The sequence below is a fragment of the Xenia sp. Carnegie-2017 genome, unplaced genomic scaffold, assembly GCF_021976095.1.
Source record: "Xenia sp. Carnegie-2017 unplaced genomic scaffold, XeniaSp_v1 HiC_scaffold_2, whole genome shotgun sequence".
NCBI classification, from domain to species: Eukaryota; Metazoa; Cnidaria; class Anthozoa; order Malacalcyonacea; family Xeniidae; genus Xenia; species Xenia sp. Carnegie-2017.
In genome coordinates this window covers 174,303-245,626 of record NW_025813482.1, presented here as the reverse complement: position 1 = coordinate 245,626, position 71,324 = coordinate 174,303, and the positions used below count along the sequence as shown (strand labels likewise).

At 37.2% G+C, this 71,324-nt stretch overlaps 7 protein-coding genes, 1 long non-coding RNA gene and 1 other non-coding gene across 11 annotated transcripts; 4 read left to right on the top strand and 5 right to left on the bottom strand.

The window, feature by feature from the left end:
- Window positions 1–14,424: 14,424 nt before the first annotated feature.
- On the top strand, window positions 14,425–15,309 carry LOC124440391. Its single transcript, XM_046990784.1, has one exon. The coding sequence runs from the start codon at window positions 14,425–14,427 to the stop codon at window positions 15,307–15,309; it is 885 nt and encodes a 294-aa protein (XP_046846740.1).
- Window positions 15,310–15,839: 530 nt separating this feature from the next.
- On the bottom strand, window positions 15,840–18,597 carry LOC124439920. Its single transcript, XM_046990215.1, has 3 exons — window positions 18,061–18,597; window positions 16,325–16,539; window positions 15,840–16,183 (listed from the first exon to the last, which is right to left on the bottom strand). The coding sequence occupies exons 1-3, from the start codon at window positions 18,580–18,582 to the stop codon at window positions 15,946–15,948; spliced, it is 975 nt and encodes a 324-aa protein (XP_046846171.1). The 5' UTR covers window positions 18,583–18,597; the 3' UTR covers window positions 15,840–15,945.
- Window positions 18,598–28,891: 10,294 nt separating this feature from the next.
- LOC124440390 (52 kDa repressor of the inhibitor of the protein kinase-like) lies at window positions 28,892–30,808 on the bottom strand. The gene is made up of 2 exons (XM_046990783.1): window positions 30,802–30,808; window positions 28,892–30,645 (listed from the first exon to the last, which is right to left on the bottom strand). Exons 1-2 carry the CDS (start codon window positions 30,806–30,808, stop codon window positions 28,892–28,894), a joined length of 1,761 nt encoding a protein of 586 aa, XP_046846739.1.
- Window positions 30,809–31,298: 490 nt separating this feature from the next.
- Window positions 31,299–33,539, bottom strand: LOC124440302. Its single transcript, XM_046990659.1, has 3 exons — window positions 33,373–33,539; window positions 31,986–32,212; window positions 31,299–31,736 (listed from the first exon to the last, which is right to left on the bottom strand). The coding sequence occupies exons 2-3, from the start codon at window positions 32,210–32,212 to the stop codon at window positions 31,412–31,414; spliced, it is 552 nt and encodes a 183-aa protein (XP_046846615.1). The 5' UTR covers window positions 33,373–33,539; the 3' UTR covers window positions 31,299–31,411.
- A 1,001-nt stretch (window positions 33,540–34,540) lies between these two features.
- On the bottom strand, window positions 34,541–38,643 carry LOC124440214. The gene is made up of 5 exons (XR_006946612.1): window positions 38,506–38,643; window positions 37,451–37,669; window positions 36,785–37,336; window positions 34,738–34,792; window positions 34,541–34,578 (listed from the first exon to the last, which is right to left on the bottom strand). It is a non-coding gene; the product is annotated as an uncharacterized LOC124440214 (long non-coding RNA).
- A 721-nt stretch (window positions 38,644–39,364) lies between these two features.
- On the top strand, window positions 39,365–43,066 carry LOC124440389. The gene is made up of 4 exons (XM_046990782.1): window positions 39,365–39,381; window positions 39,665–41,286; window positions 41,330–42,460; window positions 42,630–43,066. Exons 1-4 carry the CDS (start codon window positions 39,365–39,367, stop codon window positions 43,064–43,066), a joined length of 3,207 nt encoding a protein of 1,068 aa, XP_046846738.1.
- A 69-nt stretch (window positions 43,067–43,135) lies between these two features.
- On the top strand, window positions 43,136–44,346 carry LOC124440388. The gene is made up of 2 exons (XM_046990781.1): window positions 43,136–44,031; window positions 44,151–44,346. The coding sequence occupies exons 1-2, from the start codon at window positions 43,136–43,138 to the stop codon at window positions 44,344–44,346; spliced, it is 1,092 nt and encodes a 363-aa protein (XP_046846737.1).
- Window positions 44,347–46,542: 2,196 nt separating this feature from the next.
- On the bottom strand, window positions 46,543–57,625 carry LOC124440211 (TRAF3-interacting protein 1-like). Of its 3 annotated transcripts, none has more exons than XM_046990536.1 (19): window positions 57,596–57,622; window positions 57,393–57,532; window positions 57,248–57,316; window positions 57,064–57,112; window positions 56,601–56,713; window positions 54,642–54,706; window positions 54,341–54,434; window positions 53,949–54,134; window positions 53,090–53,234; window positions 51,328–51,430; window positions 50,050–50,136; window positions 49,845–49,959; window positions 49,359–49,404; window positions 48,939–49,012; window positions 48,308–48,367; window positions 48,133–48,210; window positions 47,905–47,990; window positions 47,377–47,446; window positions 46,543–46,856 (listed from the first exon to the last, which is right to left on the bottom strand). In XM_046990536.1, the coding sequence occupies exons 2-19, from the start codon at window positions 57,513–57,515 to the stop codon at window positions 46,773–46,775; spliced, it is 1,647 nt and encodes a 548-aa protein (XP_046846492.1). In that variant the 5' UTR covers window positions 57,516–57,532; window positions 57,596–57,622; the 3' UTR covers window positions 46,543–46,772. The 3 variants fall into 3 exon arrangements, with proteins under 3 accessions (XP_046846492.1, XP_046846493.1, XP_046846494.1); XM_046990537.1 differs by having other exon boundaries at window positions 57,393–57,538; window positions 57,596–57,615; XM_046990538.1 differs by having other exon boundaries at window positions 53,096–53,234; window positions 57,393–57,625.
- A 103-nt stretch (window positions 57,626–57,728) lies between these two features.
- Window positions 57,729–57,799, top strand: Trnag-gcc. The gene has a single exon. It is a non-coding gene; the product is annotated as a tRNA-Gly (tRNA).
- Window positions 57,800–71,324: the final 13,525 nt, after the last annotated feature.

Here is a 71,324-nt window from a genome sequence, read left to right as displayed (position 1 = left end):
GATTACAACTGTTTATTAAGCGTCACAACTCATTCCTGTTGTAATTGTCAAATTAGGCCAAATTGGTTGTTGTAATTTTAAATGTTTTTTGTAGTTATCAAACCAGAATATTGCGAAATTGCTCGTGAAGATATATCTGATGATAAGTATTGAATCGTTTCCATTTGCCAAAATCACTTATCGCTTCGTTGAATCCCGGCTACCCGGGCTCATATAATCAGCCTTTTAGTTATCTCGTTATATTGGATAAAACAATCACTCATTAACCTGAAAGATTTTAGTATGTTATCAAAAATAGCCTTTCATTGAAAAATTATTCCATCTTATTGTATTCACCTTACACGAAATTGAAATAAATGGTTGAAAAAATTACTAATGAAGATATACGCCCGTACTCTAAAAGCATCCCACACTCAAACTCAATGAGTGGGACTTCAAAATCAGTTCGTAATTATTCAAATATCGCAATTTTACTCAACTGAATGTTTGATTTTGAAATATCTATGAGAAATGAATTTTCCAATGATTAAATAAAGTGTGATTATTATGTCGCACTCAATGAGTGTAAGTGCGAATGAGCTTTTATTGAGTGTGAGTGTGAGTGAGCTTTTAGCAAGCGTGAATGTAATAGAGCTTTTAGTGAAAGTGAGTGTGAGAGAGCTTTTAGTGAGAGTGAGTTGGAGTGGGCTTTTAGTAAGCGTGAGCATAAAAGAACTTTTAGAATACGGGCATTAGTCATAAAAAATTACCAAAATATAACCAGTTGAAAGACAAACATTTAAATTTTTGCATTGCTACAATTTTGTATAAAAAAGTGTACATATTCATCAAATTAAAGTCATTAAATACTTTGTCACACCTAAAGTTCAAGCTATCAAAACCTCATTCAAGAGTGCATAAAAGATGAGGGAAAGACTTCCATTGCTTCCGTACACAGTATTTCCACTTCCCTTTGGTGTGTTTTTACCCTCTTTTTTCTGTTTCTATTTGCTGTTGGAAGGTTTTCACGTTGTTTCAGTGTGTTTCCAGTTGTAAATGGTGTCATTTCACCAATTCTTGGGGGTTCAGGCCGTAGATCGGACGAAGATGCTGGGTATTTGTTGCAGGAGAAGCAAAGCTGATTTTTCAAATTCAAAACTCTTCGAATGCTACATGATTGCGACAATTTTCTGAATGGTTCATCTAAACTAAAAAACATTTATGAGAAATGTTTATCAGAAAATTTATGAGCATGAAAGAGATATTTCATGCTTATAATTTATAAAGTACAAATAAACAATACATTGACATAAATTATTAGACTTACCAGGTGTGAACTAACTTATTGCAGTCATTAGCAGAACAGTAAATTGGCACACATTCAATTTCTGTCATTTGTGAAGCACAAATATCTGAAAAAATCCTTCTTCCATCACTGTACCGGGCATTACGAATAGTTGTTAAAGCTGTTTGGACTTTTACGGACGCCTTTTGTTAGTCTTCAAAGAACTCTGGTGTCATCTGAAATAAAATCGAAAAAATATTTATGTGTAACAAATTCCCAGTTTTTAAAGTCAACTTATCAACTTTAAAAGTGCTATTGTATCAGTTTATCAATCAATGCAATAGCTTGTGACAAAGTTGATTAATAAATGCTAAAACAATTCCATTGTCCATATAAATGACTGATTCTTTGCTAACCAGAGACCTACAGGGTGCATAAAATAACTAAACAGATAGGAAAATTCGCTAAAGTTGTCAGCATGCAAGATATGGAAAACTCTTTGATGGAAAAAGTAGTAAGACTTCCAATGGATCATCTGACAGTAAATGCAAATAGTAACCATTTTTAGAGTGAGAATTGAGTTGCCAAGAAGCACTTACGCACGAAAATGACAAAGCTAGAAAGCACTAGGAACATATACGGTTAAAATCTGGCACATGTTGTCCAAGCTTACAAACTTTCGGTAAATTTGGCCATAACGTGCACGAGCGCTAGGCATCCAAATTGCGAATTATTTTGCGTTTTTTTTTAAATGCCTTTTTTAATAATTTCATCAATTATTCGTATTTGGATTAATTTAAGCTCACATTCACGCATAACTGATGAGAATTATAACAATATGGCACTTAAACTTGAAAAATTAGCATAATTTGCAAATTGGAAACCTAAGCGTTTGTGTACGCTTTAGCAAAATTTTCCAAAATTTTGTTAGCTTGAAAAGCATTTGTCATATTTTAACTGTATGTACTCAGATTGCTTTTCAGCTGCATCATTTCCGTCACTTAAGCCGTAGAAGTGTAGCCACCTGTTTGTTCCACCAAAGTTTTACGGCTTTTTGCAAATCTTGCGCACAGATGACTTTAGTGACGTTTTCCAAATTGTTCAGTTTGTTTTTTTTGGTACACCCTAGCTGTAGAGCGACCACATGTAAAGTAACAGTAAAATTCCAACGGTTTATCGACTACATTTAACCACCGCAATTCTTGACAGTCATATCAACAGTTTATTGGCTGATAAAGAAGTATTTGTCTTATAATTTTGTCAAATTAAATTTGGGCTTTAATCCAAAAGATAGTGTAAAGTTTCATTTATTCTGGAATTGTTTTTAGAGGCTAAACAGTATGTCTATGACACCAACGCTTTGTAACAATGCAATTGTACTGACGACAAGATTTGGCATGTGGCGTTGTATTAAAATATTAGTATCGTAAGTTTATATTTGTTTATTTCTGATTGTGATACAAAATTGATCCTCGTCCGAACCCTATATTTAAATCTTTTAGAACAAGGATATGAATAATATTTTGTATTAGGGATTGATTCTTGTAATGTAGAGCACAAGATTCTTATATAAAAAAACATCTAGTATTTGTGGAATCACAGACATTTACATCAAATTAGTATTTTTTCTCTGCCTTTCTTGTTTTATATGTTTTTGTGTTCAAATTGCTTATCTGATTTGAGCATTTGATGATCTGTGCATGGCCATACGGGACTTAATTGTATTTTAAAAATTATTGCAGCTTTTTCATTCGAGAGTCAAAAAATCTAACTTAAACGAGCAAATATCGAAGTCAAGGAATTGCTCTAATTTTACAAAACGTGTTTAAGACCTATCTTTGAGTATGCTTGCCCAGTGTTCCACAATAGTCTGACATTGTATTTGTCAGATGATCTAAAGTTAGTCCAAAAGCGAGCATTAAAAATAATCCTGCCTCATCAAGAATATGAAAACGCTCGGCAGGTTACTAATTTGCAACGCCTTAGCGAAAGGAGGAATGATATAACAACAGCGTTGTTTCAGAAGATAGTAGCAGATTCCTCACATAAGCTTCATGACCTTTTGCCTCCTCGTTTAGAACGTTCAACTAAGGAACTTAGGACTCAATCTTCATTTAATACCAATTTTAATACCAAACGTTTTAGAAATAGTTTTATAACTTATAACTCATTGAAGATGTAATTTAGTTAATTTATTTATGTATGTATTATATGTAATCTTAAACGTATTTCAGCAATATGGCTGCCAGTTTTAAGAAATAAATCATCTATCTATCTATCTATCTATTGCATGACCTCATTATATTAACTACTATGGATGAAGTCAGAATTTGGTTTGACCCATACCAGGTCATTAAAAAGCAACATTCAAACGCCATACGTCAGACATTTCACCTAGTTTATAATGTAGCAAATAAATTTTTTGGTGATAGGGGCACTGTAACAAAGCAAAATGCTTTGTTTGCAATATTGTGCAGAATATCTAATTAAATAATAAGGCTACGTGTGGTAATGTAAAATGCAATGATGTTTGATAAATATTTATGTTGTAAAATTTTTCTAAAAGTTATCGTCATGTTTATGTCTTGTACGTGTTTTAGTGCGTTTTAAACGTTGTAGTTGCTGAAATTGTAATGCAATCTATAGAGGAACGGGCGCTCACGACTTACAAACATGCACTACCTTTTTGGTTTCGCTACGTAGATGACACAATCACTGCACTACATGCCGCCGACGAGATTGATGACTTTCACACTCACATCAACAAACAGAACAGCCACATAAAATTTACCAAAGATGTCGAAGAAAACGGAACTCTTCCTTTTCTCAACTGTTTGGTAAAACATGACAATCAAAAACTACGTACAACAGCTTATTGCAAGCCAACACATACTGACCGACTACTTGGCCAACCATCTTACAACCCTACATCACACAAAGCCACCACAATCAGAACATTAACAAGACGTTCACAAATCATATGTTATTCATCGGACGCTCTACACAATGAAAACAACTATGTCAAACGCGTTTTTGACAAAAACATCTAAAACTCTGACTTTATCAAACGTAATACTTACAAACCGAACGAACCCAACGAAACGAACAACTCATTGACAACAGCTACGATGCCTTACATCAATGGTACGTCTGAGACTATCTCGCGTATCTTACGACCATACAACATACGTGTCGCACATAAACCAATCACAACGTTACGACAAGTACTAACGAACAGAAAAGACAAAGAACAACCCAACGAACGACAAGGTGCAGTTTACAAAATAAACTGCTCCTACTGCCACGCCTCCTATATGGCAGGAAGTGACATGAACTTAAACATAAAGGCTGAAACACACTAGGCAGTCGCTTTAGTCGCGCGTCTAAAACTACCGCTTTGCGTGGTTACTAAGCTAGTAGCGTAGTCGCGTCAGCTAGTCGCTTTGAAAGTTCAACATGTTGAACTTTTGACTTTGGTCGCTTCAGTCGCTTTACACTGATTGGCCAATAGATACATTTTAACTTCCTAAATGCATATCATATTTTCTGTCATAAGCATCATAACGAAATTTATAGATTATACCTTGGAAAACGAAGGCAATATATAGTGAATTCACACTGGAATCTTTTAGTTTTTATATGACTTATCAAATAGGGACAATAGGAGCTACAAACTGAAACCCATTAACCTAAATACACAGAATAAGACTCTCCACGACATACACGTAATGGGCAATGATCATATTGGCGTGTTTTAACTGGCTTGTTCTCTTTTCTCCACATAGTAGATTGTACTGAGTAAATATTCATGTATTAGTAGCTATAATAAAGGCCAAAATAAAAAGTTTAAGTGATATCTGTGTCTGTAACAAACTAAAATCACCGCCATGTTCAATAGACGCCACGGTAAATGTCGCAATGGTCGCTGCATGTGTGTTTCTAGCGTTCAAGCGACTGACGCGTGCGCATCAATTCGCTTTGGACGCGCGACTGAAGCGACTGCCCAGTGTGTTTCAGCCTTAAGACTTACTGAACACAAACGAGCTACTAAGAACCAAGACAAAACTAATCACATTGCCGAACATCACCGAATCACAAAGCACAACATTGACTGGGACTCGGCAAAATGCATTACTTACAGTACTGACTATAGACAACGGCTTACATTAGAAAGTTGGTGTACCAACTTGGAACAAACCCCCCTGAACAGATCACAGCAATTACAGGCACCTTAAAAACGACTTATTCACAATACAAACAAACGATCCACTAAAAACATTACACTTCACACTAATTCACAATTACAATGCACAATTGAAACCCAAACATTACAACTAAAAGCGTCACACCTAAATCACACATCACAACTAAAAACATTTCACTTCACATTAATTCACAATGACAATACACAATTGACACCCACACATTTCCTGAACACACAATACAATGACGTAAGAACCAGATAACAAATACGGCTAACCTGACGTTGACTCTGAAGATGACTACCGCTAAGGTTGACGAAACGTCAGTCAACAACAACAAAAACAGTCCTTCTCAGGACTATACCAACCTGGACGATCTGATAAAATAATCCGAAGCTTTGGTTTATAGAAAGAAGGTTTATTCAACAGTATTAACTTCACATAAAGCAGGCACGTGTAGAAAGCGCCATATAACAAGCAAAACAGGAAAGTTATCAAGTTACAGATTACGGAACACGTGATTACATTATGATGTAACTATTATATTCTAACACTCCTTAATAGTTACATATTGTTCCAGTGTTCTTTAACAAGATTGAACGTTCAATAAATTTCTGAGTTTTTGGAATTGATCTTTAGATAATCCTTTGGTCATTATATCGGTTATCATATCCTTTGATGGACAATAGCAAACTTCTACTTCTTTAGATAATATTCGTTCGCGAACAAAATGGTAAGCAACATCGATATGTTTAGTTCTGTTATGGAACTTTGGATTTCGTGCGATTTCGATGGCACCTTGATTGTCTTCGTGAACAGTAGTGGGCGACATTGGTTTAGATCCCAAGTCAGACAACAATCGTCGTAACCAGATTACCTCTTGGGTAGCTTGGCTTAAGGCAACGTATTCAGCTTCTGTTGTCGATCTGGCGACGGTACTTTGTTTCTTGCTAGACCAGCTAATCGTTGAGTTGGCTAACTTAAAAACATATCGTGAGGTTGATCGACGATCATCCAAATTACCGGCGTAATCAGCATCCGAGTACCCATGTAATTCGTCATTTTTATCACAGCTGAATTTCAAACCATAACTCATTGTCCCTTTTATGTACCTCAAAACTCGCTTCACTCCTTGAAAATGAGTTTTGCTGGGATCTGACATAAACTGTGACAGGACTCCGATAGATGCAGCTATATCTGGCCTCGTGGCCGTGGAAACGTATGTCAAACAACCAATCATCTGCTGGTAAACGCTCTGATCGGATTGTTCCTCACCATCGCATCTCTTTTGAAATTTCTTCCCAGTTTCAATTGGTGTGTGAACTGGATTGCTGTTTTCCATTCCAAACCGATTCAGGACACTTTCCAAGTATTTTTCCTGATTTATGAATATTTCCTTTGTCGTTCGATCCCTTCTTATTGACATCCCGAGAACAAAGTGAATTTCTCCTTGATCCACCATTTCGAATCCTTTGCAAAGCCTTTATTCTCAGCATTCAGCATTTCGATGTGGTTAGAAACTGGGATTATGTCATCAACGTAGATTGGCAGTGTCACAAAACTAATGTGACCATGTTCCTTTCGTTCAGTCTTCGTGTATATGCAGCTGTCTTCACCACTCTTTCTGTATCCATTTGAAACCAGGAAACTATCGAGGGTTTGGTTCCAACAACGTGCGGACTGCTTTAAACCATACAAACTTTTCTTGAGTTTACAGACATAATTGGGGTGTTCTTCGTCAGCAAAGCCTTCGGGTTGAGTCATGTAGATGTCATAATCAATTACTCCGTTTAAGAAAGCGGTCTTTACGTCCATTTGGTGTATCTCTAAATCATGCAAATTTGCCAAAGCGAGCAATGTCCTGATGCTGGAATACCTTGCTACAGGTGAGAAGACTTCTTCATAGTCAATACCATGTGTTTGGGAGTAGCCTTGTGCTACGAGTCTTGCTTTATATCGGTCGATATTGCCATTGGCGTCGCGCTTGATCTTCATCACCCATCTCGATCCAACTATATTGCCATCTTTAGGTGGCGGCACCAATTCCCATGTTTCATTCGTCAACAGAGAATTGTATTCTGCTTCCAATGCGTGTTTCCACTTTTCTTTGTTAGCACTTGCCATTGCTTCTTTTAGAGATTGGGGTTTATCATTTTCAGACGTCAACGAATTGGTCAGCAAACATTCATCTGGACGGAATCTAACGGGCGCTCTTCTCTGTCTGGTAGGACCAATGTCTTTTACCTGACGCATAAAATTTTCTTCGTAGGTATCTCCCACTGAAGGTATATTCTCTACTGGATCTTGTGTACCAGGATTTTCTGGATTGGCTTCCGGCTCTTCATCTTCTCCTGTTTTGCAAATGAAGAAATGGGTGCTATTAGAGCAGCTGGTGTCTTGGAAAGAATGAAACTTATTTTCATGGAATAGGACATTTCTGCTTCTGATGAATCGCTATGCCTCTAATACATACAACTTGTATCCCTTAGTATTCTGAGGATATCCAAGAAATATTGCTTTCTTAGCTTTGGGTTCGAGTTTGGGTTCGGTTGATTCTTCAGGGTACTTGTTGCACTACGATTATGTAAATAAACAGCAGTATTTATTGCTTCGGCCCAAAAATGGAGTGGTAATTTGGCATGGTAGAGCATTGAGCGAGAACTTTCTAGTAGTGTTCTGTTTAGTCTCTCAGATACGCCGTTCTGCTCTGGGGTGTGGGGATTGGTAAGCTGGTGTTTGATTCCTTTCTCCACACAAACTTGACGAAATGATTCCGAGGTGTACTCTCCTCCATTGCCAGTTCTAATTGATCCCACTTTGTAGCCTGATTCATTCTCAACCATGGACACGTACACTTCCGCCTTTCGTTTAATGAAATATACTGTGACGAATTTGGTGTAGTCGTCAGTGAACGTTAGTACATACTTGCTTCCACCTATTGATGCGACATTCATTGGACCACAAAGATCACTGTGAATTAGTTGAAGTGGTTGGCTTGTCTTGTTGATGCTTTTCTTCGGAAAAGGTAGCCGATGCATCTTTCCCTGAGCACAAGCTTCACACTCTTTGTTGAATTCATTACTTGAACATTTCAAACCTTCAACTAGCTTCCCTTTAATCATATGATTTAAGCAGGAGTAGTTCATATGACCATACCTGCAATGCCATTTCTCCAATGAAGGCATATCAGTACGAGCTACTTGGGCATATTCATGTGTATTCATCATATACAGCTTGTCTTCAATGATATGTCCAATGGTAATACTTCTACCATCTTTCGAAACAACGCATCTTCCTTTATCAAACAATACTTCGGCTCCAAGTCTAGTCATGGCAGGTACAGATAATAAGTTCTTCGAGATTTCAGGCACATACAGCACATTGCTTAGGGTAAGAGTGATAACATTAGATCCATCATAACAGGGAATTTTGACCTTTCCTTCACCATATGCATCAATTGTACTATTGTCACCAAGGTATATCTTAGATGGCTTCCTATACTGACTATAGTCGAGGAGTTGATCGACTTGAAAAGTCATATGTTTTGTTGCTCCACTGTCAATGAACCAGTTGGTGTCTTGGTCTTTACTACTAGCACTGGAGTAGGAATTAAGAGCAATATTATCAAAATGTTGTTTCTTTCCATCTGTCTCCGCAATGCTTGAGTGATGACTTCTACGATTGAGTGGGCAATTCTTCATCACATGGCCAACTTTTCTACATTTGAAACACGTCGGACCTCGACTTGATCCAGATTCGTAGTGTTGATTCTCTTTGAACTTGCCAACATTGCGATCACCTTGACCACGTCGATTTCTTCCGCAGGACGACCAATTACCTCTTTTAGAAAATAGTGCTTCATTTTCATTTCTGTCACCTGAATTTTCACATTTGCGCTGTCTTTCTTTCTCTTCACGCTTCTTGTATTCTTCGATGAGTAAACCTTTCACATTGTCCCAATTTAGTTCATCCGGTTTGGTAGCGTTGAGGCTAGAAATAAAACTGTCGTATGAATCTGGCAAACTTCCAAGTACTACGGTTGCGAATTTCTGTGGCGTTATTTCTTCTCTTAACTCTCGCAATTGTTCTGCCAAAGACCAATAGCGGCGTAGAATCGACGATTAAGTCGAACGATTTGTGTTATCGAAACACATTCAAACTGTTTTTGTAGGATTTCCCAAGCCGCGCGAGGATCTATTGTCGACGAAATATGGACTTGTAGATCTTTCTGCACGCTGAGCGCGATTAACGAATATGCTTTGTCGGAACGCAGACGATATGAATTTCTTACAGTTGTTGTCGCCGTGTCATCCGGGGCAACCTTTGTTCCTTCAACAAATCCCCATAGACCACGCTCCATCAACACAAGCTTTATATTATACTTCCACGACTGGTAATTTTTGCCATCGAGGTGCTCTATTTTTGTAATCTCGGCCATCTTAAACATACGGCTGACTCGCGCTTTAACTTCACAATTTATCCCTTATCGTGTCAATAATACACATACAAATTAGTACAGCTTCAACGACCGTTCTGGGCCCATAACCTGATAAAATAATCCGAAGCTTTAGTTTATAGAAAGAAGGTTTATTAAACAGTATTAACTTCACATAAAGCAGGCACATAGGAAAGTTATCAAGTTCAGTGTTGCCACTCACTATTTTACAAATTCCCAAGATTTTGAGCAAAAAGTCCCAAGATCCTTTAAAATATCCCAAGATCCCCCACAGTCGTTTCTGGGGGACCCCTTTGTCATGGGTACACGATTAGCCGCACTAATGAACGCATAATGTAAGGACTGGAATGAATTGATTTTTGTTTTAATTTTAATTTCATAAAAATCGATAGTTTATGTATATAAGTGTTGAAATGATCAAATATAGTTCGTGAAACGCAACAGTACATAAAGAAGTCAAATATGGTGATGGTAACATCGTTGAAACAGCCAAATCGACAACATGCTAAGTGCTAACCAGACCCTATCTCAACAGTCTCTTCGTTTACAATGTCATAAACATCAGTCACATTTTCTTCCTGTTCCTGACGCTGACAATGTTTCTTAAAGTACTCCCTCCGACAATGACCAAATTGTACGTCTTTTACAAGTTTCGTAGACGGCTCCCACGTGTAGCAATGCGCACCTTGTCGAGCAATAGCTTGTCTTGCAATTAATCTGTTCCTCAAAGTTGAACAATGTAGGCGGTTGGTTTGAGGAGTCTTTATCATGTTAACTTGGGAAAAAAATTCTCTCGACACAGGCAGATGAGTGAGGCAAAACAAGCAGGTTGCACATAAAATTTCCCAAAAGTTCAAACTTTTTTATTGCCGTTACCATCTTTAATAGCTCTGATCTCATCCCAAAACTGTGTTGGGGAATTAGTCATGCCTTTAAGAGAGTCTGTGGCATAGAACAATTGCCTCCACTGATCATCAAGTTCATCCAATTGATCTTCAGACACTAAAGACGGAAAATGGTGTGCTAATACCACCATCGAGTTTAATGACCGCCTGCTGGATAATGCCTCTGAAGGGTTGACTGCTGATAGCAAAGCTAGAACTCCATCACTTTTGAAAGAAAACCTCTTCTTTATTTGGTCACATAACTCAACGAGAAAGTTACGGCAATCGTTTCTGAAACGTTGTTCTTGGCTACCCGAAGACTGTTGGGTGCACAGGACTGTACATCTTCCTCCAAGATGAATATCGTTGAGAGGCTTGTATAGCTTTACGTCATTTGGATCAATCTCGTCCAACGGTGTTTCTCGTACGAATTTGTCGTGGATAAACATGGCCAAAATGCTTCTATACTCATCCGATATAGAACTGTACAGTGTGTGCAGCTTGAAATCTTGAGCCTGAAATTCAGCATTTAATCTGTCCACTTTTGACAATATGTAATTTAGGAATGCCATAATATGCTTGGTTCCATTCGTCGTCATGGTTTCATAGATCTTGACTGCCCCGTCTACACGATCACATGGAGACTCAGATTGAAAGAAAAGTTTTAATGCATCCCATTGCTCTAAAATTCTGGCAACAACTTGGCCTCGGGAGAGCCATCTCGTCTGTGAAAGCTTGAGAACTTTATGACGAGGCGCTTCAACAATATCTTGTATGAGACGGAACTGGTGTTGTCGCCGACTGCTACGGGAAAAATAACAGCAGACATCTTTCACAAATGCTTCCAACCATGAAGGTAGGCGACAACTTGCATAGTGTGCGCAGAGAGCAAAGGAGTGACAAATGCAACCAAAGACAAATACACCAGTACATCTTTTTTTAAAAGAGCCTGAAAACCTCCATTTTTGCCCATCATTGTTGAACAATTGTCGCCAGCAAAACCAACAACATTACTTAGTGGTATGGCTCGTTTTTGAAAAAAGTTTTTAACAGCCGCATACAATCCATCAGCAGTGCCGTTTTCTACTTCAAGGGCAGTCAATAAAGCATCAATCACTTTCCTTTCATGGTAAAATCTGACGACAACAGCAAGAATTTGGGAGACTGAAATATCTGTGGATTCGTCTACGATCAGAGAAAACTTGTTTTTCTGACAGATTGCTGATATTGACTCCACTTCCTCTCGTGCAATTCCTTATTGAACAACATATGATGCCTTTGTTCTTTTAACTGCATTTTTGAGCAATTTTGCTGTCGGGAAACATTTTTTTCATTAACTCGCTGAGATGATCAGCCTGAAGAAAAGACGTTCGGTGCTCAGCTAGAAAACCAGATAACAAAACTTCAGCTTTTGCTGTCATTTCGTCAACATCTGGCCCTGTTTGCTTTTAAAACTTGCTCACTTGCAAAGTATTTTGCTTGGCTTTATATGCATCAGTATGTTTCTTTGTTGCTTTATGTTTCATCAAAGCCGACTTGTTGGGACCGTTGAATGTATGTTCACACACTTTGCATCTCACTGTGAATTTATTTCCAGGATCTTTTGAAATCCAATCTGCTAATTCTGGATCTTTTAACCAAGCATCGTTGAACGATTGCTTGTTTTTATCTTCAGGTTTCGCTTTTTTTCTCGATGGACAATGATCATTCTTATCACTTGAGTTGCTTTCTTCGTCAAACATTTTGCTTCTGAAATGTGTATGCACTGTAGTGTTTTGAGCTCCCCACCCAAATGAAGCAAAACAAGTCAAGTTTACCTCAGGCTTGAATCCTAAGAAAAAGGCCGCCATTTTGTTTTTACAAAACCATACAGGAAAAAGTTTTTTGGATGTTCAATGTTCGCGTTCAATACATTGAGTTGAACAAGAACTGGAGGGAACAAGGGGCCTGGACCCAGTTGTCAAAAACATGGCGGTGATGGCAGATTTTGGTTGTCAAACTTCCACTTTAAAAATTATTTTTAATATTCACTCCCTCCTGATTTCTACTGTTCAATAGTAAAGACAACCAAGAAATGCAATACCAATTAATAATATTTTCGATCGAAAGAAATGCTTCAGCGTTTTATGGAATACACGTACATTAATTTAAAGAATATCCACGGTAAAAGAACTTATATTATGTTCAAATAAACATCAGATTCAGACGGCATCTTCTGTGGGAGGGTGTGAAGGTTGTCAAGCTTATTTATAAACACGTGTCACACTTATTTATAAATTCATAATACGAGATAATATTACCTATAAAATATTTAAACAAAATATCCCAAGATTTTACAATATTTCGAAAAAAACTCCCAAGATCCCAAGCTTGAGCAGAAAATCCCAAGATCTTGGGAGAAATCCCAAGGCGTGGCAACACTGATCAAGTTACAGATTACGGAACACGTGATTACATTATGACGTAACTATTATATTCTAACACGATCTACATTTACAAACATGTAAATATAACCATCTAGGAAGGTCTAGGAGACGTGTGTATGTTATAGGATTAATATGTACTTGTTGTGTCTTACGCAACAATAGATAAAGGAGTAATCGCTTCGAAGGATTTCGTGCTATGAACATTCATTTTGTATTGGAATTTTCATAGCGGATGCATGAATATCGACATCTGGCTCAGTTATATACAACTCAATATCTAGCTGAATCATACAATTATATAACTAGTAGAGTATGACTTCCTTTAATTCTGCCATAGTCAGACACGTCAAAAACAGTGGGTAATTCCAATGCAGTTTTCATAAGAGAAGCTCAAGAATCCTAAATTTCACGCAAACAGACCCAAACAGACGCTTCACATTTTACATATAGCTTATATATTACATACGTACTATGATATGTATGTGTGCTTGGATTCATTGTTATTGTAAGAAAGATCAGACTAATAATTATAAATGTACAATAGAAAAGAAAAACATGCCAATCATACGTCAGTAAAATATACATATCGTAGGCGAAGACATCTTTTTTATTCGGTCAAAAAAGATTTGTGAGTATATATTTCGAACGATCATTAAATGGCACCCAACGTGGGGCCGGTAAGTAGGTATACTACGGTTTCCTAGAACAGCTTCATTCGAAAACCAGAGAAATGTCGAAGGATAATATTGAACGACTTCGCGCCAAACGAGGCGGTTATCGTGGCGTGTGTACAAGGCTTGTAAAAGAAGCACTCGAGCTTCTGGATGCCACTGAAGTAGACATCGAACGATGTAATGTCTCGCTGAACAACTCGAGAGTAAGATGAAGATCTTAGACGAAATAAGCGACGAAATCATTGGGATATGCGATGTAACCGATATTGAACACGGAATTGAAGAAGCAGCCGCCGTCTCGGATAGAATTCTAAGCACTAGACGTAAAATCGAAGCAGCAAGAAAACCAGAGATTTGTCAAGAAACTATAAAAAAAAAGGCAAAGTCCTACTCCACAAGTCGAACAGATTCCTTTAGTGGTAGAAACAGCAAGCACGAGTAACACAACGATAAGCAACGATGAGAATAACACGAACACGAATGCGCTTAATACGAACACGAATGCGGTTAATACGAACATGATTGCGGTTAATACGAACACGAATGCGGTTAATACGAACACGAATACGGTTTATACGAACACGAATGCTATTGATACGATTAAGAATGAAGTGATTAATACGAATTCTACGATTTTGAATGCCCCTATCAGAACAACACCAGCGATAATGACGCCAAAGCTTGCCAAACTTCAATTGCCAGAATTCAGTGGAAAGATAACAGAATGGAACGCCTTTTGGGACTTATACAATGCTACGATTCACAGCAACGAGAGTATGTCTAAGGTAAACAAATTCAATTACCTATTCTCATTACTTGAGGGTAGTGCAGCACGTTCGATAAAGGGACTTACCTTAAAATTCGCAAATTATGACGCAGCAATTGCGATTCTGCAAGATAGATTTGGTCGAACCCAACAGGTCATTGCCGCACATATGGATCAAATCCTACAAATATCTGCATGTTCTGAAAATCGTACTGGGCAATTGAGATATATTTTCGATCAAATAAGTGTTCAAGTGCGAGGACTTGATTCGCTTGGGGTATCTGCAAACCAGTACGGCAGTCTGCTAATACCAATTATAATGTCCAAACTACCGAGTGAAGTAAGATTGCAGGTAGCACGAAAAGCTACTGGTGATGTTTGGAAAATTGACGAGTTGCTCAAAACCATAAAGTTTGAAGTTGAGGCACGTGAAATGAGCGAGTCATCGCGTTCGATTGAAAAACCTAAGAACAAAGATAAGCCCAACAAGCCATCGACAGCTGGAACATTTGTAGTGACAAAATATGATAAAGACGGTGCCTGTAGCTTCAAGGTTAAATGCGTATACTGCCAAGGATCCCATTATTCAGCATCTTGTGAAGAGGTAAAGGGAAGGATGCCCGACTTAAAATTCTAAGGGACTCCAACCGTTGCTTTATTAGTGTGAAAAAGGGACACCAAGCAAGCAAGTGTATCGTCACAAGAAAATGTCGACATTGTTCCGGGAGGCATCACCAATCTATTTGCAGCAATCCTGCTACCAACAGTCAGGGTGTCCAAAATGAGAAAGCAATTGATAACACCAGTCCACAGAAAGTATCAGAAGGTGTAAACTCTCCAACCACAACAGCTGTCACACGAACTGTCATGGGAAGTGTTCTTTTGCAGATGGCCAGAGCTCTCGTATCAAATGGATCAAAATCGGTTCCAGCACGAATTTTCTTTGACACTGGAAGCCAAAGTTCTTACATTCGAAGGTTACTTCAAGGCCGGTTAAGGTTAATTCAATTGGTAAGAAGACACTTCCTTACAAATTAAATACCTTTGGCCAAAGCAAGAGTAAACGAGAAAGCTGCGAAGTGTTCAAGGTGAGCATTGCAAACAAGAGTGGAGGTGAGGTAGTAGAGATTAAAGCAATCGCATTTCCAACAATATGTGCACCACTTCTACAAGTTCAAAAATTCATGCTAATTGTAATAATTCATGCTAATTGAAATTCATAATCTACAAGAAATACATCTGAAAAATCCTACAGTGAAACTTCAGCGATTGCTCAAGCTTTTAAAAGCTCTTTTAAGAGTGCAACGAAGATGATGGAAATGATTCCCTTGCTTCCGTACTCTGTGTTTCCACTTCCGCTTTCATTCGAACTAATCGATGGAGGAGCGGGCTGCAATTCAGAGGAAGTTGCAGGATATATGCTACAAGACCATTGAAGCTGATTTTTCAAAGTATTCAAAACTCTTAGAATGTTAGATGATTGCGACAATTTTCTGAATGGTTCATCAAAACTAAAAAACATTTCATGAAACAAAGATTAATGAATTTTAAAATAGGGGTGCAGAAAATTTATGAGCATGAAAGAGATAGTTGATGCTTATAATTTATAAACTACAAATAAACAATACATTGACATAAATTATTAAACTTACCAGGTGTGAACTAACTTAATGCAGTCATCCTTGTCAAATTTTACTAAAAGCTCCGTTTCATTCGCAGAACAGTAAATTGGCACACATTCAATTTCTGTCATTTGTGAAGCACAAATATCTGAAAAAATCTTTCTTCCATCACTGTATCGGGCATTACGAATAGCTTGGACTTTTACGGATGTCGTTTGGTAGTATTCAAAGAACTCCGGTGTCATCTGAAATAAAATCGAAAAAATATTTATGTGTAATAAATTTCCAGTTTTTAAAGTCAACTTATCAACTTTAAAAGTGCTATTGTGTCAGTTTATCAATCAATGCAATAGCTTGTGACAAAGTTGATTAATAAATGCTAAAACAATTCCATTGCCTATATTAATGACTGATTCTTTGCTAACTAGAGACCTACAGGATGCATAAAAAACTAAACAGATAGGAAAATTCGCCAAAGTTGTCAGCGTGCAAGATATGCAATTGTACTGACGACAAGGTTTGGCATGTGGCGTTGTATTAGAATATTAGTATCGTAAATTTACACTTGTTTATTTCTGATTGTGATACAAAATTAATCCCTCGTCTAAACCCTATATCTAAATCTTACAGAACAAGGATATGAATAATATTTTGCATTGGGGATTGATTCGTGTAATGTAGAGCACAAGATTCTTATATAAAAGAACATCTAGTATTTGTGGAATCACAGGCGTTTACATCTAATTAGTATACTTTCTCTGCCTTTCTTGTTTTATATGTTTTTGTGCTCAAATTTCTTATCTGATTTGAGTATTTGATGACCTGTGCATGGCCATACGGGACTTAATTGTATTTTAAAAATTATTGCAGCTTTTTCATTCGAGAGTCAAAAAATCTAACGATTATATGGATATAAATAGTGTATTTTTAATGCTCAAGTGTCCAGAAGAACAAAATGCAAAAAAATAATGCTGTTTACTCTGCAAACGTACTTCGCTAATGATATGCACCTCACTGTATCTTACTATTTAATATTGCATGCTAACTGCAGGGGGGTCTCGTGCACAACTCTGCACACCGTTCCTTGGCTAATAACTATGGTTATTGCATGACCTCATTATATTAACAACTATGAATGAAGACAGAATTTGGCTTGACCCATACCATGTCATTAAAAAGCAACTTTTAACCGCCATACATCAGATATTTCACCTAGTTTATAATATAGCAAATAAAATTTTTGGTGATAGGGGCACTGTAACAAATCAAAATGCTTTGTTTGCATTATATTTTATCAATCAAAATGCTTTGTTTGCAATATTGTGCAAAATATCTAATTAAATATTAAGGCTACGTGTGGTAATGTAAAATGCAATGATGTTTGATAAATATTTATGTTGTAAAATTTTTCTAAAAGTTATCGTCCTGTTTATGTCTTGTACGTGTTTTAGTGCGTTTTAAACGTTGTAGTTGCTGAAATTGTAATGCAATCTATAGAGGAACGGGCGCTCACGACTTACAAGCATGCACTACCTTTTTGGTTCCGCTACGTAGATGACACAATCACTGCACTACATGCCGTTAAATTAAATTTAAGACACATCGTTTAGGTTTCCCTCACCAAAAATTCGCTACGAGTCAATCGACAGAACGGAATTAAAAATTGTCATGAAAACAAATGCGATATTCGATATTCGATACAAATTAATCAAAATATAATAACCTAGCTCATTCATCAATAAACAGTAACGTATTTGAAGACGCACCTTGTACGTTGGCTGCGGACAAGCACCACCAACAGCTGCAGTATTGGCGACACATTGACCGTTTGAGCGTCTGCCCTTTTTCAAATTCCTGCAAAAGTTGTTTTTCTTTAAACTATTTACGACAGTGGAAGGACAACGAGAGTAAATGTTGTTACAAAGCCTGGTGACGTCACCATAATCTCGACTGTAGTCCTTCTCAGAACATTTTGGTGTCACTTGTGAGCATAAAGCTTCTTTTACAGCATTTGTACATTTAAGTGAAATGCCAAGTTGAGCATAGAGATTTACTCTATTTGAAATGATAGCATTTTCCTGTGGATAAAATTTGGCGATGTATGGATTTAATTTCCAGTTCAATCTACAAGGACTTGCACTTTGTATGGACACACATCCTTCTCTTTTTGAAAATACGTAAAGCTTTCCATCTGGAGCTTTTCGTTTTACGATGTTGCACAAGAAGACATCAATAAGCAGCGACAGTAAAAGAAAAAACAAAATTATTACTTTAAAAGAATGTGCCATTTTTTCTTAAACAATTCAGAAAAGTTACTCGCGTATGTTGATTGCAGGAATCCTAAACAGAACTAAACAATCCCAACCAAGCCAAAATCCTTTTTCTTGTCTACGTTCTATGGAAACTGATATTTGAAAGAATGTCATGTTTACCTCACTTTACGTCATACTTCAGCGCTTACAAAACAACGGCTTCAGCGCTTGCATACATCCTTGTCATACAAGCGCTTCAGCGCTTGCAAAAACAAGGCTTCTTTTATTTTGTCTAAAATTCCTTTATTTTATCTAAATATCTACAATATATTTAAAATGTTCCTTTTTGCACTTGCAAGTTTTGTCTTGACTAAGTATGTGTTTTAAGTTCCCGTACCGACTGTAAGTACTTCATAATTTAGACTTCCTTAGAAATGTTCTTTTCTTTATCTTGACTTCAAATATACACACACTTACATATATCTTAGTGAAAAGTATGCCGAAATACACAATGTTTAGACTCCTCTGTTCATATTTACATACACAAGTTTACATACACAAGCGTTCATACTCTCCACAGCATAATATTTGGCAAAACAATTGTTGCTGCTGGAAAATGGAAAATCGCTCATGTTTTTTCCACAAACCAGTACATTACAAATTATAAAAAAGACGAAATTGATATGATTCTAATATGATTATACAAATGTTTACGACTTGTATTATAGTCGCGAACAGATTATCAATAAAAGCAAATTAATCATCTTTATAATTAGGACAAGCAGTTCATTTTTATTTAAATGTAGAATCACATGCAGTTTTGCTGAGCATACACTAAGTTTTCACTGTTGCAGTCAAAAAATATCAACTGGAATCGAGAGTTATCTTATTCTCTTTCCTTGGAATTACTAAAACATTTAAAATGGACGACAAATTTCTTTATAACAAACATATTTCGGCATACTTTTCACTAAGATATACGTAAGTGCGTGTATATTTGAAGTCAAGATAAAGAAAAGGACATTTCTAAGGAAGTCTAAATTATGAAGTACTTACAGTCGGTACGGGAACTTAAAAAACATGCTTAGTCAAGACAAAACTTGCAAGTGCAAAAAGGAACATTTTAAATATATTGTAGATATTTAGATAAAATAAAGGAATTTTAGACAAAATAAAAGAAGCCTTGTTTTTGCAAGCGCTGAAGCGCTTTTATGACAAGGATGTATGCAAGCGCTGAAGCCGTTGTTTTGTAAGCGCTGAAGTATGACGTAAACTGACGTAAACATGACATTCTTTCAAATATCAGCTTCCATAGTAGACAAGAAAAAGGATTTTGGCTTGGTTGGGATTGTTTAGTTCTGTTTAGGATTCCTGCAATCAACATATGCGAGTAACTTTTCCTGACATATTTCGTTTTATCTGCAGTACACTCCTTCTGCAATTGATTCACTTTCAAAACCAAAACAAACAAAGAGAACGGTAGTCTTCAAAAACTCTTTACTTTGAATTACAATGGAATATGATTTTCCTTGAAATAATATAAACATCTACGGACGTTATCACCGTGAAAACAGCAATCGAAACACGCGTGCAGCGTAAAATAGTTGGCCGCCATATTGCAATTGAGTCACCCGATTCGATGCAGTCAACAAGTTGCTCTCGAACCAATTTGGCACTAATTGTTGAGCAAAAACAACTGTCTTGGAGCCAAATCGCCCCCTCCTGTCTGTTTTAACCCTCATTGTTAGTCAATATGGCAAGCAATATGAAACCTAAAACGATCTCATGGTGTTAAAATGGCCTCTATCTTTCTATTTTCGCAACAATTGTAGAGCAAAAATAACCTTCACGGTGCCAAAACGGCCCTGTTATCCGTTTTAGCTCTCAATGTTACCTAATATGGCTAGCAATTTGAAAAGCTAAAACGACCTCATGGTGCTAAATTTGCCCCTATCTCTATGTATAGTTTAAAGAAAAACAATTTTTGCAGGAATTTGAAAAAGGGCAGACGCTCAAACGGTCAATGTGTCGCCAATACTGCAGCTGTTGGTGGTACTTGTCCGCAGCTAACGTACAAGGTGCGTCTTTAAATACATAATTGATTATTGATGAATGAATTTCGTTCTGTCGATTGACTCAGAGCTAATTTTTGGTGAGGAAGACCTAAACTTTGTGTCTTAAAGATAATTTAACGGAATTTCGTCGTTAAGTTGTTTAGCTTGCTCATTTCTTTGCTTTCTGATCGAAAGTTTAGGGTGAACTGGTTCTGGGCGTAAGGTCAATATAACAATGAATCCAAGCACACATACATATCATAGTACGTATGTAATATATAAGCTATATGTGAAATGTGAAGCGTCTGTTTGCGTGTAAAGATCAAGCAGAAGTTATATACAATAAGCAAAGAATCGTCGGTAACATAATCCTGTAAAAATGTTGTTATTTTGAGAAACATTAACTAAAAACATTACGATTGAAAAGTTGACTTGTATTACAATGCCTGTTGTTATTTATTCAGTCAAGTGGAACTAAACATGAGCTCGATTCATCGATTATACAAACGAAATTCTTACTTTTCACAAACCTTTATAAAAAAAGTAGAATCTGAAAGTCAAGTTATTATTGAAATGCAGTCTGGCTGGCGAAGTTAGAACTCATATATATATAATGGAATCTGCTGTCTGGCGATAGTCCTATGACTAAAATCAATTTTTAAATCTTTAACGAGTTTAATATAAATGATATCAAATATACAATTTTATTTGAATTATGTAAATATTACTTACTTCATTTAGCCCTATTTACTTGATAGGCTACCACGTGTACGCATAGCTTGCCTATTTTTACATTTGTTGTATGAAATTTCGTATTCTTAAGCTTCACCCATGAAAACTGCATTGAAAATACCCGCTGTTTTTGACGTGTCTCACTATGGCAGAATTAGTTGAAGTTGTACTCTACTAGCTACACAATTGTATGATTCAGCTAGATATTGAGTTGTATATATTTGAGCCAAATGTCGATATTCATGCATCCGCTATGAAAATTCCAATAAAAATGAGTGTTCATTGCACGAAATCATTGCAAGCGATTACTCCTTTTATCAATTGTTGCGTAAGACACAACAAATACATATTAATCCTATAGCATACACACGTCTCCTAGAGCTACCTAGATGGTTATATTTCTTAAAAAATCTGTATGATCTAAAAGCTTCAACAAAATATTTTCAGCGGGTATTTGAGCTTCGCATAAACGTTGGTCATAAATCATTGAAGGATGTCCCAGCTACAATACCTATTTGTTTGAAGAATTAGTGATACAATGCTTATTTCGGTTTTATTATAGTATAAATTCATTGTATAAATAATTTTTAGTGAGATTTGAACAGCAAATCATCCGACTTCTGGTTTCCAGTAAAAATAACGGAAAACTATTTTCTATCACAACGATCGATTCGACAATCACCATCGTCCAAACATGTTTCCATTTAATCACTGAGCCTAAACTGTTTTTTCGATGATTGATCATTCGACGATTATATTCGCGATATAACCATGCTTTATCTAGCTACAAGTTTCGACCTTCTGTTCTAATTGCACTCATGCATACACTGCGCAATGTTGATTGACGGTCATAGTAAAATCAAAAGTTCTACAAATATTTGCCATGGTAAGGAACATTTTAAAGGCAAATAAAGTGCGCCATTGTTCATGTGTGTCTTTTCTTATGTGAATAAATTATAATATGCCGTCTTATGATTAATGAAAATATTGATTCAAACGGTATGATTGCACAAGTTAATATAGGAAGATATTTGCTGTTTGCTGTGTAGAAAAACTAACATATCATGTACGAATTTATATGACTGTGTGTTGAACTTCATGTATCCGCAATGAAAATGCTCGAAATGCAAATTTTCCAACACATATATTTATGAAACATCATTGCATTTTACATTAAGACACGTAGCCTTAATATTCAATTAGATATTTTGCACAGTATTGCAAACAAAGCGTTTTGATTGATAAAAAATATTGCAAACAAAGCATTTTGCTTTGTTACTGTGCCCTATCACCAAAAATTTTATTTGCTAAATTACAAACTAGGTGAAATGTCTGACGTATGGCGGTTGAAAGTTGCTTTTTGATGAACCTGGCTTGGTCAGGCCAATTCTGACGTCATCCATAGTAGTTACTATAATCAGGTCATGCAATAACCAAGGTTAATAGCCAAGGAACGGTGGGCAGAATTGGGCACAAAACCCCTCTGAAGTTAGCATGCAGTATTAAATAATAGGATACAGTGAGGTGTATATCATTAGCGAAGTACGTTTGCAGAGTAAACAACATTATTTTTTTGCCTTTTCCGCCGATTAATTGATGTGATCAGGTGCAGACTTGTGGTGGTTAGGTTCGTAAAGAGCAGGTATAACGATGAATCTGAACTCCAAGGCACTCAGCCTAGCTCACCTGCTTCAGCAACCATCCACTCACATGAGTATGACATCATAATGTGACGTCGGGTATTAATATATCTTGTATTGAGGAATTCGTTGCATGGCGTTACAAAAAAATATCGTTCCAGACTTTTCGAACGACGGACAAGGTCTATAAAGAGGAGCACATTTAAACAGATATAAATATATAGAACGATTTGACAAACTTAAAACCTTTTTTCCATGATCTGTTAGAAATAACACTTGAATTAAATATAGCAAATAACAATTTTTGCGAAAGTGATACTTTAAACACTTGCCAATATACATTGCAAAGAAAGCATTTTGTTCTTCTGGACACTTGAGCATTTAAAACACACTATTTATATCCATATGATCGTTAGATTTTTTGACTCTCAAATGAAAAAGAAGCAATAATTTTTGAAATACACTTAAGTCCCGTATGGCCATACACAAGTCATCAAATACTCAAATCAGATAATCAATTTGAGCACAAAAACATATAAAACAAGAAAGGCAGAGAAAGCGTACTAATTAGATGTAAATGTCTGTGATTCCACAAATACTAGATGTTTTTTTATATAAGAATCTTTTGCTCTACATTACACGAATCAATCCTTAATGCAAAATATTATTCATATCCTTGTTCTATAAGATTTAGATATATGTTTTGGACGAGGGATTAATTTTGTTTGGTTTTTCATGCACCCTGCAGGTTTCTAGTTGGCTAAGAATCAGTCATTTATACATATGGGCAATGGAAATGCTTTAGCATTTATCAATCAACTTTGCCACAAGCTATTGCATCGATTGATAAACTGACACGATAGCACTTTTAAAGTTGATAAGTTTACTTTAAAAACTGGAAATTTGTCACACAAATATTTTTTTGATTTTTATTTCAGATGACACCGGAGTTCTTTGAAGACTACCAAAAGGCACCCGTAAAAGTCCAAACAGCTTTAACAACTATTCGTAATGCCCGATATAGTGATGGAAGAAGGATTTTTTCAGATTTTTATGCTTCACAAATGACAGAAATTCAATGTGTGCAAATTTACTGTTCTGCTAATGAAACGGAGCTTTTAGTAAAATTTGACAAGAATGACTGCAATGAGTTAGTTCACACCTGGTAAGTTTAATAATTAATGTCAATGTATTGTATATTTGTAGTTTATAAATTCTAAGCATCAAATATCTCTTCCATGCCCATAAATTTTCTGCACGCCTATTTTTAAATTCATTAAATTTTGTTTCATGAAATGTTTTTAGTTTTGATAAAACATTCAGAAAATTGTCGCAATCATCTAGCATGCGAAGAGTTTTGAATAACGTGAAAAAACAACTTCAATCGTCTTGCAACAAATATCCTGCAACTTCCTCTGACTTGCAGCCAGCCCCCCTATCGAGTAGTTCGACTGAAAGTGGAAGTGAAACAGGGAGTACGGAAGCAAGGGAATCATGTCCATTGTTTCGTTGCACTTTTGAAAGAGCTTTTGATAGCTTGACCTAGAGGTGAAATGAAAAAAATTTAATAGCCATAATTTAATGTACACTTTTTTTTACAAAATTTCAGCAATGTACGAAATTCAAATATTTGTGTCATTACTCTTAATATACTATTGACTATATCTCTCATTTCCTTGTGTTTGTTTATAAATACTAAATGACCGTTATAAAATTTTTGTCTTGATGTCGTTATCACCTCTTATAAGACATTTAGACTCTACTGTCAACATATAGCAAAAAAAAAGTTCTGAAGAAACAAGACAGTGAACTGTGACTTTTCGACTATATAAGTCATCCTGAGCATACTTAAGTCAAAAATTCTCAGTTTACTTCTCGTCTTGTTCTGACTCATATTTTTTAATCTTAAGAAGCTTTGTTTCTTCGAAATTTGTTTTTTACTATATATTTTTACATTATTGGCTGGACATAGCATTTTGTCCACTATCAACTATAGAAGGAATTATATATTAAATAATAACATGGTTATATCATCAAGATTAATGATCTAACTCACAAAAACCCTTCAGTTAAATGGCCAGGGATTTATACATTCATATGCGGTGCCGTGACTAAGTGGAGGTCCACCTCGCTTTGACAATGAAAAACATGTGCTGTTTTTAAGGTCGAAGCATATCACTGGATCATTGACAAGTAAGAAGATCACTTTTCAATAAATGGCCCTTCTTAAAAAACGTTTAGTATTTGAGAAATTACTCCTTTCTATAATATTTTGTCTTTAGACACAGTACAGAAAAAACAGCAGTTCCACTCTATTGAAATTTTTTGGGTAGCGCATGTCTTATTAAGCATGTCATTAGCATAGTGGCAGCCAGTCAATTGCTTTTTTTTGGCCAATAGGAGCGCTGAAGTGGCTATCTGCAACCAGTAATCTAATTAAATATACAGCACCAAGTTGCACAATGGAGTGAGACTGTTGTTTGTGTCTATACTGTGCTTTAGGTTATACAACGTTTAGTTTCACCGTACGATTTTTCAGATGTATTTCTTGTAGACTATGAATTCCAATTAGCATGAATTATTGCAATTAGTATGAATTTTTGAACTTAGCCAACTTAGCATGAACTTTGTTAACTTAACATGAATATATTTGCACTATGAATGAATATTTGCACCAGTGGCGTGGTGGCATAGTTTTTACTGTGGTGGCCAAAACAAATTTTACGCCCCTTTCACCTGTTCTTATAGGTATTTTCAAGTATTTTAGTTATTTTATAAAACACAAACAGGAATCTTCATAAAAAAGAAAGTAACTTAAAAACCAAGTATCATCAAGCCATTATATGTCTGTTACGTTACTTGTTTTTCATACAAAAATATACTTATACTAATGCCTTTGCAAGTGTCGGGGAGGCTTTCCCAAGTAAAGTTATTATTCTATCTTTGTCGATAGAGAGGAGAGTTTCCTTTTCAACTTCCACTGAAAGCACTGATTCCAGGCGTTCCAGTACCATTGAAGATCGAATCCTCGTTTTTTCTCTCTTCAGGGAAGAAAAAGAACGTTCAGCAGTTGCTGAGCTAATGGGTATGGACACTGCAATTGAATAAACTTTGCATAATGTTGGGTATGCGTCCACTAAATGGTACTTTGGAAAACAAAGAAGGTTCAAGGCATCTAAAAATGACGGAGTTTTAGCCTTCTCGGTAATTGACGCATTGTTTGAATGCTTACTTATCTCAGTATCAGAATAATTTTCATCATCATCATCACCATCACCAAAATTAATATTTTCAAAGTTCTGCCTATTATGATCATGGTCACTTTGAGTTGTAAACTGAGAACAGTGAAATTTTTTTAAATGTTTCTGCAAAGCTTAACAGTTCAGTAGGGCATCTTTGGGAATCTAATTATACACATCACAAAAGGCTTTCACTGCAGATTGAAGATCGTGAGATGTCTTGTACTTGCTCGAGAGCTCGTCAAATTAATTAGGTGCGAATAAAGCAAAGATTTCATTTGTGGTCGATTCTTTTGAAAACGATTCTTTATTGAAGATTAAATGGAATCTAGCACTTTATAAAATGTGTCTCGCCTCCATTGTGCTTCTGGTGAATCTGCCAAATCATCTCTGGCTTGTTCTCCGCCCATTAGTCGTCGACGACGTGGTCGTGTAGACCTCCATTCAACATCTAACGCAAAAGAATCGGAAATATCAATGATTTTTTCTGGTTTGTCACGTATGATTTGAATTCTAGAAATTGAGCTATCAACCATATCCATTGCTTTTCCAAACTCAGCATTTACGCTATGTAGATATCGACTTAAAGATCCAGCAATTCCAAAAATTTTTTGTATTTGCGTATTTTTGTAAAATTGCAGAAGATATTTTTTACCAATGATATTGATTAACTTATTTTGAATATCGTTGCTCAAAAACGTTAGCCATGAGCCACGTCCTTTGATTCCTTTTCCATCAGTTTTACTACCATTCTTTGTCGATTACTTCGCTTGGTGATCACGAACTTTCTCAAGATGCTCATTGATTGGTTGATCGTACTCTGTCAATAATATAAGCGTTTCCAAAATGTTTCCTGTATTAAGATAGAAATTTGTTAGTGATTCACAGTGACCCCTAAAGGAAAGCCCTCTTCTTCCAAGAAACACAATAACATATATCACACGTTTCGAAACTGTTTTGTGAAAAACAACTTCCTTTTTACGTCTTTCAGACTCGATTTTCCACTGGTGATGAAACTGATACGATATTGAGTTTTCTTGAAGGAAAAGAGCTTCTACAACTTTTGCGTTTAGATAAGAATTGCATTTTTCATGATCCAGAATTCTAATATATTGCTTTTTCCATTTGGAGAAACCAATGTTTGCAAAAAGCTTTTTCTTGATTTGACCGAATATTTTCTCCCCTAGACGTAACATCTGTAAACAGAATGCATGGTATGCAAAACAAGCTGTCTTCACCTAGAGAGTAGGATTTGTTTTGTTCCATCATCGTGGAACAAAACCTGCTGGGAGCAATAAAGAGTGCGATCTCCTTGTACTAACCTCCTTTGTTTCAAAACAAACTGGGATGGTTGGCATGAATTCATTTTAAGTAAACGCCTTTTTTCACTAATGCTAAGATTAAGACCAACAAATGTGTTTTCTTTCGTATCAATAGAAATATTTCGATTCAATTCATTTTCAGCAGATTCTGAGATGCCTTCACCTTCGTTAAGTACATTTGAATTGACAAAGCTGTCAAATTTAGGGCATTCACCAACAGAATCATTGCCTTTGATTGATTTGAAAATTTGCTCATCTTGATCGTTTACATCTATCAAATCAGGTTTTTCTTGCGCATGCACTTGTTTAAGGACTTCACTGATGCTCGGCGTTTCCCTGAGTTTTAATTCTAACTCCTCTGTTGTTTGTGACAAAATGCATGGTGGGTCATATTGTATAGGTTCATAGTAATCAAGAAAAACTCCCCAAGTTTTGCAAATTCTTCTTGTCTAGCTCTCTTTAATTTTCGATAATCAGCAACCGACTTTTTTCTCTTTGTGGTGTTGAAAGAATTAGACATTACAGTTAGTCTTTAACATTGCACCATGATCCATGATGTACATTACATTATATTAAAATAGATTTCGCAACACAAATGGAATTACCAAATGAAATGTTTGTGACTTTGTGAATTACATCTGTCTTGCCAGCAATGGAAGCTCAAAATGAGAGTTTTGCATTATGAGACATTAATTTAATTGGTTTTCAAATGTTGTTGTTTAAAAATATCTTAATTTCAAGTAAATATATGCTGTTATACACATTCGATAACTGCAGATAAATGAATCTTGAACATTTACGAAGAAGCTTTAAGTGATTTAAAAACGTTTTACCGTATAATAACTTGCTTCAGGCGCGGATCCAGCTCCTTAGCTGACCGATGCATTGCGAGCGCCGAAGGCGTGAGGCACCGCTAGGGGGGTCTGGGGGCATGCTCCCCCAGAAAATTTTTGAATTTTCACTATCCGAGAAGCATTTTCCAGCGATTTGGGAAAGGTGACAGAAAAATCTTAAGCGTAAATTTTATCGAAAAAATAACATGAGCCGTCTTTTGTAAGATAACAGCATTGATAAAAGCAATGTTCAAAGGTGGTCTTCTTCCAACGGTAAAAAAGATGAAAAGTTTAATAAAAGCAATGTTCAAAGATGGTCTTCTTCTAACGGCAGCAAAGATGACAACAATTATAAAAGCAATGTTGAAAGATCGTCTTCTTCCAACCACAGCAAAGGTGAAATGTTTAAGAAAATCGATGTTTAAACGTGGTCTTCGTCCTCTCAATAACGGCTGAAAACAAGATAACTCTCAAAGAAAATGTAGGTTGTTTATCAGCATTAAGAATTTCTCATGGAGCTCATCGTCAAGCATCTGTTTCTTTATCCTCCAGGATATCAAGAAATTGCATCCTCGTTGGGTTTTGTCTAGCAAAGGTATTAATCACTTCTTCGACATCACACTTAATATCATCATTAATATGCATTTGGGCTAATCCATTTAACCTTTCGTTGATCATTGTGCTACGTAACCAAGTTTTCATTCGACGAAGGGCAGAAACGGATCTTTCACACTCACATGTAGTGACTGGCACAACAGCGAGTATCTTAAGTGCTGTAAATATATTTGGAAACGCAAGTTTGTTACAAGTTCGAAGCGTGTCGGCAATTGAATCGTACTTAACTTTCTCAAAGCCCCCTTTCCAATTTGTTTCCCACAATCCTAATTCAGCATGTATTTTCCGAAAGTGTGGCATATCCTCTTTATATGCAACAGCAAACTTCATAAACTCTTCCTTCCAATTAACGTCCTTGCAATTGAGAAAAATACTAGGTATAATATAGAATCCACGATAAATATCGCACACCTCTGAAGAAAACCGAAATTCCATCTGTTCAATCAAGTGATCAAGAAGAGGGATGGTTAGTTTCATGCGGTAGTATTCACGTGCTGTATGTGCAGGATAGTTTTCACGAGTTGTCTGAACATTGCAAAGTCGAGGAATTTTTTCATCAACGTTTACTCTGTTTGCTAAATCCACTGCTTCTTCGTAGTATTGGTCATGAATTGTATCAGCTGAGCTGCGTAAAATTTTTAATTGTGACTTCAAAAGACTTATATGTTTAATTGATTCAGCGATATCGATCATCCTTTGCTGCAGTTGGACAGTCAACGACATTGTGTGATGCAGAACATTTGATGTAATCACAAGATTAACAATAAATTCGAAAGATTTTATGGAACGAAGATATCCCTCTGCGTCCCTACTTGAATTATCAAAATCATTATTCATATTGAGCTTCATGTACTCTAAACTTTGACAAACAGGTACAAATGCTTCCACAAATCCATCAAGTGTACGTATCCGTTCAACCCAACGCGTTGTGGATGGAGCTCCTAGTTTTTTACGACGTAACCCAGACTTTTCCATATTCTGCCTCAAGCACTGCATTCGTAGGGGGGATGGGCTGAAGAAACTGAAGATCTTTTGAGCATGCCCCAACATGTTTTTGACAGTTTGCTCACCACATGCTTTAGCAACAACAAGGTTCAATCGATGACTAGCGCAATGGATATACAAAGCTTTTGGATTTTTCTTTAAAATACGACCAGCAACTCCCTTTGATTTGCTTGACATTGTACTGGCACCATCATAGCACTGACCACGACAGTTGGAAAGTAGTAGCTCAACTTCGTTTAAAGTATCTTCGATATTCTTCGCTAGCGCTTCGCCAGTCATTCCTTCACACTCAACAAATTTAATAAATCGTTCATTAATTTCTTGCTTTGAGTCAACATACCTTACAACAATTGGCATCTGCTCGATACTGCTGCAGTCTGTTGCCTCATCACCAAGGACTGAGTAAATTGGGCATTGACTAGAATTGATGTCAGAAACAATCTTTTCTTTGATTTGTTCCCCGCAGATCTTTATCAGCTTGTTTTGAATTGTCTTCGAACGATAAGTTGCATTCTTACTTGCATTTTCAAAATGTTTTTCTAGTTTCGCGTCACCCGCGTCTACTCTAAAATTCAAAAAGGCTTGAAAGTTCCCAGGATTAGAAGATAGAAAATACTTTGAGTCGTCACGATGGCCTCGTAAGGGAAGATTTTGTCTGCCTGCCAGTATAATAGTTTTAATAATTTTAGTTTTAATAATTTTTTTGTCTGCCTGCCAGTATAATAGAAGATTTTGTCAGCCTAAAACGTCACGATTGTATTGAATGCGGGCACTTCTAAGATGATCGGCTTGTTCGTCGATGCCAATAGTTTTACCTTTCATCACACGTTGGAACTGCGACAAACGTAACTTGGAGTCACGGTGAATTAGGGAATATTTGTCATGCTGGTAAAATTTTGTTGCCGCACTTTGCCAGTTTCTTAAGGGTTCCTTAAATAATTTACTAAGCTTTGAACCATTATGTTTGAATGAGCTTTTAGTGAGAGTGAGTGTTAGTTTGAGTGAGCTTTTAGTGAGAGTGAGTGTAAGTGTGAGTGTGAAAGAGCTTTTAGTGTGAGTGAGTGTGAGTGAGCTTTTAGTGAGAGTGAGTGTGAGTTTGAGTGAGCTTTTAGTGAGTGTGAGTGTGAGTGAGCTTTAGTGAGAGTGAGTGTGAGTGAGCTTTTAGTGAGAGTGAGTGTGAGTGAGCTTTTAGTGAGAGTGAGTGTGAGTGAGCTTTTAGTGAGAGTGAGTGTGAGTTTGAGTGAGCTTTTAGTGAGTGTGAGTGTGAGAGAACTTTTAGAATACGGGCATGAGTCATGAAAAATTACCAAAATATAATGAGTTGAAAGACAAACATTTAAATTTATTGCATTGCCACAATTTTGTACAAAAAAGTGTACATGTTCATTAAATTAAAGTCAATAAATACTTTGTCACACCTAAAGTTCAAGCCATCAAAATCTCATTCAAGAGTGCAAAAAAGAAAAGGGAAAGAATTCCATTCCTTCCGTACACAGTGTTTCCACTTCCCTTTGGTGTGTTTTTACCCTCTTTTTTTCTGTTTCTATTTGCTGTTGGAAGGCTTTCACGTTGTTTTGGTGTGTTTCCAGTTGTAGTTGGTGTCTTTTCACCAATCCTTGGGGGTTCAGGCCGTAGATCGGACGAAGATGCAGGATACTTGTTGCAGCTCAAGCGAAGCTGATTTTTTAAAGTATTCAAAACTATGCGAATACTTGGTGAAATCGACAATCTTCTGGATGGTTCGTCAAAACTGAAAAATTTTATGAGAAATGATTTAACAATCAATCAATCAACGTACAACGATAAGACTACTTTATGATATTTCCTTACGAAGGAGTCCTTGACTTAAAGTTTTGTAACCAAAACCTTCATTTATACAGAGAGTAATTTTATGTTAAAAATATGTCCACAAGCTGCTTTTTTTAAAAGAATGAGGAGCAGAAAATTTTATATGTGCATTTATTATTTAACAAACAAAGAATACACAGAGATAACTTACCAGGAGTCGACAAGCTTGTTGCAATCTTTCTTATCTAAATTTACCAAGAGCTCTGTTTCATTTGCCGAACAGTACATTGGCACACAATCAATTTGTGTAATTTGTGAAGCACAAGTATCTGAAAAAACTCTTTTTCCATTATTATCTCGCACATTGTAAATGGTATTCAAAGATGTTTGGACCGTAACAGATGCTTTTTGATAATCTTCAAAGAACTCTGCCGTCATCTGAAAGTAAATAAAAGGCATTCATTATCGCTGAAAAATTTCTAGTTTCTAAAGTCATCTTATCAAATTTGGGTGAAATTTTGTTTCACTGCATGGTTTGAGAACGCTAATTAATCAAATCTGTGAAACAACAATTTTTTGCAGAAACGCACCGATCGAAAATACGCTGTCTGTTGCAAATTTATCGGCAAACTAAAGGCTTTGAAAGCCATTCTTATGAGATCTAAAAGATGATGAGAATGCAATAAGTATGCTTAAATGTAAAAATAAAGCTGAAGATTCTTTATTCACTCCAGCAGCTAACAACCACGAATCTTGTCATTTTAACACTATTAAGGGGGCATATGAAATATCAAAATCAAAACCAAAAATGGTTTTTGTTCTCTCAAATAAAAACTTCAACTTCTTTTTTTTCCTCGTTTGCAAAGCAAAGGTTCGGAAAAAGATAAACAGAGTTTACACTTTTCTCTTAGAGACAAAAAATTAACAACAAATCTTCGAAAGCATTATCCGGCTTTTCAAACTCTGATTAAGAAGGCTCCTTACAGTTCTCACGAGATTCGAGTTTTTCAGGTAGCCTTATTCCAGAATGGCAGTAACGTCTAAAGATGCTGAAAAGGATTACTGTTTGCGTTGTTATAGCAACCATGTCTCATTTTCTTTTACATTTTTATCGTCTAGTTTTTAAAGAATTGACCGTATCTTTTTTTCAGTTCGGATAATTTTTCTGATTTTTTGCATGACGATTGTTATTTATTCAAGAAATATTATGTTTATTATTAGAAAAATTCTATAAATAATTTTTGAGGACATGAAAACTTATTTGTAGATTTTGTTCTATTTTGCGTATGTTATATTTTTCTTGTAATAAACATCTGCACGAACTTTTAACAAAATTTAACGAAGGGGTAACGAAAAATATCTACAATAAAGTCAGCGCCACCATGCTTTTTTTTAAAAAAATCCACCCGACATGGGTACAATATGCACATGCAAATTGTCACCAGTCCTTCCATAACAACTGCAGGGAGCCTCCTTAAATGACAATTTACCAGATTATAATTAGATTCATAGATTTTTAATGCTGATATGTATTATTTGTAAAAAATATTAATCAAAATATTTAAGACTTGTATTTATAATTAACTATTCACATATACCTTGTATAATGGCTGCTGACAAGCACCAGCAATTGGTGTAGTGCTGGCGACACATTGACCGTTTGAACGTCTGCCCTTTTGAAATTCTTGCAAAAGTTGTTTCTCCTCAGACTATTTTTTACAACCGAAGGACAACGAGAATAAACATTGCTACACAGCCTTGTGACGTCCCCATAATCTCGACTGTAGTCTTTTTCAGAACATTTTGGTGTCACTTGTGAACATAAGGCTTCTCTTACAGCCTTTGTACACTTTGATGAAATACCAAGTCGGTTATAGATATTGATTGCACGTAAAATGATAGCATTTTGCTGTGTATAAACTTTGGCGTGTGTATGGATTTAACTTCCAGTTCAATCTACAAGGATTTGCACTTTGTACGGACACACATCCTACTCTTTTTGAAAATACGTAAAGCTTTCCATCCGGTGCTTTTCGTTTTACGATGTTGCACATGAAGACTTCAATAAGTACCGATTGTAGAAAAAAAACAAAGTTATCGCTTTCAAAGAATGTCCCATTTTTTCTTAAACAATTTTTGACAAGTTGTTCGCAGATGTTGATTCCAAAACTAAACAATCCCAACCAAGGATTTGACAATTGACGATTTTTCTTAGACAAACCCAGCCGAGCAAAAGCCTTTTTTATATTGTTCAATGAGGAAACTGGTGTTTATGTCGCTATTTCAAAAATGCCATGCTTGCGTCACTTTACGTCAATGCTCATCTCACAACCTCAGTGTTTTGCTTTGCAAAATTACCACAGGATGCGCAATTCAAACAAACAATCGTTATATATTTTTGTTAAGACATAATGTACAGTGTCCAATTTCGGATGTCAAGTCATTATTCATTACGACAGCAACATTCCTGAATAGATGATGAAAAATACTTTTGGTCAAAATGAGCGCTGTGCTCGATTAAAATTAATTCGCTAACTTTTAGTTCAACTCAAAAGTGCAACACAGGCGCAGAGCGAGTACCTAATGCGTGAATGGATAATGAAGCAAGGCTTTCACTTAATTTTAGGAACCACGCAATGACATATAAGTTTCATATTTTTTCTTTGACACAATATCTAAATATGTTTCTTCAACCTTGTGTTTCAACTTACTGTACCAATTTGAAGTGCGTCATGTTGAAGTCTTTATCTATTTTCCATTTTTTTGATTGATATTTCCATTCCGTGCAGTAGACAATTAAGTATCTATTACGTAAAATTATAAAATAACCATAAGAATTTGAGCGATTTCATCGGTCGAGAGTTATGATCTCTAAGATGACATACGCACGAAATTGACTACACAGAAATTTTGTGTTTTTAATTTACAAACGAAACGGCGGGGGAATATATTGTAATATTTACCTGAATTTGCATCTGAATGGACAAATGAAGACATTTATAAGTTTAGGCAGTTGACCTATATAAGCAAAAAATGAAAAAACTGCGTTTTCAAACATTGATTTTTAATTCGTCTTCGATAACAAATATTCAACAAAATTGATCAGCCATTGCTTGTTTATTCTGTTAGCTAATAATATTCTATCAAGTGACTTAAGCTAGCCAATAGCATTTTTTCTATGCTATGGATCATGTAATATCTATTTAACTTAGTCCAGTCATTTAGTGTTACCATTTGCGGAATTAATTAAGATGGAATGTCTATACTAACTGAAGAGTTTCTGCATTCCTAGTGCATAATAAGCTTATGTATGCTCCTACATTACATTTTGATATTTTTTTTCAGCTTTATTGTTGTGAAAATAAGCGATATAAGTCAAAACGCACATTGGTATACATCAATAAAAGTTATTATTCATGATATGATTTGAGAAGCGACTGCTGTGGACGGAACTACGTTGATAATCTAATACTCATTCACTGTCTACGAATTGACACAAATGATCGAGCATAGGAACATCATTTTCGCAAAACAACACGCACTCTATGTTGCAGTAAACTTCCAGTTCCGACAAATTTATATATTCTTATTAAATTCCAAATTTCCAAGTGAAATTGCGTGCCTGGGTGCACGCATAACAAAAAAGAAACATAAATAAGCCATTATGACTCAGCAAAGAAATTCAAGTCTGTAGCAGGCCTTTGTGCCTTGTAAGAAATTGATTGCGTTGTTTATAAGCAACATTTACTGATTTACAGTCAAAGGTCTCAATGACATGACTCCGGACCCAAAGCACCGATGAAATTTCAGGGAGTTCAGAAGAAACATTTTGATTTTACAAATTTAATAACTCAAAAATTCATATATTGTGGAAAATTGATGAAGAAAAATAAAATTCATATGTTAGTTTCTGTCGTTATTCACGCCTCAAATCTACAGTTACATGACTTCAACTATTTTAAATCATAGCAAATCTTGGCAAATTGCATCACGCCGCATATCATGTAAGACAACAATAATTTCTTTGTTGAATAGTTCTAAACAAGACAACTCTGACACCAGATTGTGCTTACAATGATTCCCACAAACTTAAATTCTAGAGTTATATAAGCATTCACTGACTCACTGTACAACCTGTAAGTATTTATAAGTTGTTGTTACGGAGCATGACCTTTACGACTCAATTTAATTAGTGTTGTCATAGAAAACTCGAAGATCTCTGTATATGGCTACACATACTTATTTCAATATAAGATGGGACCGCAGACAAATTAATACTACAACCAGAATTGAGTGATTGGTGGTGGATTTGTAGTTGTCCTTCTGTCATCAAGATCGAGCATTAACTGGTATAAGTGACAGATGTGGAAAATTTTTTTATTATTGCAGTCATTGGGAGATCGGCCATCTCGCTCTACCTCTACCTATAAAGTAGTCAATTGTTGATAAGGTACAACTATCTTCACAAAAATGTCTAAGATATCTATTGCATGACTGCATGAGTATATTCGCAGTAGACTCGTGTTTCACATGTATTGTGGTTAGCTCAGCATTCAGTTCAGTGGCATACCACTACCACTTTCGTAAATTGGACTACGTAAATTTATTGGATTAAAATGGACAACGTCGTCGTGCGAGATTGCAGGCAATCAGCAATCGCCATAGAATTATAGGTTATATTTTTGTGCATATAATAAAATCGCGAGTATGTGTTTATTTAGCGATTCGGAATTTGTATTTTCAGTTGTTTTTTCGATTGCTATAGAAAATTAAATAAGGAGATGTTTTTTAACGCATGCTCATATGATCTCTCTATTAATTTGTAACTTAGCGAGCTAAGTTACAAATTAATACATGCAAGTAGACTCGATTTCGCGTTACCAATGAGTGATCTCATTTCCGTGAAAAAAAATGTTCTATGACTTTTACATCATGTCAACCAAGCCATCATTTTTATCAACAAACAGTTTAACGTCATTTAAGAAACAGAAAAGTTAGGGATTGCATTACCTTTGAAATTTCGAAACAAGTTCGAAATTTTTATAACGACTTCTTCTTGTTTTGTTATGGCAATGTTCTGATTATCGATCTCAATACGAAATGTAATTTTAGGATGTTGAATATCTTAAAGAAAAAACTATGACATAAGAGTAGACAATTGAATTAATTTATTGTTTGGCAAAAATTTTAATAATGAACTTAAATAAATCAATCTTGTGGCGGAGGCACTTCTCTTATCACAATGCGAAAAACTGAATTCCATCCACTATGCGCATCTGCATTACCAAAACCAGGACAATTACCAACCCAGAAACCAATTTGTACATTTCCTTTATGTATTTTGTTACAATACCCTTCAATATGACGATGTCAATCGATATCTTGTGAGCTTCCAGATTTCATGTAAAATACCCCATCAATTGCGTAAGGGTTGTTACATTCTACTCCGTTGAATGTAAAATACCAACGTTTGCAACATGCCGAGCATCGTTGAATACGCAAGTTACCTCCATAAAATACATGAAGTGAGGTGTTGTCGAACTTTTTCTTGAATGAGCAATTCTAAGCATAAAATTCATTGCATACAATAAAGTTGACGAGTAAAAGTCTTAAATTAGCATTAAAAGCGTAAACTCATTGCCATAAAAATTGAGAAAAATGTGAAGTCAAACTGACCTGAATCAATCCAAAATCTTTACCGTCAGACCTTCTTCATGCACATTGCTTCCAGTTATGAAAAAATATTTCATTTGTCGGAGATACGCCAGAAGTACCATGATCACCCTTTTCTCCTTGAGATCCCACGTCACCTTTTAGTCCGTCTCTTTCAGGTGCTCCAGGGATGCCAGGAACCCCTGGTATACCTGGAACACAACAGCTTGCTGAGCATTGATCCTTCAAAAATGTGAAATAATATTTTATTGTGTTAAAAATTTAAAATTAGATGTAAATGAACTGTTTTTCAAAGGTATAGAGTCTATTGACTAAGTCTATGGTCTCATTCACCTACTCTCATTGATCCTAAGCTTAGTGTTATTCTCACTGACCTAAGCTAAGCTACATTCCCTTACATTTAATAGTTAAATGCTTGAAAAGAAATAAATTTGAAAAATGTTCAACTTTACCATTGTAATTGCTATTCAGTCGTTTTAACAAGCACTTCTACTTATAGCTAGCATAATTGCACTGCACCGGCACCGCAGAGGTCATGGGTTCGAATCCCGTTGAGTCACCTGAATTTTTCAGGTTCTTGAGACAATTGCTTAAATTGTCCAGCGAAGTGCGAAGATCATATCTTCATTTAATTTCAAACACCGCACTGCATAAAACATTCTTTAAAATTGCATTAATGAAAAATTATTTTTAAATCTGAAATTTGGTGACATTCGTCTAAAAGTTTCATATGAAGAGTGGAGTTTATTGTGAATGAAGAACTTGTTGAGAATGCCCGAGTTTATTCATTATGAAATAAGATCAAATTTGTATTCAAACTGTCTGAATTAACAACTTCTGGTTCTACGAATGAACATAATGTCAATTTGTTTGTTTCCGCTCAAAAATGTGCATATACAGTTATATTGCCTACTAAGGGTAATTAATAAATGCATGGAAAAGTAATTTTATCGCCATTTATATTAACAACTTTTTCAATGTACATTGCACATAAACCGAAATCAAAAATTTTAAAGTCATGGATAAAATGAAACAAAAAATCATTTTAATATCCCAACCTTTGTTTTGTTCTTCTTAATCGCAGCAAAGACGTTCAATATCAGCAGCATGGGGACCATCAATAAATACAAATTTATCTTTATCATTTTGTCGATTTACGCGCTCTTGAGTGCCTGAATACTGAATGGTTGCCTTCTTGAAATGCTATAGCCAGCGTTGTCTCGGTGTCATATATACTTGGATGTTGCATAGACTCATTTCCGTTTCAGCGTGGATTATTTTTTATTACACCAAAAATGAGAAACTTCCGAATTGCATTGTTATAGACCTTTCATCGTCATTCATTCATCTAGTAAAGCTGGTCATGACAAGAATAAAGAATACCTGATCTAATCAAATCTATCATAATGACGTTAATATATCTGCAATTACGAAACAGCTGCTAAAAAAAATTGCATCTTGCAAGAACTAAAAGATTAAAAACACTAGACTTCTATAACACTTTTTGCAGTGTGAAGGGAAACCCAGTTACTACATTGTGCATGTAGATTTTTTCTTGACGGTAAGCGAAAAATTTGAATCATAACTTGGCATGTGATTTCCCCAATTTCTTATCTGATAAACCATGGGATTCGAACCCATGACCTCTGCGGTGCCGGTGCAGTGCTCTGACCAACTGAGCTATGAAGTCACACAGTGGTGAGCAGGTCAATTTTGTTGGGCTCATGTTTTTCTCGTGAAAGGAATGTCATATGAAAGAATGTCGTTGTGTCACCTGAATTTTTCAGGTTCATGAGACAATTGCTTAAATTGTCCAACAAAGTGCGAAGATCATATCTACATTTAATTTCAAACACCGCTGTCGGAAAGTATAAACAGTTTAGTTAACGCGTGGGTCGCGCGAGACCAAAGTCGGAAATGGCCGGTTCGTACCGGTAGTGTTAACAAGAAACTTGTAGAGAAAAAAAGGGGGACAGCATGTTAGAGCTGTTGATAGCACATTTGTAATTGTTTCAAGCGAGAGGGACAATAAATATTGTCAAAACGAAACTGTGTGAGTGATTTTCTGTGTTGGGCAAACAAATCCCGACAAGTGGCACCCCCGATGGGACGAGATTAACATTGATAAACTAGTAAAAGCGATCGAGACGAAAATCCAATTCCTGAAGTTCACAAATGAGAAAACAGTAAATATCCTGGGGAAAAATGACTTGGCAGGAATGGAGAGACAGAGGAAGACTTTAGAAGGAAAACCGAAGAAGTACACGCTTTAAAAGAGCAGATTCAGGAATTAAACTTTGAGAGCGGCGAAAACGTAGACAATGTACGAGACTGGACGGAGAAAATTGAAGGGAAACTGGCAGAATTCGAGAACGCTATACGGGAGTTGAAACACGAACAAGATCGGGTTAAGGGCGAAGAACATTTGAAACTAGAACAAACTAAATTTGAGCGTCGCATGGAGCACGAAAAGGCCTTGTCTGAAAATCGAGAAAAGTCCACAAGCGGAAAAAATGGCGGCACCAAATTGACGACAAAATTACCGAAACTGGTTATTACCAAGTTTACCGGACAACATACGGACTGGCTTAGATTTTGGGGGCAGTTTACTGCTGAAATTGACAATTCGGATGTCTCCAGTATAACCAAATTTTCATACTTAAATGAGCTTGTCGAACCAAAGGTGCTGTCATGTATCGATGGATTACCATTCACATCAGAGGGATATGAACGAGCTAAGAACATTTTGACGACTAAATACGGCAAAACCAGCGAAATCATCAACGCTTATGTTCAAAACATCATCAACCTGCCCAACATTCAAGGAACTAAGCCTGGAAAAATCCATGCATTTTATGAAACACTACTAACAAGCGTACAATCTCTCGAGACACTTGGGAAACTGAAGGAAGTATCAGGCTATGTCAGAATGACAATTGACAAACTAGAAGGAATTCGAAGCGATCTTGTGAGAATCGATGACGACTGGCAAGAATGGAGGTTTCCGGAGTTCATCGAAGCGCTAAGAAAGTGGACGGTGAGAAATCCAGTCAAACAAGATGATGGCTCTCAGGACAGGCATAGCAAATCAAGGAGCTTTCAAGTTCGTCAACAAGAGTCGAGAATAAAGGGGTGTGTATATTGCAATGATACTAGTCATCGATCTGCTGAGTGTAAAAAGGTGGTCAGTGTTAGTGATCGTAGAAGAATTCTTGGAGAAAAGAAACTGTGCTTTAACTGTATGGGTCCACGACACAAGGCGTCTGAATGTCGTAGCCAACAAACATGCCAACATTGCAAAAGAAGGCATCACTCATCCATCTGCGACAAAAGACCAAACGAGCAAGAAGGCGTTAAAACACAAACCGAACAAATGCTGGTAGCAAAGGGGGAGAACAAGGTGATATATCCAATCGTTCTGGTCAAAGTTGACGGAATTATTTGCAGAGCACTTCTAGACACAGGGGCTGGGAGCTCGTACGCTTCAGGAGCGCTGGTGGAGAGATTGAATAAGCGACCGGTGCGGAAGGTGTTCAAAAGGATAGAAATGATGATGCAGTCTACAAGCCGTATAATCGAGGTACACGAAGTAACAATCAGTGACTTAGACGAGAAACACAAGCTCAAAACTGAAGTAACAAAGGTCGACCGGAATAACTTACTCCTCGTTGACAATCCTAAATATGAAGAAGTTTTAAGTAAGTTTGATCATCTCAAGAAGGTCAAAATGGATGATACTGATGCAAAACCTCAACTTCCTGTCCATTTAATTCTGGGTGCGAGTGATTATGCTAAGATCAAAACTGCTACGGAGCCCTGCGTTGGTGAACCTGGTGCCAGTAGCTGAACTCACTAAATTTGGTTGGACGTTGTTATCACCAGGAACTGAGGAGGATCTCACGAAATCATTGTTTGCAAGGTCTTCTATGGAAGATTACAGGAAATTATGCGACCTAGACGTGCTTGGTTTGGAAGATCAGTCAAATGGAGATGAAACAATCTACCAGGATTTTAAGGATCAGTTAATCCAAAGTCCAGAAGGATGGTACGAGACAGGGCTTTTATATAAGCCAACCACCAGCAGTCTACCAAGTAATAAGGCAGGGAGCCTTGCGAGGCTTGGCAAATTAGTCAAAAGGCTTGAGAAAAAGCCAAGACTCTTTGAACAGTACCAGCAGATAATGAAAGAACAGGAAGAACAAGGAATCATTGAGAAGGTGACACATGAAGCAAAGGGACGTGAATTCTACCTCCCACACAAACCGGTAGTCAGAGAATCAGCAGAAAGTACTAAAGTTCGCGTGGTTTATGATGTCTCAGCCAAGGAAAGTGAAGACTCGCCATCATTGAACGACTGTTTGGAAACAGGGCCGATATTACAGAATCTCTTGTGGAATGTTCTTGTGAGCAATTGGTTCAAGCCTGTAGCACTTTCAGCGGATTTAAAGCAAGCGTTCTTACAGATCAGGATAAAGCAAAAGGACCGAGATGTCTTACGGTTTCATTGGTTGAGCAAAGAAGACCCCAAGCAAGTCGAAGTTTACCGATTTACGCGAGCTCTGTTTGGATTAAATCAATCACCGTTTCTTTTAGCTGAGACACTCAATCAACATCTCAACAGTCAAGAACAGGAGTTTCCAAAAGAAGTAGCTGAGATAAGAGATAGCTTGTACGTTGATGACCTGCTTACGGGAGGGTGCATGGTGGAGGAAGTACAACAGTTGAAAGGAACCGCAATCAAAATCTTTGATAGAGCTAAATTCACTCTGCACAAATGGCACTCAAATCTTAAAGAATTGGAAGCGAGCGAGACAGTGGTCAGTGATGCAGCGGTCGATCAAAGTTACGCTAACCAACGACTGGGCGTTAGAGAAAATGAGACAAAACTATTGGGCATGCCTTGGAACAAAAGCAAAGATACAATCGGTGTCAATTTCCCCGAAAAATTCAACGAAGAAAACGTAACAAAACGGATAGTACTTAGCGAGATTGCTTCAATCTTTGATTCTCTCGGTTTAGTTTCGCCAATTAGTGTAATTCGCTAATTAATTTACCCTGGGACGAACAACTTTCTGATAACCTGATGCACCGTTGGCGCAACTGGTGTACTAGAGTACCAAGTATAATTGAAGGGCCCAGGAGTTAGAAAGGATACAAGCCATAGATTTGCACGCATTTGGAGATGCTAGTGGTCAAGGTACGTCAGCAGCCGTGTATGCAGTTATCCTACAAGGCAAGGGTATCGGTCAAGGACTCATAACAGCTAAATCAAGATTGGCAAAGAAAGGGTTGACCATTCCAAGACTTGAGTTAGTCTCTGCTCAAATGGCGACAAGGCTGATGGACAACGTGCGATCCGTTCTTGAAGGGTTGCCTGTAAGGCATTGTGTTGGATGGCTTGACAGCATGGTTGCCTTATACTGGATAAATGGAAGTGGAAATTACAAGCAATTCGTAGCAAATCGGGTAAAGGTGATTAGAGAAAAGAATTACATTTCATGGAAGCACGTGGGAACAAAAGATAATCCCGCCGATATTGGAAGCCGAGGCTGTAACGGAGATCAGTTGTCTGAAAAATGGCTCGAAGGACCAAAATGGCTTCCCGACCCTGAAAAATAGCCAAGGGAAGTAACCATAGAAGTTATAGTTGAGACGGAAGCGGAAGTAAAGAAATGCAAAGAAGTCTTCATGCCTGCAGTTCAACTAGAGGAGGACAGCTTTTCAGCAATCTTGGCGAAATACCCCTATTGGAAAACCATGAGAATAACAGCATGGGTGTTCAGGTTCGTGTATAACCTCAAGAAAAAACAGCAACGTCGATGGGGTCCACTCACGACTAACGAGCTACAAGCACAAGTTCTCTGGTGGCTGAAAAGAGAACAGCTGCGCTTTGAAAACTCGGATCAGATGAGAGAAGAATCTCAACGCTTAAACCTTAAGAAAAATGAGGAAGGAGTGCTGGAATGTCGCGGAAGGATGCAAGGAGAATGCCCGATCTACATTCCACCAGAGTCCGAATTAGCAAAGAAGTTGGTCATGCACGAACATTTACGCACTCTCCATGGGGGAGTCAGTCTGACAATGACTGCGGTGAGGGAAAATTACTGGATACCACGTCTTCGACAACTCACAAAAAAGGTCAGAAGCAGATGCAACGGTTGCAAGAGGTTCCAAGCGAGTGCATTCGCCAAACCACCCACTGGCAACCTCCCAAAGGACCGCACAGAAGGATCACGACCATTCCAAGTCATAGGTGTGGATTACGCAGGTCCGTTCATCTATAAGAAACGAGCAGGTAAAGAAGGAAAAGCGTACCTACTCCTCGTGGGATGCAGCCTAACAAGAGCGGTTCAATTGGAGATGCTACCAGATATGTCAACAGAAGAATTCATGCATAGCTTCAAGAAGTTAGTTGCTAGACGTGGCAAGCCAGATAAGGTGTACTCAGATAATGCCAAGACCTTTGTGGCCGCAGCCAAACGTGTGCGAAAAATCTCAAAAGATGAACAAGTTCATGACTATCTTGCCAAGAACAATATTAAGTGGCAATTCAACCTAAGCAAGGCCCCTTGGTGGGGTGGACAGTATGAAAGACTGATAGGATTGGTGAAGCAAGCATTTTATAAGGTAGTTGGTCGATCAAGCCTCACATGGAAAGAATGGAAGGGGTAATCCTTGATGTGGAGATATGTCTAAACAATAGACCTCTAGCGTATGTGGAAGACGACCACGAATTGCCAATTCTTACACCAAATGCCATGATAACTGGCCAACCGTCCGTCTCAGTGATTGAAAATGATGAAACAAGTGAAGAAGAGGAGTTCAGGAAAAGAGCAAAACATATTCAGCGATGTAAGAAAGCCATGTGGAAGAGGTGGACGGGGGAGTATCTAAGATGATTAAGAGAGAGACATAACCTGAAACAGGGAAAAATGGGAAAATCTCCAGAAGTGGGTGACGTAGTGCTAATAAAAGGAGAAGAAAGAAATCAAGGAAAATGGAGTGTAGGTATCGTAGAGGAACTGTATGAGGGAAGGGATGGAGTTGTTCGAGGAGCAAAGATTAAAACACGGAAAACGCATATTGACCGAGCACCACAGCATCTATTCCCATTAGAACTACATAGAGTGGAAGATGCAAAAGTAGCCACAGAAAACAATACCCTGGATCCAGACGCAAAAGAATTCCGGCCTAGAAGAAACGCAGCAGTAGTGGCAAGAGAGAGGATGCAGGAAGTCTCAAACTTTGAGGATAGTAGTTAGTGACATTTGTCACTGGCGAGACATATGGGGGGAGGGTGTCGGAAAGTATAAACAGTGTAGTTAACGCGTGGGTCGCGCGAGACCAAAGTCGGAAATGGCCGGTTCGTACCGGTAGTGTTAACAAGAACACTTGTAGAGAAAAAAAGGGGGACAGCATGTTAGAGCTGTTGATAGCACATTTGTAATTGTTTCAAGCGAGAGGGACAATAAATATTGTTAAAACGAAACTGTGTGAGTGATTTTCTGTGTTGAGCAAACAAATCCCGACACCGCACTGCATGAAACATTCTTTCATATGACATTCCTTTCACGAGAAAAACATCAGCCCAACAAAATTGACCTGCTCACCACTGTGTGACTTCATAGCTCAGTTGGTCAGAGCACTGCACCGGCACCGCAGAGGTCATGGGTTCGAATCCCGTTGAGTCACCTGAATTTTTCAGGTTCATGAGACAATTTTGCTTAAATTGTCCAACAATGTGCGAAGATCATATCTACATTTAATTATGCATCTTGTTGTTCAATGTTTGCAAAACATCTTCTTTTAAGATTCACAACTTGTTGAGATATGAACATCAAACGAAAACATATAAACAATACAGCATTGCATGTAAGTACGTACGACACAAGTCATATTACGTGAAGACTCAAGGTTGTTTTACAATGTCCATGCTCGTCATACTTAATTATTTGTTCCTCATTAAAATCAATATTATATCCTACACCCTACGGATGTTATTAAGAACTTACGAAAATTTAACACAACTAACATTTAAATGCAGTGCCATTAACATTGTGGGAGTAAAAAACGACCTGCTGGTTTGCCATTTTAGGGATCGAAATCATAATTTTTTTGTTCGGGGGGGGGGGAGGTGGGTATTGTCCATTGACCGTCAAATTTGAGAGTAAGTTGTGGGTATGACGACACATTAAAAAAATGAAAAATAGCAGTAAAATTTTTGGGAAAGGGCAGCCTTCTGGTCAAGTATGTAATGTATATATATAACATGTACATTACAAGTAGACATGAGAATAGAGAATAATTCTTTCCTCTTGTAAGTTGCTAATACACGCCCATACACTTTGAGAAAAAAAGCTCCGTAAAAAATCCAATTAATTTAAAATTTTGGCAAAAACACGAGATTAATAATGATCTACAAAATATTTGGGATTGATTAAGAAGCTTTTGGGACTTGGTCATGGTGATTAAATCATAACTGACAAGATCACAAGCATCAGCAACTTTGTCATTCACCAAATTAAATTAATCTGATTGCACTGATCATCTCTCCAATTTTCCAGCTTACCTCGGTTTGCATAAAGTTGTAGAAAATTTAGTAAACAACTTTCATTTTTGAAATAACCAATAACCTTACCTACACGAACGAACGTGTAACTTTTGTAACAATCACGGTTCTTTCAAGAGACGTTACGAGAAAAAAGGTGATTCCGTCAAAGGTGAATATAAATGAAGGACGCATTATTGAAACACCTGAAATTATGATAATTAAAACACGAAAAGTTTTTTTTAAAATAGATACTGTTGTTTCAACGTTCAACATCTCATGACGCCATGATTAGCAATCGTTGATAGCGTCATGGACATAGAAGTCTATTTTTGTTTGTTAAATTCTCACTAAAATAGTGCTCAATAGTTAAAATAGTTAAGGTGCTTAAGACACGAAATTTTATCACAATAAATTCGAAATATTACTGAGTAAAAATTGTCTGGTTTGTTTCTCAAATATTGAGTTAAACGTGGACCTTTTGTTATGAGTATGTTTCTTTTAAAGTTGTTCTTTGCGAGAAAAGTAAGTTAACAAAACAAAATTATTCGGTTGTTTCAACAAAATTTTCAACAATTTATTAACTGTACAACAATAATAAACGAGCAATTCTCAAGTGAGTCATATCTAAATATATGTACAAGTATGCAATTATCACAAAGTGGAAATTTGAGAATAACAAGCATATTCAGCTTTACATATGATATTAATTCAGTCGAGTGAAATTAGGAATTGAACATATTTATTTATGCAACAGTATGTTATAACTATTACTCTTTAGACTGCCACTCCACTGAGCAACTGCTCAATTTTCTCCTCGTTTCGAAGAATATTACATTTCACTGTGCCGATTTTTTCAAACTATAAAAAGTGAAACGAGAGAATTTTTCTGAGATTTTCGTCAACTGAAAAACTTATTCGTTTTTCATTAAAAAATATGCTTTCAAAACTCATCGAAGTAAAAATATATGAAACTGATACATCAGATGCACGGCAATAAAAAGCGCGGTATTTCTTAAAGCTAAAAATATGATGTTGTTTCCCGTTGTTTGCAACTCAAGCAACATTTTAATGAAGAATCTAAGATTAATTCTTCGAACCATGCCTCTCTCATGCCTCTTTTATGGGAACAGCCAAAAGCGTAAATAAGAGGAGGGAGAGAGAGGGGCTTGTTCCCAAAGGGCTGAAAAACTTCCAATTTGAAAAGATGAGATCATTGTACAAATTGGGAGGGAAGGGCAATAAGGTTGAACCGGGAAGAAAGACGGATTACATTACTTTTTACTCTCCACAATATCTTAAGCTACTTATATTAATAAAAACTGGCCTCCCTCTATACACAATCAAACTATGGACTTGTCACACATATTGTACAACTTACCATTTCGTTTACCTCGGCTTCCATTTCAAATAAATACACTTTTAAAGGCTCAACTTCGCGTTCGGTAATACTAAAACATATGGATAAAATAAAAGATAATATTCAACATCTTTGCCTTATGAATCAAACACATATTCAAACAGTCAATAGAGCATGATATTTTTGCTAGAAAATCAATAAAACAAGATGTTTTAGTGAGAAAATATAAAATTTTTAAAATTCCCCATAACAAAGAAGAATATAGCTACGAAGGAATTCTGGATCATGTTAACTGTTTAACAGTTAACTGTTTACAGTACATCTACACACAAAGTAATTTGTTTTGCAGGGATAAGTTGCAATGACTTAATCATCTACTTCATTTAAGTAAAAACGTATCACGTTGAGAAATGCTTCATCACGACAAATTTTTCTTTTTCATAAGCAGAATTGGCTTTTCTAACTAAATTTCTAAACAGTTAATGGTTATTAAGCATTTAGCTATCGTTGAGCGTCTAACAACAATCCGAGAACGAATAAACTTCTAACCTTTGCTCTCTTCTTAAAGCTATTTGATGTTCTTTATTTTCTTCCTTCCACATTTCTAATTCTTTTTGCATGCTATCCATATCTTCCTGGAATGGAACATAACAGGTTGAACGAAAACCAAGCAAAGAATACAAATACGAATTATGAATAAAAAGAAGAAAAACGAAAGCAAACATTTAGAAAGAAAAAGTTTGACAAATTGTTGACAGTTTACATTAGCCATTTTACCTGGATGTAATCCATAATTTTACCTAATGGATTGGCACTACGACACAACGTTTGAATACTTTCACGTAATTTTTCAATCTATAGAGACATGTATGAAGCTGTCAAGGTCTCATCGCTCACAACGTGTCAAAATATACAAATGTAGGAGAACGACAATTTCCGCTTCTTTACGTACCTCTTTTTGTGCATGCTCGCGCTGCTTTCGACGATGAGCATCACTGATTACTGGTCTCGACTAAAATTACATCAATGGAAATTACGCTACTTAAAAATTGTTAAGCCCCTTCGAACCGCACCATTTTTCGAAATAGTATTAAATTCCATTTGCCTACAGCCAATGGCAACAATCATCTAACATAACGTTCTTATATTTTGTTCACCACATCACATCTCTTGCCTTGTAGATCGAATGATTTTAAAACAGAGAATGTTTTACAACAAACTCACTTGTCTCCACTGCAATTCACAATAAACGCATTTCTAGAAATGATAGAACCCAGCAAACCACCTTTATACTAAATCAAATGCAACCTTTAGATAAACATACAAGGCTACGAATATCTGTATGAACCAAAGTACCATGTTCTAGTAAAGCAAATCGCTTTATACCAAAATCCACTTCCAGCCGACAATTTTATGTAGCGATTATACTAATCGCTTTCATCTACTTTATGACCGTGGATAAAAAATTAGGATTAGTTCAATTTGGCTGAAAAGTTTAACGGGAGATGTCTTTTCAATCTTCCGCATTCAGTTCAATGAATCGTACGTACATACAAACAATGACGTAATGTAACAGGTTTTACCGTAGTTTCCGCTTTAGAATGTTTGTCATTTTCCAATTCCTTTTTGGTTTCCAACATTTTCTTGACAAGAGCACCTACAAAGTCATGCGAAACTCTTTTTTACGAAACTCACGAAGTTTAAACGCCTGTTTTGATATGAGTGCAAAGATAGTGCAAGCACACCACGTATGTATATTTTAAAAACACAACGCTCGCTACACTAAACACATTCAAGCGAATTTGTAGCTTCCTTTACGTAATTATATTTACTATGGCACAGTTGTTAAAGACAGAACAATTACTTTAAACTTTTGAAAATGACTTCATTTAAATAAAATAACTGTAGGAGGGTCAAATAAAACTTAAAAATAAGGATTTCCTTGAAATTTGTCGAGCATGCCTGTGGCATTAACCAAAAAAACATACCGTATTTCTACATACCGTGTTCATCTTCCTTTTCATTTACCATCGGTTCCTCGTCTTCATTCTAAGTGCAAGAAAGAAGAATTTACACACATTACTAAGGATCTTTTCATCAGAAAACACCATGCTCAAATATCAGCCCTAGAATACAAATTGTCTGAAAACGAATGCCATAAAACATTGTGTTGTACTGTTAGAATTTCATACAATGTACGATGGAAATAACATGATAATATTAATACCCAAAAATATAAAAATAAAATCAGGCAAATTTACGATTCTAACAAATTTCTTGGCATGTGTGAGAGCCATTCTTCCAAAAAACTAGACTTCTTACAATACAAGAATCACGTGAGAAATATATGTTTTTCAAGCTAATCAAAGCTCATCCAGGAGTATTAAGAAGTATATGCACGTCACGCCACGTTTCCCGTCAAAATGATAAGCATAACGCGTCTGTATTACGAGCAACCTCAGACTGGATACCTCACATTTAATACTTACATGGAGTACATCATGTGAAACATCTGGAGCCTCTTCAACTAAGAACGTATCATCTCCGTCATCATCCTTATTGTTGTCCACAATAACATTGATAACTTGGGATGATGAAGCGACTCTAAATTAAAGGAAGCAAATAAAATAACAACAGTAAAAAGCCAGAAAAAAACCCCCAATGCTACACGTCATGTTTTATAGTTCAACTCACTTGTCTAAACTTTCATCTTGTTCTTCAGATTGTCGTTTTTTACGCGGTGGTGCAGGACGCGCACTACTCGGTCTGGCTAATTTTCGCCTTAAACCATCAAATGTATGTCTTAATCAATGAAAATCTTTTCAATTTGAACATACAGGTGAACGTAGTTTCAATTCAACTAAATAAGCTGAATTCCTTCGCTTCCATAAAAAGTAAAATCCACAGTAGATACAACTTACTATGACTTTGATATATTATTGTGCAATTCAACTCTACAATGATTTCGTTATTAGTGTATGCAACCTTAACACAATACACACCTTCCTGGAAAACCCCCCTACTAAGTCGCTATATGCAACATCCTTGCCAAATTAGGGCAACCCCCCAACCAGTCATTTTCACGTGATTGTTTTGCATGAAAGGGATAAGTTTCGTACAGCTAACACTTTTCACTAGCATAGTTACAACTAAACGTTATATATGCTTCTGTATTTAATTCATTACTTTACTGTCTACATAATATGGTCAACACGACACAACTTTCCCATGAATGAAAAATTTAGAAAAAAGTAAAGGACATTTGCTCACAAAATAGCTCTTTGGTCGTTGACTGATTTGTCAATGTGATTTTTGACATTAGCTGATAAGAAACAATAATTCTTAGGGTCAACAATAGTTTTTTGGTTAAATATAAAATAATAATAATAGTTATTATAGTTAATAGTTATTATAGTTATATAATAATAGTTTTTTGTCGAAAATTTCAGAGATCATAACAGCAGGTGCCTCCCTACATAGGCATAGGAGCCACCCCACCCCACCCCCAACAGGAAAAAATGTGAAGTTAGGCAAACTTTCAACATTAGTCGGGGGGGAATACAAGAGGAAGAAACTATGACGAGTAAGTAATTTGAAGTTAACAAGTCTAATATTTCATGCGAGTTGAAGAAAATATTTATTACCCTACTCTTATAAATGATAGCATCTGTGCGTACGGCTTATTCTTCGCACAGTACAAAAAATTGGTTCATTACAACAGTGTTCATCACTATACTTTCTTATAGCAATCATCAATACACGTGTTGTCTCAATTTTTGCCATCAAAAAAATTGCAAGCCAACAATAATTAAGAACAGCTATAGTTCTTCTAAATAACTACTACAAGTCACTAACAATTAAAGGTTAGCGAAGTTTAACCAGCAAAAAGGAATTGTAATCAACAAAATTAAATTGCATTATACGCATGCATTTGAAGTAAGAAGAACATCTTGGTATGTGATGTTTACGTACTTCGTTTTTGGCAATTCAGGTTCTTCGTTAGGAACGTCTTTGGAATCAAGTACACCATTTATTTCATCGTTATTTTTCAACGGTATTTGCTCCTCTGATTCATCTAAATAAAAACACAAAATAAATATGTCGCAAAAACAGGAAATCCTACCAGCAACATGCACAAAGCTTCAAACTGCAAAACAGGTACAGTACCGCTCGCGTATTTGTTAACATAATTTTGCGTATCATACGCGTATCGCTCTCGTATCATACGCGTATCATTCTCGTATCATACGCGTATCGCTCTCGTATCATACGCGTATCGCTCTTGTATCATACGCGTGTCGCGTATCATACGCGTCGTATCATACGCGTATCGCTCTCATCATACGCGTATCGCTCTCGTATCATACGCGTATCGCTCTCGTATCATACGCGTATCATTCTCGTATCATACGCGTATCGCTCTCGTATCATACGCGTATCGCTTTCGTATCATACGCGTATCGCTCTCGTATCATACGCGTATCATTCTCGTATCATACGCGTATCGCTCTCGTATCATATGCGTATCGCTCTCGTATCATACGCGTATCGCTCTCGTATCATACGCGTATCGCTCTCGTATCATACGCGTATCGCTCTCGTATCATACGCGTATCATTCTCGTATCATACGCGTATCGCTCTCGTATCATACGCGTATCGCTCTCGTATCATACGCGTATCGCTCTCGTATCATACGCGTATCGCTCTCGTATCATACGCGTATCATTCTCGTATCATACGCGTATCGCTCTCGTATCATACGCGTATCGCTCTCGTATCATACGCGTATCGTTCTCGTATCATACGCGTATCATTCTCGTATCATACGCGTATCGCTCTCGTATCATACGCGTATCGCTCTCGTATCATACACGTATCATACGCGTATCCTTTTCGTATCATACATGTATCATTCTCGTATGATACGCGTATCGTTCTAGTATCACACGCGTATGTTTTTCGTATAATACGCGTTTCATACGCGTACTGTATGTTAACAAATACGCGAGCGGTACTGTAGCTTTGATCTGTTCGCAGGCCAACCACGATGTCTTACTCGAACAAATGTCCGTCTATCTATCCGTGAACATTGGATATTTATAGTTAAAAGATACGCGTATGGTACGCGTAGGATACAAATATAATGTACGTATGATACTCGTAGCAAATGTACGTATGCGCATGCATCATTCAAGTTATTTATATGTGAAGTAGTCACCAGAGTTTTTATTACCTGACATATTTACCAGTTTTTTATTAGCAGTTACCAGACATATTTATCTCACTCATAACTGGATAAATATGCCAACCCTGGTAACAACTTCAAGTATAAAAAGCTTGAATGATGCATGCGCATACGTACAAAATCAGTGTATTTGCTACGCATATATACGCACATTATATTTGTATCCTACCGTATGATACGCAAAAAAGTGTTAAGATATACGTGAGCGGTACTGTAGCTAATCAAGATATTACATAGCTACGTGTGTATAAGCTTCGCTAGTGATCTCAACATAAATTATATCTCATTTTGGCAAATGACATAATCACATATCAAGACGAAAAACACATAAGCAGTTCCTATACGTAAATAGAAGTTGCATTCAGATTGCGCGATAAAAAGAGTACGTCAGCAACATGAACAATAACACATTCATTAATTTCTAGTGATCACACAGACACGTTGTACGTAATCATTATTTTATATAACTTATACTATACTTCCATACCATCACCATTTGGTCTTCGTCTTTGGCCTTTGGCAGACGAAGGACGTGGAATACTTCTATTTTGTGAATCAACCTCACCATCCACTGCATCAGTAGAGTCATTTTCAATTTTATTTGCACTGTTTTCTTCGTTTACTTCATGTGCCTGTTTAAAAGAAATATGTTGTTTAGTAGTTAGCTATGTTTAGCATGGATTATTACCATGCATCTTTTCAAATACTTATTATACGTAGCTGGAAACTGCTATAGCTGCGACCTTGAAGATATGAACACATTCGATAAATACACCATACAACAAAACATTATACGTACGTTAGACCCAGCAATAAATGTCGTACATAATAACGTCCTTTAATGTGATAAATATTGTCAAATCTAAAAACTTATAATTGGCACTTATGTACAATACGACATTTCATGTCAAATCACGACATTATTTTTACGAAGAATGTTTCTTCTCATCAAAGACAATTTCGAGGCTAAACGTTGTGATTATACATATATACCACAGAATTGTTTTATGTTTGGATGTTTGGACACATATACAAAAAAAAGAACGAAATTATGTTGTTATTTATCAACGAGCAATCATTTCATTTTCCCGGGCAGTCACGGGCAGTGTTTAGTAGGAGCGCATATAACATACAACCACAGAGTAATGGAAACAACTATTGAAAACGATTTATGCTTGTGCACGATACTACGGAACATAGACGTACGAGCAGGGGGGGGGGCTGCAGCCACCCAAACTTGTTGAGAAATCCACTTTCGGATAAAAATTTTTCAAATAGCTTCAGCCCCTGAATTGACAACAGCTCTGTGCTCTGGGTACTTGCGATGTCTATAAAGAATTCCGTACCTGTTCTTTGAGAAGATCTTGTTTGTTACTGCTTCTTTCTTTTTTTCGATCTCTTTCTTTTGATCGACCTCTGAAACTTTCCTTTGATTCCACGTGATTCTTACCGTCGGACACGGCCTCACTACGTATTCTCGTGTCACTACTGTTTAAACGACCAGAACTCGACTTCCTCTTTCTACCATCATCCTATGTAATTTTAAGTAATAAAAGATGTTTGGGAAAAGGCAATGTTTAATTTCCTTCTGTAAAACTGTCTTTTTGATATCGTGATGAAATTTGAATACATTTCATTTTTGAGCTGATTGATTCATGGCGTTGAGCATTCGTTCCTTTGTAAGGATTGTAACAAACGCATGTTATAAAAAGACATGTTAAAAGTCATAAAAGTTCACCTCGTTAATTTTATCTTTTTTGCTCTCTGATTCTTTGACTCGGTTTTCTTTTTCACTCACTCTTTCTTTTCCTGATTTCGACTCCTTCTTTTTACTGACACATAAATTAACAAATACTTTGTAACAACAAAAACAGAATAACGAAGAAAGAAGAAAATCTTTCTATCTTGTGAAAATAATCATAACAGTAAGTGGAAAAGATTTAGTAATAAGCGAACTGTTCTTATGTAATGAAAATAATGACGTATACAAGTCATGGTAGACCGAGCGAATAAGCAGTTAAAGTACGTATTTCACTTACATTGTTGATCCTACGCCAGGCTTTTCTCCCGCCAGCACTTTTTTCACAGAGTCCTTACTATCAAGCTAAAAATTAAACAATTTAAAGATATATAAATTCTTACCAACAACACGTATCTATTATCTAAAAAAATTACTCGCACGTAAGCAAGATCAACAAGAAAGTTCACCAATTGATTTTGACTACATTTTGCATCCAAAATGACGATCAAGCACATTAATTACGTATTAAACATTGCACTTTATAAGATTGTACGTTGATTATATATTGTACAACGATGTGTTGGCTGGTGGGGCGACAATAAGCTTAAAATACAAAAAATGAAATAATATGTTGAAGTTGACTGAAAAATGCATCTCTTCGGGTGACTAGGATTTTTTGAAGCAGTATTTTACGTACTTGTTATTTTTTCCTTATTAAAGTTAACAGAGTATAGCAATTATGAAAAGAATAATCACATACATGACATAAGACATACTTAGTATATATGCCTTAGGAACTCTACGACAAACAGTGAAAAAATATAACAGCCCAGACTGCGGAGTACATCTGTTTTCATCAAGATCTAGAGGTAGGCTCGAAAATATTAACCCAGTGGCAGACTGTGGGGGTATATCAGGTGCAGATCAACACTCATTGACAGGAAGGGTGCAGAATTCTCAAAGGGGATACATTGTTATCATAGCTAACGGTGCCAAGGCCTCAGGCTATTGCAGATTTGTAGGTTTAAAGATGAGTGAACCTTGCATAATGAAAGTGTTATTAGCTTTTCGAGAATTTCTTATAATGTTAAGTTAATTATGAATCCTAGATGTATACATATGTAGCTATACCATACAATCATAATCAACAAAGCTTCATAAATTATGTATCAAAATATTGCCAACAACGAGTAAAACACAAATACAACAGTTACTTGTAAACATGACAAACAAGGAACAAAAAACTAAAAGATCAAATGGAGTTGACATGATGAAGTATCAGTTTACTTTGTGTGTATTAATTTGTTTCAATTTTAACATTTCATTGAAAATGCACATGGTAGTAACTCAATTGTAAATTGTGCTGTAAAAAATATGTAATTGACTTTGAAATGATAGAAAATGTCAGTCTTACTGTACAATTCCCTAGCGTCTGATATAATTTTAATACGTAAAAGTCTACAATATGTAAATACCTTTTTAGAATTTTTCTTGTGGATGCCAGAAATCCCCACACACACCCTAAATAATCCTCCCCTGGTGGAAATGTACCAAATAAGTTTAATGTGCTACTATTTTTTGTTTTCTGCCTAACAGCCAAGAGGCACTAAAACTTGTCACTTAATAAATCTCAGTGGCACAATTGTCCTTCTTTGCAGCCTGGATAACAGTAATTGTTTTCTGATATTGTTAACTTAAGGCCCAATATGCAAATACCCTTAATTATGGCATGACTATACAAATAAAAAAAGCCTAGTCCAGCCAACAATTTGAAGAAATAAATGATAAAACACACTCCAAAAAACAACATCTTGTAAACTCAACTTGAGTTTGCAACATGACGTTTTCTTGGAGAGTGTTTTAACATTAATTTCTAAACAAATAACGCCTATTAATAGTATTATTATTCACTATGTGAGCATTCTCGGCTGTGATTGGTCAACTACCTGAAGATAATTCTCCATATCTGTACGTATGATGTCATTCCTACAGTTAATAGTTTCTACAAATATGGGCGCCATTAAAAGCCGATGAAAAAAAATCAAAACGATGTTTACCACAGTTTCTAAGAACGATAAGCAAAAGCTTTTAAGCAAAAAATAAGTGGAAAAACTACAACACTAAAAAGCAACAAAGCTGGTTTTGAACATATTTACAGAATATTTAAATGAGAAGAACTTGAAAAAACCATTTTATTTACTTACACAAAAAACAACTTTTTAAATGATAATCATACTAACATTCCAATAGGGTCTACCTTTTTTAAACAGGCCTTTCCTATCAACTGTAAGAATTCATTGGTCTTTTCTGGTTCATGACCTGCGACTACTTTGGAAGGTCTTACGCTCAAAGATTCGCCAGTAGCAAAAACTGAAAATAATTAGAAAACAAAAATATTTGACAGATTGCATGTAGATGTTTTGAACAGAGTAGTAAATGATGATGTGATAAAACTATTTTTCAATCTTTCAATTGCAAGAGAGGAAACTTATTTTGGATGTAATATTGTACAAATGAGGAAAGTAATGTAAACCAACATAAATATTAGTAGCAAAAATGTACACATGCAGTTGCAGCCAATTTACTTCTGCAAATGATGTTAAGGCAAAAGATTGATCATGCTAAACTTTTACAGGTTTTGTAAGGCAAAAAGTTAAACTTAATTTTCCAAATTCGTGTCAACAAATGACAATAACAAAATAGTTTTCTATATGACAAACCCAGACAGTCAATTGCCTTTTGGAGAAAGGAAATCTTAGCATCTTTTTCCTATGAAAAAATAGCGAATAGGTGTTAAAAAGACACCAAATCAATATAAAATAAGATTCAGAGCTATCTCATCTGTTGCCATGTTCATGTAACTGTTTATATAATAACAATACATTTAAGTCCTATAGCCTATACCTTGACATTTGCCGAGTTCATCTCGGCATTTTGATATAAACCCTTGAAGAATCCATTGGTCTTTATAACCTAGAAAATAATTTGTCCATTTTCTGACGATTGAACAACAAAAACAAATTAAAACGTAAAAACCCTAGAATTTTACCTCAGTTACGATGTCGTGAAGGAAACGAAACGGCGGTTTATTGAGCAGTTTTTCGGTCATAGGAGGCTTCTTAATAACTCTTCCTAACGTATCTTGTGTCCGTTTCACAACATCAGGATCCATTATCGGCTAGTAGCAGTCTACAACTGAATCATTTCACAACATAAAATAATAATCACAAAAAAGACCAACCATAATTATACCTCAAGGCCGCAAACCTCTGTAGCCTCTGTGTTTATTGTGCTCAGCTATTTTTCATACATGAAAAGATTACTACTAACTTCTTTTTTTGTAAGCGCACAATTTATAAACTAAATTTCTGTTGTATGTGCAGGCGCATTGGTGGTTCAGTGGTAGAATTCTCGCCTGCCACGCGGGAGGCCCGGGTTCGATTCCCGGCCAATGCATCTCTACATAATCTTTTATTTTTATGACTTTTTCCTCGCTCACGATTGAAAATTTTTGTGAGAATTTCAATTTTTGTATGACAAACGATTAAAAATGACAAATTTTGCCTGTGCCAAACATATGCATACATACGAGAAAATGACATACGAGACATACGAGAATACATATGAGAAATGAAAAGTTTTACTAAATGTGTCAAACCATAGGCAGCCCAGAAATTTATTGATGTTTTTTTATGCAATCGCTTTACAAATATATTCGTTGGCTTATATGCATGTTTATCACGCTCGCTATCTCGCGTGAGTTACACGTGTTGGAAATAGAAAACAATCGTTATAGTTAGGGTCGCGTGACGGGAAGTGGGTTTGGTTGATGTGAACCAATAGAAATAACAAGGCGGGGCACACTAAGAAAAGTGACATTTTTCTTTCGTGACATTTTCTAATTGTTGTGACATTTTCTAATTGTTGTGACATTTTCTAATAGTTAACATTTTCTAATAGTTAAAAGTGACATTTTCTAATAGTTAACTGTTCGTAGCGAGTTGTGATACATTACATGATATTTGTCAAACATACGAGACTTTGTGTTGTACATTTCATGAGACTTTTCCAGATCCATACCGGGAAAGAAGGTAAATTTGCAAAAACACGTATGTATGGTCTAATAGGTCTTGTATTTTGACAAGGTAGGCAACTCTCAACAGAAAATTAACGACCGTTGACACAAACACTTTCACAAAACTGTAAATATCTTAGTACATGGAAAAACACGAAAAACAAATACATCTCCTTAATCGCGAATAGTTTTACTGTATTTTTGCAGTTTTTTTAACATTAAAATGTTGATTTCTATGCATATGAAAAATGAGAATGTTTTTCGGGTTTGTGGTGAATATTTCTCAAAGCCTATGCTAGGGACACTTAACTAAACATTCGTCATATTTTTGGATGAAAATCTTCCACTTTGAAAGTTTTTTTGCAATTCACTCTCTCTATTTCTAATAAACTAATGCTGTTCAACACAAACAACCAGCGTTAAAAACACAAGAACTATTACGCTTTCGATGCAAAGATATGCTTTAGCGTTTTATAGAACATACACATAATTATACGAAGAAAATCCACGGTAAAGAAACTCAACTATAGTCAAATAACAATTTAGATTTAAAATAACAGGAGACGGATTTCCTTAGTGGGACCGTAAATATAAAATATTTTAAAGTTTATACGCAAACTTCGCTTTCTGTTTATATATTCGTAAAGCGCTGGATAAGATATTTTTATCGATTAGATATACAAGTGTTAGAAAGTATTCACACAAAGACACGAGAAAAAAACCCCAACGTCTAGTTAAATCTTGATTCTTGACAACAATCAACAGACAAAGTTTTAAGTATGGCCTATGGGTATCGTTAAATTTTGGGTTAATTTTATCATACTGGCTTATTATGTCTATTCAGATATTCTGGCAGTTCTACAGAGTACATGTAAAGAAAATATCTTGAGCTTGGTGAGCTACAAAATGAACAAAATTCAACTTAAATCATACTCTATACTTTCAGTGACAACCACGAGTGAACTTAATGATTGAACCGAATTCATTATTTTATAGAGCATTATTTATAGTCTTCATTACAAATAACAAATATTATTATTGGTCATAATAGTCTATTTAAGCTATATTTGGTACATAAGGAAATTTAACTAACGTCAATAGGTGTTCCTTGGCTGTTAGCCGTATGGGAACGGATACTTTGGTAAACCAGACTAATCACATACTATTTCCTTAACTTGTTTTTGCGGTTTATGAGGATGACTCAACAATAGCTGCAATAGAATAAAAGATTTATAAATACTTTTGTGTATTAAAAGTAAAAGTAATTGGTATTACTTAATGTTTTAAGAATCAAGTTTAGGCACAATAAGAATTTCTAAAAAGAGACTAATAACCTTTTGAGGAACTGCTTGTTTTGCGAGGTCCATCTGGACTCTTTGCAATTTAAAACTGATAATAATTTCAAATTGATTTCAGTTATCGATTTTATTTAAATTCTAGCTCTCCAATGCACTCTCAGCTCTACTCCTTCCTTTTGTTTGTCTTTGACCTCATTGCAACTAAAGCATTCCATGTGAATCCTGGATTACCTAAGAATATACCAAGTGTGGATTGTTATCAGATAAGGCAATGCTGAATTAAACTTTTCATGGCTTGTCTAAATCATTAGCTTGTCTTGAATTAAAATTTGTAAATAGAAAAAAATCTTGGCTCAGAGCAGTTCTTATCTTGATTCTGGTGTATTGACCTACTTAGAACAGTGGCATAGTCAGCCTGAAAATTTGTTTATATTAGGTAAATTTTTCACCATTAGCATTATTCATTTCTTAAGTAAGTAAACACCAAAAATACATAGCATGAACAAATTGCAGGCTGCCTACACCACACAACATACTTCATTTATCACAATGTTTTCGACACAAATATTGTTCAATTTCAACTCAACTCTATTCTTAACTAATCCACCATATTTTCAGAAAACATTATAAACAAATCCTAATTAATTATAAGTGAGTTCTCTTGATTGCAAGACATGTTTAGCTCGAAAAGAATTGGTTGCTTAGCCTCTCAAGTAAAGAATAAAAACTATTAGGAAAACACTGTTTAAAATACAATTAGGTAGTAAAAAACATTAACAAAATAGATGCCAAATGCCGTCACACGACAACTATTGACAAACAACAATTTAACCCGACTCTTTGAATCTTGCTTACCCGTGTCATGAAATATTTTCTTTTCTTGTAATATCTCGGTACTCATATACTACACAAGTTTTAATCGATGAAATTTTAAAAAGTTTTTGTTACAAAAACAGCTTTGAAATTTTCTGTCTTCGTATATAGATATATTATATAGATGAATTTTGGATGAAAATTCGGTTGGGAGAAAAAGTTTTAGTTTTGTGAGCCCGCGTTCTTCCACTGACATTTTCATCCAAAATCAGCCATGTTTTTTCATAACCGGCCGCGCGTTAATAAAATATAATAATTTGGATGATGATTTCCGTGCAGGAAATTACTATACAGGTCTGTCGTCTGTGGATGTGACACATACACACACCATTGAGTTGTATAATAACTAGAGCGGCTAAGTGGACTGGGAACTGTTGTAAAAAACATGGAAGCCAAAGGACCTATTTCCGCTGAAATGTTCGCTTTGCAGAAAAAAATATTCTCGACCTCCCCCTTGTGTATTTAGTAAATTTTATAGAATTTTTCAAAAACAAACGCGATATCTTTTTGGCATTTCTTTCATAATGCTAATACTTCAATTGTTCAATTGTTCGATGTCGTAGTTTCCACAAAAAGGAGCATCTCGCTTCTCACAGGTGAGATAATTGCTTGCTTTCTTTGTGCATCAAAGATTGAAAAGCAGTTATTCACTTGAAAAGCTATAAAATCCGTGTCAAAGATCGTATTTTTTAACTGACTTGAACTCAAAATAGACTGATGTTTTCCTGTTTTTGTTTAAAAAACTCAGCACACATTTGTTACTGCATGAAATCCTGAATTTGCCAATCCATTTGCAAAACGTTTCCCTGAAACAAAAAAGACCCTACACACATTTTGCTCTGTGGGTAGATGTCAAAAAGAAATGATCAGCCAAACAGTACCCATGATTGGGAGCAGAGCTTGTTATGTTCTATTTGCTGACAACATGCAGGGAAGATCAAGTAGCAAAGATGATTGGAAGATGTTAATGGCCAGGCAGAGTCTTACAAAAAAATAATAAGACTGAAAAGATAAATGATTTATTGCCTTAGAATAACCAGAATTATTTAATGTGGTCATGGTCAAATTCTATGGATGGAGACAATAGATTAACAAAGGATGCCTTGAATGTTTTGAAATTAAAGCTCAAGTACCAAAGAAAGATGGCAAGAAGGTTGTGTGTGTTTTCATGCTTAAGAAATGTCACAGACACGTGAAATGGGATGGCCATAAAGTTTGTGTTTATGCAAACAGTGGTAGTGAGATTGTTTATAACTCAATGCAGATGTGAAGCTTCAAACTGTATAATCCATTGGTCAAATGTTTTAGTAGAGTGCTGTTTGAATGGTACTAATATTAAATACATGCTATATAGTGATAAAACTATTAAAGTTACTGTGCTGTATTTTTCATTCGTATTTCAGTTTTTGCTGTAAAAAACAGTTTGAGCTTATTTACCTAATAGAGTACAGAATGAAGATTTGTCATTTGCTTCATTTGCTTCTTTTTTGAAGAAAACTTTTTGACCTTTCAAAGTTTTTCTAATATTATTTGCTTCTTGATTCTTTTTATGAGATGGATGGGATAGAGTTAGTACAATTTAATATCTTATAATTTCTAAAAATCTTTTAAGCTTCTAGCATAAAAGTACATAAAACGTGTTTAATTCATTTGGTTTTATGGCCTTTCTATAACATATCTACATGAACTTCATCATTCTTGGAAAATACAACACCAGATGTGTATACTCAGAGAACATAATCCACTAGCAACTGCTTGTGAAAGTTATTATTGAGGTGAAAACTGTATTAATAATTCAAATTGTTTACTTACATTGTAAGTATAGGAACTACAAAACAAAGAGAAAAAGAAGGGTAGAAGTATTAAAAACACTATTGCAGCAGAGGTGTTTTAATGACAATTTTCATTTTGCCCATTTCATATATTAATACAACAAAATCAAAATGTGCTACAACTTTACAAGTATTTGATGCAGTTGCACTTCAGAACACCACAAAAAGCTTACTTAGTGATTTATATACAATATTGTTGTTTTCATTTATCAAACTTATGCAAACTTGAGTCTTTGAAATTTAAGATGAAATTCAATAACAGAAAATCATATAAATATTATTTATTTTTATAAAGCAACAAGTGCAAATCCTACAATTGTTGTGAAAAAAGAGCCATTGCATAAAAGAAGAGTAGTATACAGAGCGTCGTTTCTGGCGCACTTCAACTTGAGAAAGCGCCATTTCTGGCGAACCTCTAACCTTCTCGTCATTTCTGGCGCACCTCACACCTTCTCTTCATTTCTGGCGCACCCCCGGTCTGGGAGGCTGCGTACATAAATCTGAGCGCCCCAGCCCTAGCTCTCGTACGTATGCTAGCATAATTACAGCGAATTTCAAACCCTGGACAACGGCAGGAGCCCAAGACGGCCGGCCCACCCCCCGCGCCCGCGCGGCCGGCCGTCGGGGTCTATTAGTTCTGATGTGATTATTATTTAGAGAGATATTCTCTCATAGAGTATATGTCTTGACACATTATCATGAGGCAGGGCAAGAACAATTGTGCGTGGTTTTTACCCAGAAAGCTCACCACATGAGGGCGAAGCTCCATAGGTGAATACTGTGGACTTCATATGAGGTGGTTAAGGGAAGGCGGGCGACTTCCACAACCATGTCGTAAGTGTGGGGTTGGAACACAGGCAGAAACTATCCTTTGTCTAGCCTGCAGTGCGGATAGGATGCATCATAAGCTCGTTTATAAACAGAAACAAGCAAGAAAGAGATTTGCTAGAGTACTCGCCGAATTAATTTCGACATTTTAGATTAACTTCGACATTTAAAATTAACTTCGACATTTTGAATTAATTTCGATTTAGAGATTTATCTCGCGTAGGGTATAGAACTAAAATTTGCGACACTTGAGATGGAAGTTGTTGTTAAGGATCTTATACAATTATATAAACAAGGTGTGATCAGCGGAGACGCGCTGAACGCCTCTCTCAAGGCTCTTCAACCGCTCGCTGCCTCAACACCCACGCCAAGAAATGTCACTCCGCCTATCCCCAAACCGCGAAAGCGCAGGCCAATCCCTAAACCTAGGACGTCTAAGATCCCCGTACCTGCGCCTGGCAGACCTACTCCTAAGCCGAGGACGTCTAAGATTCCCCTTCCTGTTGCCCGCAGGCCTACACCAAAACCGCGCAAGCACAGGCCTATCCCCAAACCACGACGCCCCGCAAGGGCTCCTCCCCCACCACCCAAGGAATTTAAGTGGGATGAAACGAAGGCCTTCAGCTATCATCTGAGAGCCTGGAAAATGCAGGTGCCGAAGGAATACCCCTCCGAACGTGATTTGATGGCTTTCCTCAAAAACGCTCAGCCCTACATCAAACGCAAACTCGTCGAGGAGCTATTAGCTCTACAAGGAGTTAAGTTCCAGTTGGCTGTAGAGGTTGAGCTTCGGAAGGATGAAGCAAATGGTACTGAAGTGCTTCAAGCACCAGTGTTCCGGACAAAGCAGATCACGCTGTTACAGGCGCATGAGATTCCGCAAGCCCTACATGAAGCCTTTCCAACAATTTTGGAGAGATTAGAAAAGGGACTGGGTGGATAGTGGATCGTGTAAAACACTCTGGCTTGACATCGCCCACTACCAGCCTTCACCCGGAGGCTCATACCTTCCTCTCCCCACTGCAGTAAAGAACAAGAAGGCAATCGTCAACGTGAAAAATAAAGACGACGACTGCCTCCGCTGGTCTCTAAGGGCTGCGCTGTTTCCTTCTGCTAAAGACCTGCAACGGCCGAGCAAGTATCCCACTGAAGACGGCCTTGACTTTGGGGGGGTGAGCGCACACACACCGCTCTCCCACCTCGAACGAGTAGAGTGTCAGAACGACCTTGCTATCAACGTGTACGGTTGGGAAGGCGGCGTCGTTCCTTGCCGTCTAAGCAAAGTAGAGAGAGCTCGCAAGACTGTGAATCTCTTCCTCGTCTCGGATTCGAAAAACCCAGAGAAATACCACTATACATGGATCAAGAACTTCAACCGCCTTCTCAACCAGAGTGGCCATCATCAGCTGCACTTCTGCGAGCGTTGCCTTCACGGCTTCACCAGACAGGATTTGCTGGAAGAGCACAAGCCTGAATGTCGAGGCATCAACCAGGCCGCGGTTGCCATCAGAATGCCAACCCCCAGAAAAAACGACAAAATCCGCTTTGAGAACTACCACAAGCAGCTCAAAGCGCCCTTCATAATCTACCAGACTTCGAGAGCTTGATTCGTAAGACCGAGGGCCCCGCGCTTAACCCCGAAAAGAGCGGCACCCAGCAAACTTCCAGACACAAGGTATGCGGCTACTCGTACATAGTCGTCCGTTCAGACGGGGAAACGCAGCCGCCGCAGCTCTACCGAGGGCCCGACGCAGCCAAGCATTTCCTGGAAGCGCTCCAAGAAGAAGAGCGCAAGATCAAGATGGTGTTGGGTAACCCCGAGCCTATGCACATGACAGGAAAGGACTGGGGGAGCCACAATAAAGCCACAAATTGTCACGTCTGCAGCAAGCCCCTCGAAGGCGATTCCGTTCGAGACCACTGCTACATGGCAAGTGGTCTCTGTGGGCCGCACCTCGTACTGGCAAGTACCGAGGTGCGGCCCACAATTAGTGCAACCTGAAGTTGCGGCTCAGCCCGAAGACAACAATCATACCGGTTGTCTTTAACAACCTGCGGGGCTACGACAGCCATCTCATCATGCAGACTATCCCAGAGACTGAAGGGAAGGTCACCGCTGATAAATACATCTCGTTTAGTATCGGCCAGCTTCGATTTATCGACAGCGCCCAGTTCATGCTCTCAAGCCTGGATGGCCTGGTGAAAGCCAGCGACCCACGAGACATGCACATAACAGCAGACTTCGAGCCGAATCGCAAGAGGCGTACCCTCTTGCACCGGAAGGGGGTCTACCACTACGAGTACATGGACGGCTGGCCCCGATTCGACGAGGAGGCCCTCCCGCCGAAGGAGGCTTTCTACAGCAAGCTCTCCGATGAAGGCATCACCGATGACGACTATGCCCACGGGAAAAAGGTCTGGGACATCTTCGGCTGCACAAACCTCGGCGACTACCACGACCTCTACCTCCGGATCGATGTCCTCCTCCTCGCCGACGTCTTCGAGAACTTCCGAAAGCTGTGCCTCGAGCAATACCGGCTAGACCCGGCCCATTATTACACGAGCCCGGGCCTAAGCTGGGACGCTCTCCTCAAGCACACAGGGGTTGAGCTCGAGCTGCTCACCGACATCGACATGCATCTTTTCATCGAGAAGGGCCTGCGCGGCGGCATCAGCATGGCCAGCAGGCACTTCGCCAAAGCCAACAACCTGAAGGTACCAGACTACGATCCGGGGAAGCCTCAATGCTGGATCGAGTACTACGAAGCCAACAACCTGTACGGCTGGGCGATGTCGCAGCCGCTGCCGACAGGTGCGTTCGAGTGGGTCGCCCAAGAGGATGCGAAGGCAGCCCTGAACCAGCCTGTAGATGCAGGGAAGGGCTACATTCTCGAAGTCAATCTGGAGTACCCAGAAGAGCTGCACGACAGGCACAATGCATATCCGTTAGCGCCAGAACGCCTGAAGGCCGACAAAGGCGTGGATGTCGGATTACCAGCAAAATCTCCTCAAACAGATGTATGGGGGTGCGTCTCACGAGGTCAAAAAGCTGGTCCCCAACCTGCGCGACAAGACCCGATACGTCCTGCACTATCGGAATCTGCAGCTCTATCTGCAGCTTGGCATGCGCTTGAAAAAGATCCACAGGGCGCTCCGCTTCGATCAAAGCCCTTGGATGGAGCCCTACATCTGAAAAAACACCGAACTCCGGAAGAAGGCAAAGAGTGACTTTGAAGTCAACCTCTACAAGCTGCTGAACAACAGCGTCTTCGGCAAGACGATGGAGAACCTCCGAAAGCGTGTCGATGTGAAGCTGCTCCGGCCAAGCGAGACCGAGAGACTCCGCAAACTTATCGCCAAGCCGACATACAATCGGCATCTATCTTTGGAGATGCGGGAGACCTCGCAGCCGTTCGCAACCTGGGTCGCTGTCTTGTCTGTGATCATCTAGGCCTCCTTATACCGACCTTCTACGTCGACGACCGTTAATGCGTATATGAATGTGCGTCTTCAGACTCGATCGTGAGGCAGATACAAGAGATCAGCCTGGTGGACCTCATTCGGGGTGCTGATATCAAACTTAGGTCGGGGGATAGCACTTGGTGCGGGCAAGTAGATCTGCCAGATGGCCTGTTTTGTTAGCCATTCATGAGCCTCATCCTCGTTGACGCCAGCCTCTTTAGCCAGCTTTGGGATAGCAGCACGGCCGCGCCAGTACCCCGCAGGACTGTAGTACGCCTCTGCGAGGCGTTCCTCAACGCTTCCGTCCGTAGAAACGATTATTTTTCCTCCATTACGACGAGATTTGCTTTGGGAAAGAAACCTAGAAACAGCACAACCACATACACCGCAGCGCCCTGCAAGTCTGCGGCTGCCGTTATGATTTACAACTATACCACTTATAACTGGTTGCAGTCTTTTGTAACGCATACAAAACGCGACCGTCATTTTCACTTGACTATGTGTTGTGTTAACCAAGCTTTTCTGATTTTATTCGCGGCTTTGATTGCCAAATCAATTGGATTAATACCGAATGGAAGCGCACTATTCAAACCTCTTATTCTCCCTCCTTTTTTATCCAGAAGTTCACTTTTAGAAAGAAACTTGGAGACGCCTCTGTCACAGACTCGGCAGCGCCCCGTGAGCCTAGGTTGGCTTTTTGTATATTCGATTTTTCCTTTGACAACAGGTTGTCGTTTCTTACAGTACAAACAGTAAGCGATGGCCATCTCTATATAATGCACAAGAATTTAGTCTGTTAGTCTGATATGAAAAATGCATCGCAATGTTAGTTATTAGCGTTTCTCTAGCAAACCGTTTTACAATACACTCGTTACGCGCAGAAGGACGCGAATCGAAATCTAACAGAATATCTGTTACAGACCGATTGTGAACCGGATCGTGTAAGAAGAGAAGGCAGTACCACCCACCAATAATGGAGCGCTGATCCTGTATCTCGTTGGAAGAATAGCGAACAGCAAATTTTGACCGTTCCATCCACTTTTTAACTACGTCAGGTGGTTGAAGGCCGAAGCTGTCAAAGTAATCTACACAGAACTCATCAGCATAGGCGCAAACCCAGTGAGTCCCACCTCCATCGAGAAAGTCTTGTAAGTTGATTATAATACTTTCTTCAGCTTTAAGAGGCTCTTTAGGAAGCATATCTTTTGAGAACACCCCCCTAAAACCTTTAGCCAGGGGCGGATCTAGGATTTTTCAAACATCAGTCATAAAACGTCGGAGGCGCTCCGCACCTGGGGGGGTCTGAGGCATTCTCCCCTGAGAAATTTTAAATTTCAGAGCCTTAAAAATGCCATTTTCATCGTTTTAGAGCATTACAAAATGTATTTTGTGGGCATCGTTTTTGCGTAAAAACTCAAAATTTCTTTCTGCCAAAGATTAAGCAAAATTTATCAGAGTGAAAATTTGCAGTTAAGGACAGCTTAATGCCATAAATGTTTATTAGGCATTTCACTTGACTATTATCTTCTGCAAGGTGTGCTATATAGCAATCACTAGTAGCATTGTATTATCAAATACAAACAGAATGTAACCAACATGTCTTTAATTATATAATTACATGAATGTTAAAATTGGTTCATGTGTCATGCTTACTGGTTATGATAAATATCTTTCCATATGATCAAAGCTCGTTTAAATGTAAATCTGAAATAATTTAGTTTAGAAATTATAATGTTCATCAGAAAAATTACCTAGTGATCACGAAAAGTACTTTGCTGTTTTGCCAAATTTCAAGGTTTATCTGCATACATAAGAAGACATTTTTACTTTACAGAAAATGCTTTTCATAAATCAATAGCCCTTTGGAATTTATGGCAAACAATATGGTATGAGCCATAGATTAACACACCTTTATATCTCTACATGAGGTGTTCAGTTAGAAAAGGGGACAATATGTGACATGGGACAACATTTCATGTATGTGAAATACTCAGGTTTAATACCATTCCAGTCAAATTGTCAAAATAAAAAGCTTCATGGATCAGAAGACTTAAAATCACAGGTTATAGTAAACAGCTTCTCATGTAATCAATGTTAGTTTTCTCAAATCATAAACAATATGTAGTATAACTGTCTAATGATTGAATGATCAATGATCATAAACTGAAAAGCCCCAAACATTTGTTTATGATAAAGTAAATAATAGTATGGCGCCTTATGGCTACAGATTTTTTGTCCATTGAAATATATTTGCAGGAATGTAGGATTTCGCTGCCATATAACGGCCACGATTCCCCAAGCACTAAAGGAATCATAGCTAAACGTCCTTTGGCAACAACAATTTTAGAAGCATCAATCTGCTTACCACACGCCATATTAACATAAATCGCATCACACACTCGCATAAATTGACTTTGATAAATTACATTCATGCATACAATTCAGTTGTCCTTTACTTACGATTTTGGATGTAAATTTCTGCTGATAAAACTCAAAACAACGTTGGCTTGCTTTTGAACATCAATGACTGAAATGTCGTTCGCGAGATCGTCTTTGCCAAGCATTTACAATTCATCCATAAATTTTTCACCCTCTTTAAAATATTCCCAGTTTGGAAAGTAGCATTCATGTTAATATATGAATTTGTAAAAGATTTCCATAAATTCCATCTGATTGTAGTTTAGTTTCTATCATGCTTTAGAAAATTACTATGAAACGATCAAACATTCAATTCAGACAGTGAGCTTGACTATGTTAGCTCAGTTGGCTATCAGTCGAAATCGGTCAAACCAATCACAGTAAGACAAAAATTTAAACGAACCAATTACACGATAGCAAGTGGACTCCCTTATAGGTCCGGCCACCCCGCTTATCGGTCGAGATTATTCCAGATCGTCCACTGATCTGACTATTAGCTACTGCTTTTAGATTACCATTTACTATACCATTGATATCTTTGTTTGATAGCGGCTTCCACTTCCTCACCCGCGTCACCGCGTCCCGGGGAGGTATACTCCTTCCCCCGATGTTCCAAATCCAAGGATTTTTCCTAGGACAGGCGCAGCTAGACCTGCAAGCAAAGAACCAAGGAATCCACCTTTTTGCGCGCGCGTCATGGCTGTAATCTGACTCTTAGACAACTTTAGATCGATTCCAGATCCTTTGGGTCTTGCACCCATTATTCGCTTGATCTGTGTATTAGTAAGCATAAGCATATCAGGACCTTCAAGAGCGCTGTTTTTAATTCGCAAAGTTACTCCACTTTTGTCCCTAACTGCTTTTGCCAAGGTAGTTTTCTGATCTTTTGAAAGTTTAACACCGTGAACTATGTATCCAGAACGACCTTTCTTACCAGAGCTACTACCGAAACCAAGACGACTGTTATTATACTCAGGTCTATTAAATGGTGTGCTACCTCTTCTTCTAACTATACCACTACCAGCTACTGCTTTTTGCGTGCTGCCGGTGATAGCACCTGATATAGCTGCTAGGCCTAGAGACGGTAACACTTTTGGTATGAGTTTAGTGACCGTAGGTATGAGTTTTCCAACAAGATTTCCAATAAAGCTACCACCTTCTATACTTCTTGACCCAGGAAGATAAATACCAGCGGCTTTAAATTCCTGAGTGATTACTCGCTCCATGGCGGGTCTGAGAACTTTAACAAATATTGCGTTATCAATGTCCGACATTTTGTGCACTTGTAAAAGAATTTGCGTATATATACAGTCGAAAAAAATTCTTTTAAACTTAAATATCAACATATCACATCAGACTAAACTATTATATTATGTCCATTTTACCGTTAATCGCATTGAGCCGAAGGAAACGCTCGCTCAGCACGTAGCAGTACACGTGGTACGCCTGTTCACCACCAGCATTAATAGCACTATTAAAAGGGCCACCTAAGGTCCAACGAACATCAATGTTTGCCTGAGCGTTTTTCAAAGCTTCAGGATGATGACTAACGTCGAAGTGGTAAATAGGAAAGAGGTTTGCGAAGTCTCCTAAGCTTACTTGAGAGCCTGTATCCGGGTCGCTGTATTTCATCGCAGCGTCTTGGAGCATCATGTAAGCCCTGCTGTAATTTCTTTCAGCAACTGTGTAATTGACTTCAAGCTCTTCTTCAGGATACTTGTGATTGTTATTAATCCGCACATGAATCGAACGCAAATTAGCATTATCAAACACATGTATATTTTGTTCTTGATTGTCTATGCGCTCTGCATCTTGGAGCGCTACGAAGATGTGTTTTGGTAGCTCTTCACTTCCGTCTAACGTCTTTGGCGCCCGCGCAGAGCTGGCGGCGACTGGCGAAACCAATTTTGAAGTTAGGGTTCTCTGTTGCGTTGAGGAGTAGTCAGACCTTAACACAACTTTTACTCATATGAAAGTGTATATTGTTCTTACCTCTCTCGCGAAATCCTAGGTTTCCAATTCAAATTTAACTCGAGAAATAATGCCTTAAATGTGTGTGTTTTTGCCTCTTGTTCGATGGCTATTGTGTACATGCAAGCGAAGCCGCAGTCCAGCAGCAGTTTTTCGTCGTTACATCACTGCGCGGTGATCGTTGTCAACATTAGACAAAATATACTAGCAAAAGTAAAAATTAC

What these genes read in the sequence shown, in the direction of transcription:
- LOC124440391 (XM_046990784.1), top strand. Translation starts at nt 14,425, where the DNA reads ATGATTGCGGTTAATACGAACACGAATGCGGTTAATACGAACACGAAT.
- LOC124439920 (XM_046990215.1), bottom strand. Translation starts at nt 18,582, where the DNA reads ATGGCACATTCTTTTAAAGTAATAATTTTGTTTTTTCTTTTACTGTCG. An exon ending in GTCCGCAGCCAACGTACAAG is followed by an intron (nt 16,540 to 18,060) that starts GTGCGTCTTCAA and finishes ATTTTATTTCAG; the next exon opens with ATGACACCGGAGTTCTTTGA. An exon ending in ATTAAGTTAGTTCACACCTG is followed by an intron (nt 16,184 to 16,324) that starts GTAAGTTTAATA and finishes AATGTTTTTTAG; the next exon opens with TTTTGATGAACCATTCAGAA.
- LOC124440302 (XM_046990659.1), bottom strand. Translation starts at nt 32,212, where the DNA reads ATGACGGCAGAGTTCTTTGAAGATTATCAAAAAGCATCTGTTACGGTC. An exon ending in AACAAGCTTGTCGACTCCTG is followed by an intron (nt 31,737 to 31,985) that starts GTAAGTTATCTC and finishes AAAATTTTTCAG; the next exon opens with TTTTGACGAACCATCCAGAA.
- LOC124440389 (XM_046990782.1), top strand. An exon ending in CGTTGGTGAACCTGGTGCCA is followed by an intron (nt 41,287 to 41,329) that starts GTAGCTGAACTC and finishes TGTTATCACCAG; the next exon opens with GAACTGAGGAGGATCTCACG. An exon ending in TTCAATCTTTGATTCTCTCG is followed by an intron (nt 42,461 to 42,629) that starts GTTTAGTTTCGC and finishes ACGCATTTGGAG; the next exon opens with ATGCTAGTGGTCAAGGTACG.
- LOC124440388 (XM_046990781.1), top strand. Translation starts at nt 43,136, where the DNA reads ATGCCTGCAGTTCAACTAGAGGAGGACAGCTTTTCAGCAATCTTGGCG. An exon ending in GCCCCTTGGTGGGGTGGACA is followed by an intron (nt 44,032 to 44,150) that starts GTATGAAAGACT and finishes TCTAAACAATAG; the next exon opens with ACCTCTAGCGTATGTGGAAG.
- LOC124440211 (XM_046990536.1), bottom strand. Translation starts at nt 57,515, where the DNA reads ATGGATCCTGATGTTGTGAAACGGACACAAGATACGTTAGGAAGAGTT. An exon ending in ATTCTAAAGCGGAAACTACG is followed by an intron (nt 48,368 to 48,938) that starts GTAAAACCTGTT and finishes ATGTAATTTTAG; the next exon opens with TCGAGACCAGTAATCAGTGA. An exon ending in AAATTATGGATTACATCCAG is followed by an intron (nt 47,991 to 48,132) that starts GTAAAATGGCTA and finishes GTTCCATTCCAG; the next exon opens with GAAGATATGGATAGCATGCA.